At 45.9% G+C, this 72,089-nt stretch overlaps 1 protein-coding gene and 1 pseudogene across 1 annotated transcript; both read right to left on the bottom strand.

Annotated features, from left to right (window-relative positions):
* The window catches only part of LOC138074620 (uncharacterized), a 5,393-nt pseudogene extending 551 nt beyond the window's left edge, over window positions 1-4,842 (bottom strand).
* A 14,221-nt stretch (window positions 4,843-19,063) lies between these two features.
* Window positions 19,064-51,884, bottom strand: LOC138074606 (death effector domain-containing protein-like). Its single transcript, XM_068966786.1, is given in 5 exon segments — window positions 19,064-19,177; window positions 40,397-40,447; window positions 40,732-40,825; window positions 50,936-51,461; window positions 51,464-51,884. Coding segments are annotated over 5 exon segments (1,206 nt in total).
* Window positions 51,885-72,089: the final 20,205 nt, after the last annotated feature.

Below are 72,089 nucleotides of genomic sequence, written 5' to 3'. Positions count from 1 at the left end.
TGGTGAGCCGGCAGGTCGCTGGATGGCGTAGGACGGCCTCATCCGCTCATCAGGTGGTTAGCAGGCTGTCAGCTGTGGTGAAAGGGTGACAGGGTGATGGGCCAAGTACCTCTCACCCAGCAGGGGAGCCTGCCCCAGACTTCTTGCTGTAGCGGCGAGGTTCCACGGATAGGGAGAGCAGAAGCCACAAGGCTTCTGGAGGCCTGGGCTGGGAACCAGCCCGTCTCCTGTGGCCACATTCTCTTGGTCAAAGTGAGTCAGGAGGCCAGCCCTAACTTGAGAAGTGGGAAACGGACTTCAGCTCTTGGTGGAGGGAGTACAAAGTATTGTCGTCATTTTTGCACACACTGGCCCTCTTCTTCCCTGGGCACACTACCCGTAAGTAAACACGTCAAGATACTAAATCCCTTCTCCGCCCCCAGGACATTCAACAGAGCACAGCTGAAGCACACAAGCCAGCCGTCAACGTGCCTGGGTTCAGGTCTTGGCTCCACATTTATCAGAGGCTGACCCGAGAAAGTTGCCTTACCTCGGTTTCCTAATCCGTAAAAGTGGGAGTTGTTGTAAATATTAAATAAGTTAATCCACGTTAAGTACTTACACGGTGTCTGGCACACGGTAAGTGTCCAATAAATATCAGTTATCGTGCCATGAGGGGACGGCTGGCTGCCCACCAGGACTGCTGAGGCCACCAGCGCCGTCTTCCACAGCTGCCCCAAAGCCCCTCCCAACACGACTGACCCCAGGGGGGCCCCAGCTGCCAGCTCTGCTGACGACACCTGGTGTTTTCAGGGCTCCACTGAGGTGCCAGGGAAACGGCCCTGTCCGTTTTTACCAGCTCCTTCAGTGAAGCCTGTCTCTCTAGAGCTGTTACAAAAAGGGCTCTGAAGTCAGACAGAGCTGCGGTTTGCTTCCAGCGCCCCTTCCTGAGGCATTTAGCAAGCTGATTCATCTCTCTGAGTTTCAGTTTCTTCGTCTGTAAAATGGAGACAACAGCACTGCCTCCTACAGAGCACGCGGGGCATAATACAAGAACGGAAGAGCCTACGCTCACAAAGATGCTGGCACTCCAGGACACAGAAGCGTGCTGTCCTTGAAATTGCCCCTCCTGTAGGTGCTGAGAAGTTGCCACGGGTGAATCCTTTTTCCCAGAAATATCCTTAGTCACTCCTTGCACCCTCCCCCACTCAGTGCATGGAGATGGGCCAGGATCCTGGGGAGCAGGCCGAGCTCTCCCCAAAGCTGTTGGTTTAGCATCGTCTCTCCTCTCCACTCCCTGAGGCCTGACCCATGTTCCACTTTCAGCTTAGTATCTCTAACACCTAGCAGACAACTTGGAGTGGTCTGATGAAAGAAAGGGGCTTCCCTGACAGCTCAGATGGTAAAGAATCTGCCTGCAAAGCACAAGACCTGGGTTCGATCCCTGGGTCGGAAAGATCCCCTGGAGCAGGGAATGACTACCCACCCCAGTATTCTTGCCTAGAGAATTCCATGGACAGAGGAGCCTGGCGGGCTATAGTCCATGCGGTCTCAAAGAAAAGAAAGAAAGACGACATGGAGGAGGGTGTAGGAGAGGAAAGACTTTTTCCTCTGCTCTCCTAGGTTCAACAGCTGGGTCTATGAGATCAATTTACAACAAGCAGATTAACAAGAGGAAGTGAAAGTTGCTCAGTCCTGTCTGACTTTTTGTGACCCCAAGGACTATAGCCTGCCAGGCTCCTCTGTCCATGGAATTCTCCAGGCCAGAAGACTGGAGTGGGTAGGCATTCCCTTCTCCAGGGGGATCATCCCAAGCTGGGGATCAAACCCAGGTCTCCCGCATTGCAGATAAATTCTTGCAATGAATTGCAGGGGAGCCCAACAAGAGGAACGGTATACACATTTCTTGACTTTTAACATGACATCAACAGGGATATCACAGGAAAAAAGAAAACCTAGACAAGAGATGAGATTTGAGAGTTTATCTACCTTCTTAATAGGGAAGGGGCAATTGAGGAGAAAGGTGGATGGGCCTTTGAAGAACAGATGGGAGATGTGATAGTTTCTGACGTTTGTCTCAGTGTGGGGTGGACTTCCAGTGTCCTCTGCTGTGACCATCTTCCCTGTTGGTGAAACTCCCCGGGAAGGGATTTATGACAGTTCAGTTCCTTCTGGAGGGTCTGTCTTAGGCAGATAAAGGGGAGTTTGGAGAAAGCTTCTCCCTGCCTTTGCTGTTTTTTAAGTGCCTTTCAGCTCAAGATAATCAAAATAACAAAGTGGCATCTTTGAATTTCACTTTGAGGGCTTTTGACAGTTTTTCTTTTCCTTGGATGAAACCAAGGTGTTCAACATGCTGATTTGATACTTACGTATTACAAAACCATTACCATCACAGCATTAGTTAATATTTCCATCATATCTCATAATTAACATTTCTTTTTTTGTGTGGTGATGGGACTAAAATATCCTCTACAGAGCTGGAGAAGGTGGGAGTGGGGCCCCTGGTATGAAGAAAGCTGAGTTCATAAATCTGTCCCCCTATTTTCCCTGCCTGTTGCACCTTTAGCCTGGTTCTTTGGAAAGATGGATGTGTATACATATAGACATAGGCGCGGAGTAGAAGGATGGTTGTCCAGTGTGGTGAAGGGAACCAGTGGTGCTTGAGAAGGGAGCGGTTGGAGTTTGAGAAGACTAGGATCTTCTTGGAATTCACCTTTCTGGGATTGGGGGGCGGGGAGACTGTCACCTTCAAATCAAATGGTTTATAAACTCTGGATTATAAATTTCCATTCCCAAGAAGGGATCTGATTGTTCAAAGGATAAGGGAAGTAAGGCAAAGGTTGTGCTGATTCTGAGTTGGGCCCTAAAATCTCTTTCTGACACTCAGACTAAGCCCTCGAGACAAAGGCTGGTCCGGGGCCACTTACAGCAGTGTGAACTGAGTTGCTTGTTCAGAACTTGTTCCGGGGCCCATCCCAGGTCTACCCCATCTCCAGTTACTGGACTCTCTAGGGATTGAGCTGGGGAACTCCCTTGTGGTCCAGTGGCTAAGACTCTGCCCCACTCCCAATGCAGGGCGCCCAGGTTCAATCCCTGGTCAGGGAACTGGATCCCACATGCTGCAACTAAGACCCAGCAGAGCTAAAAGTGAAGTTGCTCAGTTGTGTTCGATTCTTTGCAATCCCACGGACTGTAGGATATGAGGTTCCTAAATAAATGAATAAATGCCCCAAGTGATCCCGAGCTGCCTAAGGATGGAGGGCCTCTGTAGGATAGGTAGATGGCGATAGAGGAGGCAGCAGCTCTTAAACCTGGCAGCTCAAGAGTGCACCTGGAGCTTTAAGAGCTAGCCTCCACCCCGGATGATGTGAGGTGGGCCCAGGAATCAGTATTCCTTTGCCATTCCTCCAGTGATTATGGTTGTCACCCTGGTTAGACGTCCCTGGAGGGAATTAACTGAAAGGAGCTTTCCTCATCTGTTACTTGATTCTGAAAGTCTCCCCGCATAGCTTCTTCACTGAGACTGGGGCATTCCTCACCGACCCCAGGGCAGGCCTAGGGCACGGAGATGTTGGGGCTGCTCTGGTGGTGTTCCCCTCTCCCCCAGCTTTATCGAGATAGAATGACATATAACATTGTGGAAGTTAAAGGTATTCAACATGCTGATTTGATATTTACATATTAAAAAACCATTACCATCAGAGCATTAGTTAATATTTCCATCATATCTCATAATTAGCATTTCTTTTTTTGTGGTGAGAACGTTTAGGATCTACTCTCTTAGCAACTTTCAAGTATACAATATGGTATTATTAACTGTAGTCTATACATAAGATTATTGCTATACATTAGATTCCCCAGAACTTATTCATCTTATAACTGGAAGTTTGTCCCCTTGGATCAACATCACCCCATCTCCCCCCACCTTCCAACCCCAGCCCCTGGAAATAACCATTTTACCCTCTGTTTCTAGACATTTGGCTTTTTTAGATTCCACATATTTAAGTGATAACATCTGGCATTTGTCTCTCTGCCTGATGCCCTCAAGGCCCATCCCTGTTGTTGCAAATGGCTGCATAGTAGTCCACTGTCTATATGCGCCACATTATTCGCTGTCTGTTGACAAACACATGGGCTGTTTCCGTATCATGGCTATTGTGAGCAAGGCTAATGAACGCGGGAATGCAGGCGTTTCTTCAAGATCCTCTTTTCATATTCTTTGGATATATACTCAGAAGTAGGATTGTTGGATCATATGGTAGTTTTATTTTTAATTTTTTGAGGAGCGTCCATACTGTCTTCCATAGTGGCTACACCAATCTGCATTCCCACTCACAATGCACAAGGGTTTCCTTTTTTATTTAAATACTTACACAAAATATTCTAGATACTGAGTTTTCATTCTCATCTTCCTCCTCATCTTCATCTAGAGTAATCTGGAAGTAACACAAATCGTAACTTTCTTTGCTGTTAGCAACTCTGTGTAACCAATCACTTAGATTATTCTTCAAATATTTTTTGCTAAAGAATTCCATGGACAAAAGAGCCTGGGGATTCAAAGAATCGGACAGGACTGACAGACCAACACTTTCACTTTAAAGATATTTCAAATACCTTTTGGAAAAAGGCACCGCATAAGTCACAGTGATCTTGCTTTTGGTTCTTTTGACTGATATGATTGCTGCCCACACTGCCAGCTTTTCCATTCACTTTGATTCTCTCCTGAAGAAACTGCTCAAAATTGGTGGCATCTATGATTCCATCTTCTGCAGGAAGGGTACAGTTCAGACTAAACTGCAGGACCTGCTTTTTTTTTTTTGCACCCCCACCCCCACCCCCAACAAACTTTTTTACAGGCACCATGATGGCAGCGGAGGCAGAAGGGGAGGTGGGTGAACTAGGCAGGCGCAGAAAGCCGCAGCCATCTCTTATCTTTTTGACTATAGAGATTCTAACAAGTGTGAGGTGAGTGGGACCAAAAATATTTGAAATATTTTTGGATTGATAAGAACCCCCAAATGGGTTCAGAGTTAGCAGAGTATCTGAATCAGGAAAACGATCAATTTTCTCATATGCTTTTGACCTCACAGAGGGGGTCTGGCCACCATTCTGCCCCCTGCAATTGAGAACAGCAGACAGTGAATAGCCAGCTGCAACAGAGTTCTGACTCTCACATGACACACTAGCGTCTACACTGACTAAGACTCTGCTTTCTGGTACCACAGGCCACATCTTTCCAGTGGGTGAACTTTAAGGCAACCTGGCCGTCAGCCGTCAGCCTGCACCTAAGACAACGTTTCTTTTACAAAAAGCCTCCCAATTCTTATTCAAAAATTACACTGTAGTTAATTTATACTTAATATCAAAATGGGAGGTCTGCAAAATGAAAACTTTTCACAGTAAGATGTTATTTGCCCTTTTCACTCTCATTTTCTCATGAACGTATGAAGCTATGTGCTTTGGGAAAACTCAGTCTGCTAGTGAGTCCAGAAGCAGATAAGAGACACCATCTGTCTTTTATTAAGCTAAACATTTTAAAAAATTGCAGGAATGTAAAATGGTGCCATACTTCTCACTTTTTTGTGTGTGAAAATACAGGTGTTTCTTAAAAATATATGGTAAGGTAGTGGATTTATTATTGCAATTTAAAGTAAATACTTTAAAATTTTCAGTTTAATTTCTAATATGGTATACAGAACACTCTTTGAGGTTCTCAGTAATGTTAAGAGCATAAAGGGGTCCTGAGATTAAGAAGTTTGAGACCCAGTCTTATTTCTTGCCCAAATCGTAGATTGTCTACCCCAGAGTTTTCAAGTGTACAAGCTCCGCCTGCGCTTGGGTTCCACCGCGGTGAAGATCTGACATCTCATCCAGGGGGCTCAAATCTCCCCACAGCCTGAGCACCCCCAAGCCTCATGCCCCCTTCCAGGGTGGGACGAGGGAACTCACGTGCAGTTGGGGGAGTAAGGGCGAAAACACAGTCACCGCCTTCACGGGACTTCTGATTTTGTGGGAGATACAGACGGATAAGCAGCTGCCCGGGAGATACCTGCCACTGCTGTTCACCAGTAACTTCCTAGGGGGAAAGCAGGTAGGTACTGCGGCAACCCTCCCTCCGGCCGCTTTGCGTCTCCCAGCCCGATTCGATTCCAAGATCCCAGGACCGGCGCGCCCCCTGGTGGCCGTGCCTCGTCTGCTCAGCCTTTTCCCTCTGGAGCTGCAGGAGCCCACTTTGGGTAAGACCTCAAGTTTGGGGATAGCCTCGTGGGGGCCCCATCATCGAGGTTCTGCCTGGGTCCTCCGCAGCCTCTTGTCTGTCACTCTGCGCACTTTCACCTCCTCGGTGACTAATTCCAGGCCGCTTCTGCCTCTGTGCTAGCCGTTTATGGGTGCTAGGCATCTTATGGATCCCCCCACAACAGTGCCATTGGTGGACAACAGAATATCTCATGGCAGAAATAATGTGTGGTGCAGATTGGATCCAAGTCCAAAGAGTCCGATGCCAAAGTTCCGCTTATTGATATGCCTAAGGGCAAATTACCTGATGTCTAAAGCAGCTCTGGATATTGACAATTGAAGAATATTCTACACTGGGGTCAAATTCTTTCAGGAGGGAGAAAATGAGTCTGGATCCTCTGAATCTCATCGGCTTAGGCTGGATTCCTTGCCCTTCTGGAGCTCATGGTTGTACTTTCTGCATTCTACAGTGAACATCAAAACTCCCAAGACCTCCACCTTCTAGGACTTTTTTCTAGGAACACAGGGGCTCTGCTATTGAAAACAGGACTCGAGTGGTCTGCTGTAAAATCCTGGAACACCTCAAAGTGGGTACGCAAGTGAGCACTTTGACCCTGGTTTGCTCAGTACAAAATAAAGCTCTAAAATCAAGGAAGGAAGCACCAAAGTTAGTTACTCAGTTGTGTCCAACTCTTTTTGACCCCTTGGACTGTAGCCCCCTACGCTCCTCTGTCCATGGGATTCTCCAGGCAAGAATACTGGAGTGGGTGACTGTACCCTCCTCCAGGGGATCTCCTCAACCCAAGGATCGAACCGGGGTTTCCTGCATTGCAGGTGGATTCTTAACTATCTGAGTCACCAGGGAAGACCACTTTTCTTTTCATCGAACCCTAGAAATTCAGAATGAGAATATCCTCAAATTGAACAGTGCTGGGGGTTGGGAGAGAGTTTTAGAGACAGCAGTGTATCCTTGGGGACCAGCCTAAGGGCTCTCCTACAGTTCTGACCCGGAGCCCATTAGCAAGAACCTACTGCCCCATTAGCAAACTCAACTGTGGTAACCTAGTGGTTTCCATGGTAACCATCAAAGAATGATCCCCTTTTCTTTTCTACAGATATTTCTCCCACCCCTCCGGGCAATATTCACTTTCAGCTATGACCTAAAACTGGATTCCATACAGATACTGTTTGCAAAGGTGTGATTTCCCCCTTTCAATCCATGTTTTAAGAAAGCAAAAGCTGTTTAATTTACACAGAAATGCCCTTCAGGTACACGGGAGTATTTTTTTTAATTATTATTATTTGTGTACTCATTCATTTTAAATTAAAATTCTAAAAACTATTTTCCTGAAAATTTTTCAAACAAAAAAGAAACCTTCAAAATATTCTTCTTTCAATAGGTTTGAAGAAAATCTGGTCTTTGTGAAGAATGACAAGAGGTTATGAAATAAATAAAATTCTCTACAAAAGGAACTCAGGTTGTAAGCCTCAATCCTTGTTAAGGGTGTGGCAAAGATGGCATAGCCTCAGATTTTAGCCTTAAAGCATAAGAAGAATATAAACAAACCTTTAAAGTATGATAAGAAAATATAGACAGATGGAGGAAATTTTTAAAAATCAATTAATCACAATGTCCTTCCACAGTGTCTACCCATCAGCCTCCTGATCCTTCACAACCTTTCAAACATCCACAAACAGAAACCCAGCCAATGAGAACACCTGCTGTTCTTGTCCTAGACAAAGGTTGGATAGACTATGGTCCTTGGGCCAGTTCTAGCCCAGGGCCTGTTTTTTTATGGCCAGTCAGCTAAGAACAGTTTTTACAGTCTTAAAGGGCTGTAAAACAAGCAAACACACCAAGAAGAGTATGCAACAGAAACTGGATGTCCACCCTCTGGCCATGTCTGATCTGTGAACCATCTCTTCTCCTGTTGGCTGCCGGAACCCTGGTGAAAGGTGGCTTTTCTTCCATCCAGGCAGCAGTAACAAGAGGTATAGCCGAAGTTGCCATGCCGACAGGGAATTCAGTTCTTAAAATAGTCAACTGTGCTCAGGCATTTTCGGGGTGGGTAGATTTGGAGGGAGGGGGTTAGGGAGAGATGATAAATGAATGAGTCAGACCCAACTGGTGACAGCTGTTCCGTCATCCCTCCCTGTAATACGGTGGGAGGGGACTCTAAAAGGTCTAAAAGACACATTTTCCATTCAAAGAGTAGGGTAGCTATGTTTCCTCATGCTGTTTTCCTGCCTGACAGGAGGAGATTGCCCTCACCACCTCTGCTCCCTCCCGCCACCTTGCGCCCTCTTCCCTGCAGAAAACAGAAGTGGGAAACATGCCCGCTCACAAAGAGCCTGCACTGGTCCAGAGGGACTGGGGGTGCTGGGAATTAGTTGTGCAGGCGTGGCAGGAGACCACAGTCATGGGGCTGCCTCAGGGCTTCCTCCGCGGGAGGCCCCAGTCCCATCGTCATCTTTGTCATCATAGTCATCATCATGGGACCAAAATGAAAGTGTATCACTAAACGTGTTTTATCCAGATAGAACAATCCGCCAACAATTGTTCTTTGAGAATCTCCTGTCACCCCTTTGTTATGTTTCCAGTGCCTGGAAAGGTGAACTAAGTCTGTGTGTGTGTGTGTGTGTGTGTGGTTAAATAAATACAACATAAAATTGACCATTTTAACCAATTTGTAACTTACACCTCAGTAGCATTAAATATATTCACTTTGTACAACTACCACCATCTTTTCATCTTCCTATATTCTGAAACTCCACACATAATACTTCCTTCTGTACGCATCCCCACCTGCCCCCGGCCCCTGGCAACCACTTTTCTACTTCCTGTCTCTGTGAATTTGGCTATTCTAGGAGTCTTATATAAATGGAATCGCATAGTATTCGTTCTTTTGTATTTGGCTTGTTTAGCATATCTTTAAAGTGCATCCATGTATCAGAATTGCATTTCTTTTAAAGGCTGAATAATATTCTATTGTGTGTATATATACATTTTGTGTATCCATTCATCCATCAATGGACTTGGTTTGTTTCCATCTCTTGGCTACTGTGAATAAAGTTGCTATGAATTTCACTGTATGTACAGATAGCTGGTTTGAGTCCCTAATCTCAATTCTTTTGTTGACTAAGTTTATTTTCAGAAAGAAAAAAATAAGCTGGTTGGGATCCCACCCAGGATGCAAAAGATGCTTCAGCAGTGTTTTAGTATCTTTTCCATCCCTTCCATTTAGAATCCATCTCTTATGAGGCCAGCAGTCCCTGGTCCCCTGTTGTCCTCCGTCTTCCAGGTTCCAGCCCTTTGCCCTACTGCTCACTATCCCAAGGATGGTGGAGAACTTTAAGGTTGATTGTTCTTTCATGCCAGGGTCCAGCCCCGGTGGATCCAGGGTGATTCGAAGGTGGGGACGGGGTCGGCGTCCTTGGAAAAATATATATTTAATCACAGATATATAGACAGATTAGAAATGGATAGTGTAGTAGGAGATAGTGTAGAAAAAGAGGCTGAATAACTTGGTCTACGTGGAATAGCATCCATGCTCCAGATGGGAATTCAGCCAGAAAAACGGGAGCAAGAAAGAAGCGACATGGGGGAATCAGTCTTTCCGGAAACTGACCCGATTTCTTTATTTTTGGGTTTGCTTATATACCTTTTGTTACACATAGGGATGAGTACAGAGTCATGCAGGGGTCAGCAGTCCTGACCTTTATCAAAATCAGGTGCTTCACATAAATGTATAAAAAAAAGGTCTTAGGGATATTACATCATCTTCTGGCCATGAGTGAGACCTGCTGACATTTTATGATCCTTTCTTTCTGATAACCAAAAAACTTATTTTTTCCAATGGTGTTTTTTCTTAAACCAGACACCACCCTCCAAATAAAGTTACATGCCTATAGCGCAAGGGTGTAGTGAGTTACAATCAAGAAAGGAATCTATTTAACCCAAGGTTAACATGATTAATCTTAAAGGTTAATGCTTATTTCTCCTATATGCTAGTTATATTCGTTATAAAGGCAGAGAACATGGAGATTTAGCAGCAAACATCAGCCCAACAAATGAAAATCCTTTCACCAATGTTCCCCTTAAGATCTAGTCTTAAGATAGTGATAAAGTTACATTTTTACATAGCAAGGACACAGTGATTTATAACAAAGTACAGTGATCTATTACAAAAGAGAAAATTCATTAACTCAAAAAGTTTAGTATTGCTAACCTTAAAAACTACTATATTTCCTTTTCTATAGTCCAAATACATTGATTAATATATTCCCAGGTGCCTAAGGATATGGAGGTCTGGCGGCAATCATTGACTCAACAAGAAGAAAAAGCCCTATGCTAATTAAGACTCTCAAAATACTCCAAAACTCTCTGTGCTGTTTATGGTTAAGAGGTAGTAAGCAATCATGTGGCAGGAGTATGGATAATCCTGTCACACAAGCTAGTCTGTCAGCAGAGAGGTTTGACCTGAGACATCCTTGTCCCACCCAGAGCAGGGAATTAGCAGCAATTATTGACACAACAAATGAAAAACCCTTCACCAATATAATTCCTAACCAACCCACTATACTAATAATTTCCAACTCCCCAAAAGAATTTGCCTTTAGTAAGTCTAAAACATCTCATGTCTCTCAGATTGGGAGGCTGTAAACAATCACATGTGGCCAGACGAACCTATACAGGTGGGCTAGATAACCGTCAGAGCAGTCCGTAAGCTGAAACACTCTTGTCACACCCAGGAATTTTTATTGCCTTGGAGCTGCATGTTTACTCCTTCTCTGAGAAAGACAGTTATGGGGGAGAGCATAAAACAGACTCTGGTTTTGGGGTAGATGCTCGGGAACAGGGGGTTTCCTGAGGCTTGATCACGCCTTTGCGTATGCCAAGCCTCCTTCCTCATGATCTTTGCCATGGGCGGAGTTCCTCACGCTGGCCCCCGGCACTTTCATATTTTTATAGGTGAGCATCAGTGAAGTAAAACTTCTTAGCTTTAATATCCATTTTGTCTTTTAGCTTTGCTTCAATGTGTTTTTGTACTGCTGCTGCTGTTGCTGCTAAGTCGCTTCAGTCGTGTCCGACTCTGTGTGACCCCATAGACGGGAGCCCACCAGGCTCCTCCGTCCCTGGGATTCTCCAGGCAAGAATACTGGAGTGGGGTGCCATTTCCTTCTCCAATGCATGAAAGTGAAAGTGAAGTCGCTCAGTCGTGTCTGACTCCTAGGGACCCCATGGACTGCAGCCTACCAAGGACCCATTTCCCACAAGGAGCAGGATAGGCATACCACTAGAAATTTTTTTAGCTGGGAATGGGCACATGGCCTCAGTTGGCTCATTTGGCTGAAGAGAAGGAATTTTATTTCATGGCTGGGCAAGATGTTCTTTTTTTGTTGTTTTTTCTGAGGATGCTTATTGAAAGGAAGCTGGATATGGATAAAGCTGACACCTAAGGAGAAGGCAGAGCTAAGAGACTAGCAGAGTATGGTACTGGAGTCTTGATCATGCAATGCCTGAAGCTTATTCTACTCCAGCTACCTGTTAGGAAGCTAATAAATTGCCTTGTATTTCAAGCTTATTTTGGTAGGGTTTTCTGACCGTCAGGACCAAAAACATCCTGTTTCTTTACCTCAAGAACAGCGGAAAGTCATTACAAGGTATGAGCAGAGAGAGTCCAGCGAGAGGGTGATAAGGCCATGCCTGATCACAAGATCACCTTGAACTCTGGCTGGGGGGTGGAAATGGGTTTGTGGGGAGCTGGGGTGGTTACAGTTATAGAGGTGCTCCTGCTCTAGTTCTGGTGAGAGGTTTGAGGAGACCTGGGAACAGATCTGGGAGATTTTAAAGAAGTTAGGTAAGTTTGGAGGAAGTAAGTTTTCTATGTGAACTCACGTTGACTCCCTCCTGCCTCCACACACACACACAGACACCAAACACATCACACACACACAGACACATGGATTCCAACGCCACTGACTATCCAACCCCTGCTCCATTTCTACTGATTGAGGGAAGCAAGGAAGAGGTTTTCATTTCTCATGAACACTTCTGCCTCGTGGGCTTCCACTTCCAGGAGCAGTTTTGCTGTTTTGTCAAGTCTTGGCTGGTGTGAACCTCAGTCCTTCGCTGGTTTCTACAGCCCCTCATGTAGATGGTCCTGCTGAAGCAGGCTTCTGTTACTTTGTCTCATTGCTTTCCTTTTCCTCCTCCCAAATCTACTTGATCCCTTCCCTCATGGGTTCCTTGGGGAGCTCCAATTTCTCTTCCTTTCAGTTCAGTTCAGTTCAGTCGCTCAGTCGTTTCTGGCTCTTTGCGACCCCATGAATCGCAGCACGCCAGGCCTCCCTGTTCATCACCAGCTCCCGGAGTTCACTCAGACTCACGTCCATCGAGTCAGTGATGCCATCCAGCCATCTCATCCTCAGTCAACCCTTCTTCTCCTGCCCCCAATCCCTCCCAGCATCAGAGTCTTCTGATGAGTCAACTCTTTGCATGAGGTGGCCAAAGTACTGGAGTTTCAGCTTTAGCATCATTCCTTCCAAAGAAATCCCAGGGCTGATCTCCTTCAGAATGGACTGGTTGGATCTCCTTGCAGTCCAAGGGACCCTCAAGAGTCTTCTCCAACACCACAGTTCAAAAGCATCAATTCTTTGGCACTCAGCTTTCTTCACAGTCCAACTCTCACATCCATACATGACCACTGGAAAAACCATAGCCTTAACTATATGGACCTTAGTTGGCAAAGTAATGTCTCTGCTTTTGAATATACTATCTAGGTTGGTCATAACTTTTCTTCCAAGGAGTAAACGTCTTTTAATTTCATGGCTGCAATCACCATCTGCAGTGATTTTGGAGCCCCCCAAAATAAAGTCTGACACTGTTTCCACTGTTTCCCCATCTATTTCCCATGAAGTGATGGGACCAGATGCCATGATCTTCGTTTTCTGAATGTTGAGCTTTAAACCAACTTTTTCACTCTCCTCTTTCAGTTCCATCAAGAGGCTTTTTAGCTCCTCTTCACTTTCTGCCATAAGGGTGGTATCATCTGCATAGCTGAGGTTATTGATATTTCTCCTGGCAATCTTGATTCCAGCTTGTGTTTCTTCTAGTCCAGCATTTCTCATGATGTACTCTGCATAGAAGTTAAATAAGCAGGGTGACAATATACAGCCTTGACATCCTCCTTTTCCTATTTGGAACCAGTCTGTTGTTCCATGTCCAGTTCTTCCTGATCTGCATACAGATTTCTCAAGAGGCAGGTTAGGTGGTCTGGTATTCCTGTTTCTTTCAGAATTTTCCACAGTTTCTTGTGATCCATACAGTCAAAGGCTTTGGCATAGTCAATAAAGCAGAAATAGAGGTTTTTCTGGAACTCGCTTGCTTTTTCCATGATCCAGCGGATGTTGGCAATTTGATCTCTGGTTCCTCTGCCTTTTCTAAAACCAGCTTGAACATTTGGAAGTTCACGGTTCACATATTGCTGAAGCCTGGCTTGGAGAATTTTGAGCATTACTTGACTAGCATGTGAGATGAGTGCAATTGTGTGGTAGTTTGAGCATTCTTTGGCATTGCCTTTCTTTGGGATTGGAATGAAAACTGACTTTTTCCAGTCCTGTGGCCACGGCTGAGTTTTCCAAACTTGCTGGCATATTGAGTGCAGCACTTTCACAGCATCATCTTTCAGGATTTGAACTAGCTCCACTGGAATTCCATCACCTCCACTAGCTTTGTTCGTAGTGATGCTCTCTAAGGCCCATTTGACTTCACTTTCCAAGATGTCTGGCTCTAGATTAGTGATCACATCATCATGATTATCTTGGTCATGCAGATCTTTTTTGTACAATTCTTCTGTGTATTCTTGCCACCTCTTCTTAATATCTTCTGCTTCTGTTAGGTCCGTACCATTTCTGTCCTTTATTGAGCCCATCTTTGCATGAAATGTTCCGTTGGTATCTCTAATTTTCTTGAAGAGATCTCTAGTCTTTCCCATTCTGTTGTTTTCCTCTATTTCTTTGCATTGATCACTGAAGAAGGCTTTCTTATCTCTTCTTGCTATTCTTTGGAACTCTGCATTCAGATGCTTATATCTTTCCTTTTCTCCTTGGCTTTTCGCCTCTCTTCTTTTCACAGCTATGTGTAAGGCCTCCCCAGACAGCCATTTTGCTTGTTTGCATTTCTTTTCCATGGGGATGGTCTTGATCCCTGTCTCCTGTACAATGTCACAAACCTCATTCCATAGTTCATCAGGCACTCTATCTATCAGACCTAGTCCCTTAAATCTATTTCTCACTTCCACTGTATAATCATAAGGGTCATACCTGAATGGTCTAGCGGTTTTCCCTACTTTCTTCAATTCAAGTCTGAATTTGGTAATAAGGAGTTCATGATCTGAGCCACAGTCATCTCCTGGTCTTGTTTTTGTTGACTGTATAGAGCTTCTCCATCTTTGGCTGCATAGAATATAATCAATCTGATTTCAGTGTTGACCGTCTGGTGATGTCCATGTGTAGAGTCTTCTCTTGTGTTGTTGGAAGAGGGTGTTTGCTATGACCAGTGCATTGTTTTGGCAAAACTCTATTAGTCTTTCCCCTGCTTCATTCCATATTCCAAGGCCAAATTTTCCTGTTACTCCAGGTGTTTCTTGACTTCCTACTTTTGCATTCCAGTCCCCTATAATGAAAAGGACATCTTTTTTGGGTGTTAGTTCTAAAAGGTATTGTAGGTCTTCATAAAACAGTTCAACTTCAGCTTCTTCAGCATTACTGGTTGGGGCATAGACTTGGATAACTGTGATATTGAATGGTTTGCCTTGGAGACAAGCAGAGGTCATTCTGTCGTTTTTGAGACTGCATCCAAGTACTGCATTTTGGACTCTTTTGTTGCAAAGTGTCAGACACGACTGAGCGACTGCACTGAACCGAAGTGCATTACATTTATTCTGTGCTTTATTTCTGTTATTGGTACCTCATGTCCACCTCACACTGTCAGGCATTAGATGCTGGAGTTTGTGGCCCCTGGACTCTAGGATCTAGAAGGAATGGATTCTGTCTGGGGTGGGAAGGCAGGCTGAGTGATCAGGATGGGAAGGTGAGGCTCTGACACAGTGATGGGCATCTGAAGCGTAATGGAGAGGTGAGGAAGCGGTGCGTGTCGGCACAGGAAGTGTGCCTGGAGCTGGGCCGGAGGAGAGGAACCAGGCCAGGCATGTTTTGTCCCCTCTCCCAGGAGATGTGCTGCTCTCCCAGAGGTGATGGTAGGCACCCAGCAACTGTTTTAGCTTAATCCCTGTGTCCATTCCTCCCTCCCTCTGTGCCGGGGTAGAGCAGGGGACAAAATGGGTGAAAATCTTTAAGATGTTGGCTTCACCTAATAAGTCCGTAGGCCACTGACTGTTGGGACGTCACCTGAGCCATGACAGGCTCAACAGGACACACTAGGCCTAAGCCTCAGGTTCTTGTAAGCATGAGTCATAATTCTAGGAAGCCCCACCAAGGTCCCCGATAATACCAAGGTCCCCCCTGATGACACCAAGGTTAAGTCAATCACCACGATGACCCAAGGTTGAGTCAATCACCACACGCCAATTACACTATTGCTGAGACAAAAGACCGCCTGTATATAAGCAGCTGTGATTCAGAGCTCAGGGCTCTTGTCAAGATTCCACTGTGCTGGATGAGACTTGGGCCCTAGCTCGAGCTAGCAATAAACCCCTTTATGCTTTTGCATTGCTGTGGACGTCTTATTCTCTCAGTTTTGGGGACTCGGACACTGGGCATAACATTTGGGGGCTCATCCGGGATTCTTTTTAACTGAGGGGAATAACACCCTCCTGGCAGAAGGGGTTCCCTAACCTGAAAGAGGTCGACCTAGACGGCATAAGGCCGAGGCCTGGCATCATGCTGGAAAGGCGGCTGGCTCTGTGGACACCTTGTTGGTAAGATAACCTCAAGGGAAAGGAAGTTTCAGGGGGGCCCAAGAAGACCTAGTGCTGTGTTCTCGGCCGATGTGTATTTGTTATCTGTTTGTCGTGTCTGTGTGAGTGCCGGCATTGTCTCTGCTCTTTGTGTGTTCATTTTGTCTCCTGTGTTCTTCTCTGTAATCATGGGGCAAGCAACTTCCACTCCTTTGTCCCTTATGACTGACCACTTTTCTGATTTTAAGTCTAGAGCACGAAATCTATCGGTGTTGGTGAAGAAGAACAAACTAATGATTTTTTGTTCCCCCGAGTGGCCTGCTTTTAATGTCGGCTGGCCGCGAGAGGAAACCTTCAGCCTGTCTCGTTGACCTTTTCAAATCCATTCTTTTCACCCATAACCCCACTTGAGATGATTGTCAGCAGCTGTTACAAGTGCTTTTCACCACAGAGGAATGCGAATGGATATTGTCAAAAGCACAGAAAAATGTTCCGGGGTGGATGGGAGACCTACAACACAACCTAATCTGATTGATGAGGGATTCCCCCTGACGCAGCCCCGATGGGACTTCGAGCACGCTAAAGGTAGGGAGCATCTCCAAGTGTACCACCAGACTCTTGGCTGGTCTCCGAGCAGCCGCCAGAAAACCAACAAATTTGGCTAAGGTAAATCTGGTTAGATAGGAGCCAAATGAGAGCCCGGCAGCCTTCTTTGAGAGATTAATGGAAGCTATTAGGCAATATACCCCCATGGACCCACAGGCCCATGAGTCACGCGTGCCAATTATGGTAGCATTTGTAAATCAGGCAGCCCCAGATATCAAGAGGAAACTGCAGAAAATAGAGAGGATAGGGGAACAATCCATACAAGACCTGGTGAGGGCAGCAGAGAGGCTTTTTAACCATCGGGAAACTCCAGAAGAAAGAAAAGAAAGTGTTAGAGGGAAAGAGACAGAGTTCAGGGCCGAGGAAAACCGCAAGAATCAAAAAGAATTAGCCCAGATATTCTTTGCAGGGGTGAGACAAGGAGCTAATTCTCAGGGAACTAGTGAAGTCAGGCCGAGAGACAAAAGAAAGAGACTAAGAAAGGACCAATGCGCATATTGTCAGGAGCGAGGACACTGGAGAAGAGAGTGCCCTAAAAGAAAACCGGGGGGAAAGCCCACCAGGGAAGAAGCACCTTCCCCGGGGGCCCACGTCTTATATGCAGGAGATGATAGCAATTGGGGGGGGTCAGGGCTCAGTCCCCCTCCCTGAGTCCTGGGTAACTATACATGTGGAGGAGAAACCGGTCGGCTTCTTGGTGGGCACGGGGGCCCAATACTCAGTCCTTACTCCTCTTCAAGTGAGAGAATTTCTTGAGACTGCTGGGTATTGCAGGCTATGGATCTTGGGTTTGCTGAAAAGGCCCGGCCACTGTATGAAGGGAGCAGAGAGAGTAAAAACTGGACTTGGACTGAGCCAATGAGACAGGCATTTCAAGAACTTTGGCAGGCTCTGCTGAAAGCCCCAGCTCTTGCTCTCCCTAACCCGTCCAAGCCCTTCCAACTGTTTGTGGATAAAAAACTGGGAGTAGGAAAGGGAGTCTTGATGCAGCAATGGGGGCCTTGGAAGCGACCTGTAGCCTACCTCTGTAAAAGACCGGACCCAATAGCCACAGGGTGGCCACCCTGCCTCCGAATCATCGCAGCCACTGCTCTCCTGGTCCATGATGCCGACAAGTTAACATATGGACAACAGCTCCTGGTCTACACTCCCCATGCCATTGAAGGGATTCTCAAGCAGCCCTCAGAGACTGTAAAACCCCCATATTGACTGTGGGGTTGCCACCCCCGGGAATGGGAACCCTGCCTCCGACCCCCGAGTATTCCTCTTCCGATCTAAGCTGGATTCAAGAGAATGCCAACTGTCCGGAGGGCGAAGACGGATGGTATCGAGACCAAAATGACAACTTGTTGCTTCCGGCTAACTTGGGTTGACACCTTTGCAGGCACCTACATCAGACCACCCATCTGGGAGAGAAAAAGACTCTAGCACTCTTACAGACAGCGCGTCTGCGGTTTCCTGGACAAAAGGCAACTATACAAGACATAGTCCGTGCCTGTAAGGCGTGCCAGATGATGAGACCAGGAAAAGGACAGCACACGGGTATAAGGTACCGGGGAGAAAGGCCGGGACAACACTGGGAGATAGATTTTACAGAGGTGAGGCCAGGCAAGTATGGGAACCGTTATCTGTTAGTTCTGGTCGATACTTTCTCTGGGTGGATGGAAGCATATCCCACTAAGAGGGAAACAGCAACAATGGTAGCTAAAAACCTCCTAAAAGAGATAGTGCCTAGGTTTGGGCTGCCGGTTACCATTGGCTCTGATAATGGACCTGCTTTTGTGAGTCAAATTGTTCAGGGACTGGCCTTAGCTCTGGGGACCAAATGGAAACTACATTGCGAATACAATCCCCAGAGCTCAGGACAAGTAGAAAGAATGAATCGGACTCTAAAAAAACTTTGGCAAAACTGGCAATAGAGACTGGTGGGGACTGGGTAACTCTCCTTCCCTTTGCTCGCTTCCGAGCGCATACTACCCCCTCAAACGGCATCAAATCAAGACATTAGAGCCTAGATGGAAGGGCCCTTATGTTGTTCTTCTTACTACCCCTACTGCCCTGAAGGTCGACGGCATTGGACCTTGGGTGCACTGTAACCATGTGTGTTATGCCACTCCGGAGGAACAAAAAAGGCCCAGAAAAAATGGAAGGTGACACCACATCCCTCCAAACCTTTAAAGATGAAGCTCACCCATCGACAGGACCCAGACGAATCACCCTGGACCCTCAGATAGAGGAAGATTCCTCTATATGATCAAAAGACAGGGTGGACTGTTGGGACCTGACCTGAGCCATGACAGGCTCAACAGGCCACACTAGGCCTAGGCCTCAGGTTCTTTTAAGCATGAGTCATAGTTCTGGAAAGCCCCACGAAGGTCCCCGATAACACCAAGGTCCCCGATGACACCAAGGTCCCCGATGACACCAAGGTCCCCCTGATGACACCAAGGTTAAGTCAATCACTACGATGACCCAAGGTTGAGTCAATCACCACACGCCAATTACCCTATTGCTGAGACAAAAGACCGCCTGTATATAAGCAGCTGTGATTCAGAGCTCAGGGCTCTCGTCAAGACTCCACTGTGCTGGATAAGACTTGGGCCCTAGCTCGAGCTAGCAATAAACCCCTTTATGCTTTTGCATTGCTGTGGACGTCTTATTCTCTCAGTTTTGGGGACTCGGACACTGGGCATAACACTGACACGCTGGCTTCTGAGTCTAAGAGGGAAGAAAAGAGTGGATTGAAAAGTTGATAAAATACTCTGTGTGAAGGAGTAAAAAGCAGCTGCAAGCACAACACTCCTTTGGAGATGGAATGAATAAATGAGATAAAATCCTAAATAAATATCTTGCATGGCACTAATTGCGTTTTAAAAGTTGCCACTGGAGAACAGATAAAACGATGCTGTATTTCATTAGTGGCTCCCTTAATTCCATGGTATTTGCCAGCAAGCCCTATTAAAGCACTCTGTAATTAAAGACCAGTTCTGGGTCCTGTAATTTAGAGCATTATCAAAATACGACAAGTGACTGGAGGTAAGAAAATGGAAACAAACACCACTCGCATAAGGTCCTGGGAGATCACACAGAGTGTGAATTTTAAAAGCTCAGCCTTCGTACCTCCCCTGCCAGAGGGGTCTTGTCCACATCTGTGTTTTCCGTTTCATGGGCAACCAGTTATATTTTTACTATCTCACAGGAGCGTAGGTGGAGAAGTAAATCAGTTCTCTTATTAAAACGATTTTCATTGTGATATAATTCTCATAACATAAAATTACAACTTTACAGTGTACAATCGAGTGGCTTTTAGTATATTCAGAATGTTGTACAGGGTTTCCCCGGTGGCATTAGTAGTAAAGGAGCCACCTGCCAGTGCAGGAGACATGAGAGTTACAGGTTCAATCCCTGGGTCAGGAAGATCCCCTGGAGAAGAGCACGGCAACCCACTCCAGTATTCTTGCCTGGAGAATCCCCATGGACAGAGGAGCCTGGTCCTCTGTCACAAAGAGTCAAACATGACAGAAGCAACTTAGCACGCATGCACATGGTAAATCTGAGTTTAGCCTTTTGTAGAGCTGCCAGGCTGTCTTCTACAACAATGGCAACCATTTTACAGTCCTAAAAGCAATGTATGAGGTCTCTAATTTTTCCATATCCTCACCAACACTTTTTACTATCCCTTAGTTTTTTTTTTTTTGATTAGTTTATTTTTTACTATATTGCTGCACACAGGCTTCCTCTAGTTGCAGCGAGTGTGGGCTTCTCATTGCAATGGCTTCTCCTGTTGTGGAGCATGGGCTCGAGAGTTTGGGCTCAGTAGCTGTGGCCCATGGGTTTAGTTGCTCTGAGGCGTGTGGGGTCCTCATGGACCAGAGATCGAACCTGTGTGATTCTTAATCACTGAACCATCGAGGAACTCCCTATCAGCTTTTTTTTTCCCACTGCTCTCCTTAAGATGAGAAGAGGTATTTCGTTCTGGGTCATCTATCCTTTAACCGTGAAAGTAGCCATCCTGTGCCTTTGCTCTTTGTGGTGAACCACATAGATTCTCCCTGCGTTAGGCTGACAGGAGATGGTCTGTGGTCCTGTTTTCCTGTTCCCTCCATTGAGAGCTGGCCTGGAGACACTCACAACCCAGGACACTGTGGTGGCGAGTAGGAGCCAGCTGGATGGAGTTCCAATCCCGGTTCTGCCATGTCTTACCTAGAGTGACTGTGGGCTAGTTAGTAAACTTTCCTGCACCTTACCTCTAAGGTGGGACTCATTTAAATGGAATTGGTCCTTTTTGAGGACTCCAAGAAACACGTCTTTCATATCTTACCATCTCTGAAATCAGGACGTGTCTTAACCTGTATATCAGGCAGGCTGCAGCCGGGACATAATTGTCACTGCCTGGACATCAAAACTTGCTGACCGGGGGACATTTCTGGTAGTCTAGTGGCTAAGACTCCACGGTCCCAATGCAGTGGACCCAGGTTCAATCCCTGGTCTGGGAACTAGATCCCACGTGCTGCAATTAAGACACGGTGCAGTCAAATAAATAAATATTAAAAACAAAATCTTGCTGACTAGATGTCAGCTGCCAGGGCAAAAACCCCAGAGACAGCAGTGGAGTCTCGTTTTAGTGGTGCTACATCCCCAGGCTCTTGGTACCCAGGACAACAGTGTGGGGGGCGGGCTACGATGATTCTGAGTCAAAGGATAATGAGAAGAGTGGACCCCAAACGTGAGGAAGTTTGACCATACCATAACCAATTCATTTCACTTGTATTTTGCTTTTTATCTATGTGCTGGAATGATGTAGGGCAAACATCTTTAAGTAAACCTAAAAGAGCTCTTTCAGCAAGTCCAAAATGGACTATAAGGAAGGCTGAGTGCCAAAGAATTGGTGCTTTTGAACTGTGGTGTTGGAGAAGACTCTTGAGAGTCCTTTAGCCTGCAAGGAGATCGTAAAGGAGATCAGTCCTGGGTGTTCATTGGAAGGGCTGATGCTGAAGCTGAAACTCCAGTACTTTGGCCACCTGATGCTAAGAACTGACTCATTTAAAAAGACCCTGATGCCGGAAAAGATTGAAGGCAGGAGGAGAAGGGCACGACAGAGGATGAGATGGTTAGATGGCATCACCGACTCAATGGACATCAGTTTGAGTAAACTCTGGAGTTGGTAATGGACAGGGAAGCCTGGCATGCTGCTGTCCATGGGGTCGAAAGAGTCAGACATGACTGAGCGACTGAACTGAACTGAAGAAACCTTTGTGTCAACTAATTGGCGCTTTTTTTTCTTTTCTGTTTTAGGCAAGCATAAAATTATGTCACAGGTTACAATTGCTGATGAAATACAGATACCTACTTCCCATGGTAAGAAGCTGTTGAGAAAACCTGATGGGATACCATGAGTGCAACATTTACCACAAAGCTTGGCAGTGAGCAGTCCTGTGATCAATATTTATGGTTAAGAGTGTTCTTAATAACAAGGTACCTATTTAACTTGTGTTAAGACACATGTAATGTTTGCCTGGCTTTCAACGACTGACCCCTCTTCTGATCCTTCACTGAATGACTAATTCTGGAGGAGGGAAAAAACATAATTAATGCTAATTTCTTTTATAGATCTCAGGAAAAAAATCAATAACATTAGGTGGCCCAATGAATACAACATTTAAAAAATGTTAGTCGAAGACTCTTAAGGAAGAGTCTTGCTGTGTGCTGTTTGCCACACTGGAAGGTGACGCAGAGCTGTTGGCTTCCTCCTAGGGGACACTCACCGGGCACCTTTCAGGTCATTTCTGCCCTGATTTATGGACCCTAAGGGTGCACGTGGTTCAGCCACTCCTCTGTGAAGCCCACTAACCCTGCCCACTCTGTTGTGTGGATCTCTGCCCAGTGCTGGGTTCTGTAATTTCACATTGACAGCTTGAAATTGACTGACGTATGTTGGCTCAGATGGTAAATAGTCTGCCTGCAATCCAGGAGACCCGAGTTCGATCCTGGGTCCAGAAGATGGCCTGGAGAAGGGAGTAGAAATCCACTCCAATATTCTTTCCTGGAGAATTCCGTGGACAGAGGAGCCTGGCAGTCTATAGTCCATGGGGTCACAAAGAGTTGGACGCAACTGAATGAATAATACTTTCACGCTTTGGGTGTTTACACAATGGGAATTGGCAAACACCATAAATCAGGACTTTTTTAAAAAGTTAACTTACTATAGCTTATCACTGCATCAAAGATTCTGAGTTCCTGGGGTAGAGGTGGTGCCTGTAAACTCAGCCCCAGGACGCAAGCCAAGGGCCACTCCCTGGAAGGTTTGCGAACTGTGTCGTTTGCCCTACTTCCCTGGATGCATATTCTTGCAACATTGTTCATTTCCATGTCTGTCCTTGAGGTGTGGGAAACCTACTAGAAGGTTCTTCTTGCTCCTATTTGTGAAATGAAAGTCAACATGGAGTCAGCATTGCTAACAGTGTTTTTTAAAATGGAGCTGGGAGGCAGAGGAGGAAGTGTGACCTACACATGCCTTGGCCTGGAGGAAATCTGGGCTCTGACCTCTTACTGTCTTAGCTCAGGCATCCAGAAACTCAAGATACTTATCCGACCCTTAGCCTAAAATAACCCATGACAGCCGATCCCTGAAGGACAAATATTTCCTTTCTTGTCTCACAGTCAATCCTAGTTCTTGACAGATAACTTGACAACCTTGTGGCTTTCACCTTTATAAGCCCCTGACTCTTTCTCTTCCCTGGAACACTCTTGGTTTTCCTGAACCAATGTCGCCTTAGTTACCATTCCTAAGATCCCCAAGAAACCCTCTTCTACTTCGCAGCCTTCTGCATTTCTTGGTCAACATGTTTCAGCTGCAAGGCATCTTCCAGACACTAGACAACCCTCTCCATGGTCTCTCTGTGGTTTCTGCGTGGCTGGAGTTACCCCAAGAGTTCACCCTTCTGAGGACTGAGTCAGGATAAGAGTGGAACAGAGACAACAGCACAAAAATCAGAACCAGTGCCTATTTGACTACTGGAAGGAGGATGAGACAGGCCTTCTCCTAATTCCTTTAGTAGAAGAGGACCCAACTGAGATGATTAGCGTGGTTGGATGCCCTGACTTCCTGCCCTTCCAACTCCTCAGTGAGAGTTCAATAAATGTTAGCTCAGTTTCTCTACTCCTTCCCTCAGCTCTCCTTAGGAGGCTTAGAAGATATAGTAATAAAGACCAAAGACAAGTGAATGGGAAGAGGAGAATGGAAAGCCATCCTGCCTGGGGGAAGAAGGCAGTGTGAAGAGGGAGGCGCTGGGGCAGCTGTGGGGGAGGGGGGACACAGATGGGGTGGGGAGGCAGAAAGTGAAGTGAAAGTGGCTCAGTCGTGTCTACTATGTGACCCCATGGACTATACAGTCTGTGGAATTCTCCAGGCCAGAATACTGGAGTGGTAGCCTTTCCCCTCTCCAGGGGATCTTCCCAACCCAGGGATCAAGCCCAGGTCTCCCACACTGCAGGCGGACCCTTCACCAGCTGAGCCACAAGAAAAGCCCAAGAATACTGGAGTGGGTAGCCTATCCCTTCTCCAACGGATCTTCCTGACCCAGGAAACAAACCAGGGTCTCCTGCATTGCAGGTGGATGCCTTACCAACTGTGCTATCAGGGAAGCCCAGAAAAACAGGGGGTCTGGTGACTATTTGATTATGTAACTGAAAGGTCCTTGTTGAATCACGAAGCTGGGATTCTTGGCCCCTGGAGGAGAAGAATTCAATCTGGGGCCAGAGACGAGGCTTGATCGCTCAGAGCTTTTGTGTAATAAAGTTTTATTAAAGTATAAAGGAGATACAGAAAGCTTCTGACATAGGCATCAGAAGGGGGCAGAAAGAGAACCCTCTTGTTAGTGTTAGCAATGGAGTTATATACTTTCCAGTAAATCCAAAGAACGTCTGGAGGTTGTAAAGACCTCACCAGACTTACTCCCATAATTTACATTTTAAGATAACAGAATTAGCCAGAAGGTTTAATCCAGAGACTGTCCTCAGGCAGAATATATTATTGTTATATAATCCTAAGGAATGTAGAGAAGAAAAAAAGTTTGTCCTTTCTTTCTCCTTGAGAATTCCAGACCCCTCTCTCCTTGGGGACCCCTAGACTTCTTATCAACCTGCCTAGGAAATGACTCTCTCATAACTAGGTAATAGACACACAGCCAGCCAGTGATGTTCAGTCATGTCCCACTCTCTTTGACCCCATGGACTGTAGCCCCCGCCAGGCTCCTCTGTCCATGGGATTTTCCAGGCAAAAATACTGGAGTGGATTGCCATTTCCTGTTGCAGGGGATCTACCTGGCCCAGGGATCACACCCTCATCTCTTGCATCTCCTGCACTGGCAGGCAGGTTCTTTACCAACTGCACCACCCGGGAACCCCACAGAAGCACAAGGGACACAGTTAAAAATCTCCCTCATCCCCTCCTCTGGTCTCTAGCACCCATTGTTTCTCATAAGACATAATCCCTCTTATTAGTTCTTGGCATATCCCTCCAGAAATTTTCCACGGCAAAAGTTCTCAGATTTCCCTGTGGAGGAGAATCACCTGGGAAGTGTGTTAAAACAAAGAATGCTAACTGACCCCTGAGTTTCCTTTCTGACTCACGTGCTCTGAGGAGGGTCTGAGATTTGGCGTTTCTAACAAATTCTCTATTTCTGCTTTATTGACTATGCCAAAGCCTTTGACTGTGCAGATCACAAGAAACTGTGGAAAATTCTGAGAGAGATGGGAGTACCAGACCACCTGACCTGCCTCTTGAGAAATCGCTATGCAGGTCAGGAAGCAACAGTTAGAACTGGACATGGAACAACAGACTGGCTCCAAATAGGAAAAGGAGGACGTCAAGGCTGTATATTGTCACCCTGCTTATTTAACTTCTATGCAGAGTACATCATGAGAAACACTGGACTGGAAGAAACACAAGCTGGAATCAAGATTGCCGGGAGAAATATCAATAACCTCAGATATGCAGATGACACCACCCTTATGGCAGAAAGTGAAAAGGAACTAAAAAGCCTCTTGATGAAAGTAAAAGAGGAGAGTGAAAATGTTGACTTAAAGCTCAACATTCAGAAAACGAAGATCATGGCATCTGGTCCCATCACTTCATGGGAAATAGATGGGGAAACAGGGGAAACAGTGTTAGACTGGCATGCTGTGATTCATGGGGTCGCGAAGAGTCAGACACAACTGAGCAACTGTACTGAACTGAACTGACTTGCTATAAACATGAAGAGGGAAAAGTGAGATAAAATAGTGTTATTTCTTTCCTTTTACGTCCAGAGAGATTAAACTTTGATGGCTGCTTGAGAGCTTGATGTGAGGTCTCTGCAGTTGGGCTCTTTGTGGTCCAGGGCCAGATTCATGTGTGCCTGAGAGAACTGAAGCAGCCTGGGGCCAGGCAGAGGTGGAGGGAACTGCCCTTCTCCCAGGGCACAGAAAGGGGAGTGTAGCTTTCCTTATGGACCAAGGAAAGTCTCCAAGGAAGCCACTGTGGGAACATCTTAAATCCCATCCAATATGGTTAGGATGGTATAGGGTAGCCAGAAGAAAGTGGAAACCTCCAGAGTCCAGGTTCTGCAGTGACAGAGTTCTGGAAACTCTGGGGAAGCCCCTGGTTTGGGGGATCTTGAGGAATTCCCAGAGTATACACGAGCTCAAGAGTTAACCTGCCTCACCTGCCATTCAGAGGAGCCTGGTGTCTGGAGCCAAGGGCACCATCTTGGATTCTGCCCTTTCTGCCAGTGGGCAGGGACCCTGTCGGCCCGCTGGTAGGAAAGGAGATGGGGGAAGGAGAAAAGCCACCCCACTTCCCAGGTCATCGGGGAGATGGAAGGACATGTAAGGCCAAATCAAGTTCAGAGTATGATTGCATAGGATGAACATTCTACCCACGAGTGACTGTGGTTTTCCCTTAAAGGGGCTGAGGCTGTAACACCGCTAGAGCCTTGCTGGAGTTTTCATTGGGGCTTGCAAAATTGTCCTTTTGATGCTGCCGTCTGATGCTGGTCGCACAGAATCAGACACGACTGAAGTGACTTAGCAGCAGCAGCAGCAGCACTGTGTTTGTTTAAAATACTGGACACACACACATCCTACACAATCCTTCCATTGCTTTATGCTGTAAACCCCTTTATGGTTTATAATACCTTTGTGGCCCTTTGGTACCTAGCTCCATAACTGGCACACCCCAGGCACACAAGGAATACCTGCCCATTTACTCCTTTATTATTTTATTCAACATTTATTGGGAACCCATACTTGGCACTGGGGCTCTCCAGGTGACACAGTGGTAAGACTCTGCCTGCCAATGCAGGAGACACAAGAGATGCAGGTTCGATCCCTGGGTGAGGAAGATCCCCTGGAGTAGGAAATGGCAACCCACTCCGGTATTCTTGCCTGAAAAATTCCATGGACAGAGGAACCCAGTGGGCTACAGTCCATGGGGTTGCAAAGAATCGGACATGACTGAGCAAGTGAGCACATACACGCTCATTGCTATGGATAGAGTAGAGAGTGAGATGCGCGTGGCTCTTGTCTTCCAGGCTTAAGAGAAGCTTGTGTACAGCTGATACCACTCGGGGGAGAGCAAATGCAAACCACCATGGCAGCCAGGCAGGTCCGTGTGCCTGGGCAAGGGTAAAACAATAGGGGTGTCGGCAGGTTTGGCAGAACGGGACCCCCACTGCACCCCCCGGAAGGATAGCTGCTCTTTATTGCTTTCTGAGAATTCAAGCCCGCTTGATCAAAAAGAGTAGGGAATCTGAATTTTCGTGTGAAATGAAAGTGAAAATCACTCAGTCGTGTCTGACTATTTATAACCCCATGGAATGTAGTCCATGGAATTCTCCAGGCCAGAATACTGGAGTGGGTAGCCTTTCCCTTCTGCAGGGGATCTTCCCAACCCAGGGATCGAACCCAGGTCTCCTGCATCGCAGGAGGATTCTTTACCAACTGAGCTATCACTATATGTCCTTAACAAAACACATCTGTGGACCAGTTCAGTGCAAGAGTCACCATATGGGGCCCCTGTGGTGTTGTTGGCACTCTCCCTGGTATTCTCCTGTAGAAAGAGGGGCTGTCAGTAATCAGGGGCCACAAGCTGCTTTTTAGGAATTAATGAGTCAGGGCTTGGAGAAGCTTTATGCAAAGAACTTAGGTTTATTAAAATGCTCCTTTGTCTCAGGGAATAAATATTTTTAAAAATCCCAACCCGAAGTGCTTAATCTGCCTAAAATGTACAACAAATAAAATGAACACTCTAAAAAGAACTTGCTTCCTGTTTCAGAAGAGGCCCCATGGCTCTACAATCTGATTACAGAGACATGGCCTTTCCTGCCAGGGGTATAAGAAGAAGCCACAAACAGGCTGAGCCATACAGTATTAGAGGAACTAGCCAGCAAGTTGCATTAACTGCAATTTCATTACCCTGAGAAGGATTCCATCAGTTGGAGACTTAGTGTCAGCTTCTGGAGCCATCCTCTGCTCCCTGCCCAGTCACTGCTGGGATCAGAAGGTCCAGGAACAGGCTTCCCTGGTGGTCCAGTGGCTAAGACTTCCCTGGTGGTCCAGTGGCCCTATGCAGGGAGCCCAGGTTCGATCCCTGGTAGGGGAACTAGATCTCACATGCTGCACCTAGAAGATCTCACTTGCTGTAACTGAGACCCAGCCAAGCCAAAATAGACAAATAACAATAAATAATAATAAAAGGGAGGTCCAGGAGCCAGGCTGTAATTGGAGCTGGAGAAGTTCTGGGAGACAGCACACAGCAAAAGCAGGCAGCCCAGGAGAGAAGCCGGCTGAAACCCTTCTCTCCAAGTTCTGTGTCCTGTCCTGGGGACGATTCAAGGTGACATTCTACACAAGGATGATTTATGTCTCGTTGGGGGTACATATACAGTCACATTTCTTATGTTTACTGTTAACAACTCCCATCTACCTTTATTAGCAGAAAAATCTAATCATCCTTCCATTGACCCATCCCTTTAAACTTTCCAAGAATCCTATAATTTTAGTACAAAGAGGTCAGTTGTTGTTGTTTTTGTTCAGTCACTCCATCGTGTCTGACTCTTTGTGACCCCATGGACTGCAGCATGCCAGGCCTACCTGTCCCTCATCATTTCCCAGAGTTTGCCCAAGTTCATGTTCATCGGTGATGCTGTCCAGGCATCTCATCCTCTGACACCCTCTTCTCCTTCTGCTCTCAATCTTTCCCAGCATCAGAGACTTTTCCAGTGAGTTTTCTTTCGCATCATATGACCAAAATGCTGGAACTTCAGCCTCAGCATCAGTCCTTCCAATGAATATTCAGGGTTGATATCCCTTATGATTGCCTAATTTGATCTCCTTGCAGTCCAAGCGACTCTCAGGAGTCTTCTCCAGCACCGCAGGTCAAAGGCATCAATTTTTTGGCGTTCTGCCTTCTTTACAGTCCGCCTTTCACAACCATACGTGACCACTGGAAAGACCATAGTCTTGACTATACGGACCTTTGTCGGAAGAGTGATGTCTCTGCTTTTCAACACACTGTCTAAGTCTGTCATCTCCAACTAGATCACCTGTCCTGTTGTTCCAGTCGCAGCCACATGGTGTCGCTGTTGAAGACTGATTTTATGCAGGCCAGCAAGCAGTACTCACAGGCTCCTCACTTAGGCGATGACCTTGCCAGCCCAGATCCGTGCCAGCCCAAGGTAGTGCCACATGATAGATTTTAAGGTGGCAATACTTTTATTAATACACATGGTGGTTTAGTCGCTAGTCGCTAAGTTGTGTCCAACTCTTGCGATCCCATGGACTGTAGCCTACCAGGCTCCTCTATCCATGGGATTCTCCAGGCAAGAATACCGGAGTGGGTTGCCATTTCCTTCTCCAGAGGATCTTCCTGACCCAGGAATTGAACTCAGGTCTCCTGCATTGCAGGCAGATTCTTTACCAACTGAGCTACAAATCTGCTCTTATTAATGCAAACAGGTATTCCCAAAGCCTGACACTGAACCAGGACAGCTGCCTCTGGGTCACCTTCATGTACTTGTTTGGAGGTCACCACCCCGGAATTCCATGTATGTGCTGGGTGCGCTTCAGTCATGTCTGACTCTTGGCGACCCCATGAACTGCAACCCACCAGACTCCTCTGTCCGTGGGATTCTCCAGTCAAGAATACCAGAGTGGTTTGCCATTTTATTCTTCAGGGGATCTTCCCAACCCAGGCATTGAACCTGTGTCTTCCACATTGCAGGCAGATTCTTTACCACTGAGCCACCGGGCAACCCAAAAGAATCCCCATAACCTCCAGCAGACATCCCCTTTGTGGCCCTGGGTGTCCTTTCCTGCAGTTAGATTTTAGTCAATGATGTCCCAATGGGCTTTTGTAAGTTTAAATTTCACAGCACTTGGGTTAAAGGTCTCTTAGTTCCTTTCCTCCCTCAAGACTTTGAGATGATTCTGCAAATGTGTCCCCCCCTTTTCAGAACTCTGCCTAACAGGGGGTCTTACTGAAGGGCTGCCTTGCTAAATCAAGCAAAAAGTCCTGTTATTCTTTATTTATTTATTTAGTTTTGGTTGCCCCGAGTCTTTGGTGCTGAGCATTGGTTTTCTCTAGTTGCAGCAAGTGGCAGCTACTCCTTGTGGTTCAAGGGCTTCTTACTGCGGTGGATTCTTTGTTGCATACAGGCTCAGTAGTTATGGCACACAGGCTTAGTTTGTCCCAAGCATGTGGGATTTTCCTGGACCCGGGATCAAACCTGTGCCCCCTGCGTTGGCAAGCAGATTCCTATCCACTGCACCAGCAGGGAAATCCATGTTCCTGCTTTTAAAAAAATCTTATACCCAGGGCAGTATGGCATTATTTACAAAAAATAATAATAATGATTTTTTTTAACTAAAAGATGCAAAGAGCAGCTCCTTTCACAACAAAAAAGGCTTGATCCAACATGATTCTCTCCTTCTAACTATACAGAGAAGGAATCAGTAACTTCTTAAAAATTAATTCAGACCTCCCCTCACTATGCTCCCTATTCCAGGTTGTTGAAATTAAAAAGAGACCATTGAGACTCATGGAAGACTGAAAAAAAAAAAAACCTGCCCAAGATCACACAGAGGGTGGGAGAAGAGCCACGACGAGACTCTAAAGTCTGGGCATTTCCAGCTTCTCTGCTTCCTTCCTCAGTAGGTTCTGTAGAAGGAGAAAGGAAGGTCATCAGAAGCCAGGGTGGTCAGGAAAGAAACAGGGGCAGAAATAGGGACCGGGATTCTCCCAGGGAACTAGAGTGGGGAGTCCTTGCATGACTCCTATTTAGGAGATAGGAGCAAACCAGACAGCTGAAGAGGGTTCCCAAGGAAACGCCTTGTGATGGGGCAGCTCTGGAAGCTCCCGAGGTTGTTGCCGCCAATCCCTATATTCGTCCTACCCAGTTCCTTAGTTAAAGGCTTCCCAGAATAACACTTACTTGTCCCAGTCTCCCTTTCAGCTATGTGCTTCCCTGTAGCCAATGAAATATAAGCAGAAACGTTTTGCATAAACTTCTGGGCAAAACTTCTTAAAATAGAAAAAGTTCCCTTTTAATTCTTCTTCCTCCCTTCCTCCATCTTAATGTCTGAAAGATGCATGTGAAGGCTGATCCACCATCTGAGACAATGAATACAAGAGCCGCGCATGAGAAACGATGTAGTGATGAAGCTGTGGCCCTGTAGCTGGGGTGTGGAGGGTGTGAGGGTGTGGGACTGCCACACCCTCCCCGGACTGCCTGTCGGGTGACTTTCACTTCGGTACTAGGGAGAAACTTCTGTCTTGTTTACATCGTGGTTATTTGGGGTTTCCTATCACACACAGCTGAATTTGTTCCTAACTGCAGTAGCCTGCCTAGGTTATTGGAGAAGGCAGGGGATAACTGAGTGCCAGGCCAAGGAGTCTGGACTTTATCCTGAGGGTCAATGGGGAGCCAGAGAGTGGCATGACAGAAGATGTGACTTGTTAATGTTCATTTGGTCACAGGTATGACATCCACTAGCATAAAGAAAGTGCAGGGGGTACTTCCCTGGTGGTCTAATGGTAAAGAAGCCACTTTGCAATGAAAGGGATGTGGGTTTGCTCCCCAGTTGGGGAACTAAGACCCCACATGCCATGGAGCAACTTAGCCCATGAGCCGTAACAACTGAACCTAGGCCCTACAGCTAGAGAGTCTGTGGGCCACAACGAAAAGATCCCATATAATGCCACGAAGATGGAGCATGCTTCAACTAAGACCCAGTGGAACCAAATGAATAAATAAATATTAAAAAATAAAAAAAGAAAGGGCAGGGCTACAGACCGTCTAGATGACCTTTGCTACAGCACAACTGTTGGGCTGGGGAGGGAGTGGAGGGTGTGTCTAATCTGATTTTTTAGCTGGCCACTCTGACCAGGCTGACCTCGAGGAGTTCCGTTTCCATAACTTTCTAGAAGGACAGCAAAACCCTGGGACTGACAGGTCATGGCACACTCCACCCGGGCCAAGAGAAGGCAGTGGGCAGCGGTTAAGAGCAGAATTTTGGAGTTGGCTCTCCCTTGGTTCAAATTCTGGCCTCCTCTTTTGGTAGCTATGTGATTTAGGGCAGTTATTCAATCATTCCTGGCTTCAGTTTTCTCATCTATAAAACGAGGACAAAAATACTTATTTCACAGGATCGAGAGCTAAGCCATGTGAGAAGCTTAGCGTGGTGTCTGGCCATGTCTGACTCACAGCTGAAGTGGCCACACTTATGTGTTTTATTTGGGTCTCAGCTATCCTGATATTTTTATCAGAAGGATCTATTTTCATTTGATGACTGCAGATAATGAATACACTTTGGCTTGAAACTTTTGGATAAACTGGATCCTTTGGATTGGCTGCCAACCTGTTCTATAGTCTTGTTTTTAATGCTCGAACCATAGGAAAAAACATTTTATTCTCCAGTCCTATTCAGGGATGGCCTTGAACAGTACTTGATAGTGAGTTAAATTGTCTATGTCTGGGTTTTAGTTCTTATGTTTTTAGACAATACAACACGACCCACTCTCCCAATCTGAACACTTACATAATCTGTCCTGGTTTGATTTTCTCACTTCTCTCTCCAGAGAGGACCTCCCCTCATGCTTCCCTGAGAAAACAGAAACCCTTAGGAAGAGACTGCCTCAACTTCCTGCTCCCAGATCTCAAGTCTCCTGTGCCCAGATCTCCCATCGGCCATCCCCTTGTCTGAGTGGAGTGGTGTCCCTCCCACCGTCAGGCCAGCCCCTCCAGCTGGGCCCTGAGCCCTCTTTACACCTGCCTTCTCAGGACCCTTGCACTTAACCGTCATCCTGGATCACTCTTTGCTTTCAATCTCTCCTTCTCCTGGTTTCTTCCGATTGACCTTGGAACATGTTCAAAATTCTTTAAACACAAAAAGTGAAGACCCCTCTTCCCCCATTATTATTAGAAAATAGGCTTGACTGCTAGGAAGTTACCAAATTATGGAAGCTTATAAGATGAGCATTTACTCAACTGTCCTGTCAATGTCCAGGCCTTAGCAGCCCAGGGCTGGTGGGGCAACCTCACCCAGAGAGGTGTCAGGACCTCAGCCTCTCCAGTCTCCTTGCTCCATTGTCCCCAGGGTGTGGTCCCTGTCTGCAAAGTCCTGCTGGCAGACTGGGGAAAGAAGGTCAGAGAACACAGAAAGCTTTTCCTTTAAAAGTATAAACCTCTACTCACATCCCAACAGCCTAGAGCTAGCAACATGGCAACACTTAGCTGCAAGGAAGGCTGGGAGATGGAGCCATTGTTCTGGTACCCAGTTCACCACAGAGGCTCTATGACTATAGAAACAGAGGTTCAGTTCAGTTCAGTTCAGTTGCTCAGTCATGTCCGACTCTTTGCGACCCCATGAACTGCAGCACGCCAGGCCTCCCTGTCCATCACCAACTCCCAGAGTCCACCCAAACCCATGTCCATTGAATCGGTGATGCCATCCAACCATCTCATCCTCTGTCGTCCTCTTCTCCTCCTGCCCTCCATCTTTCCCAGCATCAGGGTCTTTTCAAATGAGTCAGCTCTTCGCATCAGGTGGCCAAAGTATCAGAGTTTCAGCTTCAGCATCAGTCCTACCAATGTTACTGAGTTGGTATGAAGATGACCGCTTTAATATTATATATTAAAACATTTTGTCCAACTTGAAAACTCGCTGTTTTCCTCCTAATTTAAAAAATAAATGAAATTTCTCCTCTGGTTCAAATTGCTTCAGGAATCTTGGGCTTCTGGTGCAGACATGGCTGAGGCCAGGACCCACATCATGTACCAACCAGATGGCACAGATGGCATCAGGTAACCCTGGTCACAAAGATGTGAATCTCTTAAGGGGGTGGACACAATTTCCTGAGAATACATGCTTTGCTAAGAAGCACAACGAGAAAGCTCAGAAGAAAATGTAGGTCAGCAACACCAAGGCCTTGGGTGTGGTGCCCAGGTTATCAAGGCCCTTGTAAAGTCCGAGGGCAGAATGGGAAAACAGAATTCTACCAGGACCACACATTTCACAGGCAACAACGAGGCCTGGCAGAGTTGTTCTCAAAATAATTAGCTGGACTCACCCAAAGGTGGAAAAGAGAGTATTCTGTACAATGTCCCTGTCACTGAGTGAGAAGCGGGTAAGAGCCCTGAAATGAACTGGCTTGTCTGCATCGTCGCCCCTCCTGCTTTAATATTAAGCCTCTGTAACCTTGAGTAGGTTCATCCTTTAAAAAAAATTAACCAGTTAGGGTATGCTGTGGTAAGAAATAATGTCCAGATCTCAGTGCTCAGAACATCAAAGATGTGCGGGTTTTCATTTCTGTTTTGTTTTTTTTTTAATTGGAGGATAACTGCTTTACTGTGGTCTCTGCCGTACATCAACATGAATCAGTCATTTATGCATATGGATATCCTCTCTCTCGAGCCGCTCCCACCACCCCCCACCACCATTCCACCCCTCCAGGTGGTCCCAGGGCGCCACCCTGTGCTCTCTGTGTTATACAGCAGCTTCCCGCCAGTTAATCTGTTTTACACGTGAGAATATACATATATGTGTGTGTGTCAACACTGCTTTCTCAATTTCTCCTGGCCTCTCCTTCCCCCACTGTGTCCGCAAGTCCATCCTGTTTGTCTGTATCTCCATTTCTTCTCTGTAAATAGGTTCATCAGTGCTATTTTCCTAGATTCCATGCTACTGCTGCTGCTAAGTCGCTTCAGTTGTGTCCGACTCTGTGCGACCCCACAGACGGCAGCCCACCAAGCTTCCCCGTCCCTGGGGTTCTCTAGGCAAGAATACTGGAGTGAGTTGCCATTTCCTTCTCCAAAGCATGCATGCATGCTAAGTCGCTTCAGTCGTGTCCTACTCTGTGCGACCCCACAGACAGCAGCCCACCAGGCTCCCCCATCCTTGGGGTTCTTCAGGCAAGAATACTGGAGTGGGGTGCCATTTCCTTCTCCAACCCTAGATTCCATAAATATGCTTTAATGTACGATATTTGTTTTTCTCTTTCTGACTTACTTATAACCGCCTCTAGGTTCATCCACCTCATTACAGCTGACAAAGTTTTTTTTTTTTTTAAATTCATTCCAATCGCCCATCTTGGGGTGGCTGCCTGCCTCCTCCGTGGGCCTTATGCAGGGACCGGAGCTGATGGACTAGCCACCGTGTGGAGCGGTGACGGCAGTGGTAGCAAGAAGAAGGGAAATGTGATAAGTTATGGATTGGCTCATAGGGTCTCCACCTGATAGTGACCCATGTCACTTTCACCCACCTTCTTTTGACTCCCAAATCTCACTGAGAGACCTCACTGAGAGGGTGGGGAAGTGCAGTTCCACCACGTTTCCAGCAGGGGTAGAATGAGAACCTGGGTATCAGCCTTTTTTTTTTTTTTTTCTTTCATTGAATTCACATTAAACCTGTAATGGTAACTAATTGCTCCATTTCAGGGTTGAGGAAACATCCTGGATCGCTGCCATTCCTGAGGCCAGGAAATGCATCCACCTGCCAAGCTGATGGTGACATCTTGCGGTAGCCAAGAAGCAGCTACCTCTTTCCGGGGCAGGAACAGGTGTCCCTGCCTCCAGGGACTGGTCCCGCCTGCTGGGCAAGAGGCACAGAGTTGAGGGGTTGAAAGTATAATAGATTAAAATAGGGCCAAGGGCTCCTGGGGAGAGGAGAGGGCTTCCCCGATAGATTCCCTGGGGCATGGGGTCTTAAGACGAGTGAAAGGAATGTGACCTTGTGCCTTGCAAGTGAAGCAGAACGCGCAGAGATGTGTGGCCCTCTCCACAGGAACTTTGTGGACGTTTTGGGAGTGTCAATGATGTTATTGAATCATGTTCATAATATAAGCCAAGTGAAAAGCAGGATACAGAGGTATGACTAGTCTACTTTTTAAAATTTTACTTATTAAATTTTTATTTGGCGGCACTGGGTCTCAGATGCGGCACAAGGGATCTTAAATCTTTGTTGCGGCATGCAGGATCTTTACTTGCAGCATGTGGCATCTAGTCCCCCTGACCAGGGATCAAACCCGGCCACCCTGTGAGGGGAGCTCCAAGTTTTAGCCAGTGGACCGCCAGGGAAGTGCCCTAGACTACAGTTTAAAAAGTGTGTGTAGCAGGTGTGAATCTCAGCCTGCAAGCTATATGAACAAGAAATATTTAAGTCCTTTTTTTTTTTTCAACTCAACTTGATTCTACCTCCAAACCCACGCTCCTCCTGGTGGGAATTTACCCTCAGAGATTCTCAGGTCTCCCCTTCACCACAGTTGTGCTGGGGTCCCCTGGACCGTAGCAGCAAAACACCAGCTCCCGTGATCTGTGACCATATGGGGCACCCAGGTGGCGCAGTGGTAAAGAACTTGCCTGCCAATGTAGGAGATGCAAGAGATGCGGGTTCGATTACTGGGTTGGGAAGACCGCATGGAGGAGAAGATGACAACCCACCCCAGTATTCTTGCCTGGAAAATCCCATGGACAGAGGAGCCTTGTTGGCTACCGACTGGGGTGACAAAGAGTCGGACAGGACTGAGCACATATTCATCTCTCCTCATTAGCACACCCACCAGGGCAGCCTTCCTCTCCCCTGTGCACCCTTTTTTTTAAAGTGTTTAAAAATATTTATTTATTTGGCTGCTTCGGGCCTTTGTTGTGGCACGCAGGATCGTTCACTGGGACACGAGGACTCTTTAGTTCTGGTGTACCAGCTTAGCTGCCCCTCGGCACCTGGGATCTTCAAGGGGATTCTAACCTACATCCCCTGCATTGGCAGGTGGGTTCTTAACCACTGGACCACCAGGAAAGTCTCCCTGTGAGCCTTAGGGCCCAGCCTGGATGCAAGAATCTTGGAGAGCCTGGAGACTTGCTTCCTCAGACCCACCCTCTGAAGCATCACTGCTGAGATCTTGCCACTTCTTTCCCCACATCCTTCCCTTTCCTTTCTCCCTTCATCTCTAACTCCTTGCCACCTCAAGACCTCTCTCCCATCTTCCTTTTTCGGGAGACATAACCTATCAATGGGTTTAAATGTTTCAAAAGGAAGAAGTATATTAGCCCTGCTACAAAACTTGAGTATAGGGATTACCAGCAACATAGGAATTACATGATTTGAAAATCCTCTTACTACAAACTCCTAGAAATGCTGAGCTTTCAAGAACAAAAAGAAAAAATCCGTCAGGTACCAAGTCTAGAGCAAAGGTTTTATCTTGCTCTGGGATACAAGAAGCATCCATGAGTAAAGAAACAGGTAAACCAGGGGATAAATCTAAAAATAATACTTTATAAAGCTAACTTAGGATATGCAAAAATGAGACAGGACTAAAACACTAGAAAATAGTCAGATATAAAATGGAAGTGTAATGATCTGGTTTAATGTTTCAGTGTCATTGAATTGTTTAGGAGGAGAATAAAGAAACTGATTCACTTTATATTTTGTGGCATCAAAGAAGCATGTTCAAAATTTAGGGTATTCAGTAAAATGATAAAAATTGACTGTATATCTTCCATGCAGGAAGGAGGTTAAACAAAGCCTGGATTTACAGCTGAAAGGAAGCTGGAGGGAAAATACAGAAACTAACATATATGTTGAGTCATAAAAAAATTCTGCCATATATATATGTACAGGAATTACCTCCCGGTGCAAGAGTGACCGTTTATGGAGAGTGAGGGTTCAGGTGAATTTTATCTTCTTTTTTCCTCTTTGGATGGGCAGTCTCCAAAATGACCCCCAATGGCCTTCACCTGGTACTCACACCTGGGGAATTCTCACGCTACAACAGGGTTACTCTGTGACCAAAAGACCGCAGCAGAATGGATGGTCCAGCACATTGTGCTGAGGTTACAAACGTTTGCAGTTTCCATCTTGGGCTCTCTCTTTTCTGTTCTTTCATCATTTGCTTTTGAGGGTAGCCTTGCCATGAGCAGCACTATGGAGAGGCCCACCGTGGCCTCTTGCCAACAGTCATGTGTGTGACTTTGGAAGCAAATCCTCCAGCCTCAGTCAGGCCCTCAGCCACCTCCCTAGAGTCCCTGCATCAGGACCACCCAGCTAGGCTGCTTCTGGCAGCTGTGAGATGACAAGTGCTTGTTGGTTTAAGCTGTTTAAGTTTTGGAAATAATTATATATAGATAGATATAGATAACTTATCTGTATGCAGCAATAGGTAAGTTGTACAATACTTTTGGTACAAGTTTTAAACTGGACATATATTCCTTTTCAATCAGAAAAGAAGATTTTTTTTGAATGAACAATCAATTAAATCGTACAAGTTTTAAACTGGACATATATTCCTCTTCAATCAGAAAAGAAGATTTTTTTTGAATGAACAATCAATTAAATCATTCATTCCAGTATGATAAAAGACAACCTGTTTAGTCATCTTGTCACCCAGTTGGTGCCTGGCACACCTGTACCAACTGAAACAGCCACATCACCTGTGCAAAGATACCAGCTACACCAGGGCATCTGAACAGGGGCTATCCTTAATTTTGACTTGGCCAAGGACCCTGGCCTTGCAAAATATCCCATAAAAGGGGATGATTCTTTTGGTGTGATCCAGGTCTTATAAATATAACCAAAAGTCAGTTAATTTACTTGCAAAGTCGGATAACATTTAAACTTGGTTAACTGATTCATAGTGAAGTCACTCAGTCGTGTACGACTCTTTGTGACCCCACGGACTGTGGCCTACCAGGCTCCCCTCTTCATGGGATTTTCCAGGCAAGAATACTGGAGTGGGTTGCCATTTCCTTCTCCAGGAGATCTTCGTGACCCAGGGATTGAACCCAAGTCTCCCACATTGTAGGCAGACGCTTACCGTCTGAGCCACCAAGGAAGATGTTGTGTAAAATAATAAATAACATTTGATTTCAGTATATTATTTATGTTGTTGTACCCATGGAGAAGTGTCTCAAGTTGGGACTATAGTAGTAGAAAGAATGCTGGACCAGCTCTGTGACTCTGGGACAAGTCACTGAGTCTCTGGGCCTCCATTTCCTCACGTGTAAGATGGTAATGTCGGAGTAGATATATATAAACATATATTTTTTTCCCTCTTTTTTTTTTTTTTTAAAGAAGTATAGTTGGTTTACAATGTTTAGTTTCAGGTATACAACCAAGTGATTCAGTTATACGTACGTATGTCTCTCTTGTTCAGAATCCTTTCCCTTTTAGATTATTATAAGACATTGAGCATAGTTTGCCGTGCTATATATAGCAGGTCTTTGTTGGTGGTCTATTCTATATGTAGTAGTGGTATACTTTAATCCAAAAATCCTAATTGCTCCCCCTTCCCCTTCGGTAGCCTGAAGTTGTTTTTTTCCTGTGAATCTATTTCTGTTTTGTCCTTAAGTTCATTTGTGCCACTTTTTAGGGCCCACATATAAGTGACAGCGTGTGACATTTGTCTTCACCTGGCTTACTTCACTTGGTATGATAATCTCTAAATCCATCCATGTTGCTGCAAATGACATTTCATTTTTTTGATCTAGTAATATTCCATTGTGTGTATGTGTGTGTATATATTACATCTTCAAGGATTGGAGTATGTTAATCTCCCCTACTTCCCTGTGGCTAAGTGGTAAAGAGATGTGGGTTCAATCCCTGGGTCAGGAATATCCCTTAGAGTAGGAAATGGCAACTCACTCCAGTATTCTTGTCTGGGAAATCCCATGGATAGGGGAGCCTGGCGGGCTACAGTCTGTGGGGTCACAAAAGAGTCGTACATGACTTAGCGACTAAACAACAACAGATATTAATCTCCCATGGCTCTAAACGTCTGTTAATCAATAATACCAGGTTAACTGTGGAATTTTGGCTCTTCAATTACAAGCTATTTGAAGCCCCCTTCATGAGGGACCCTGCTCTGGCCAGTATGGAAGATGCTAGCCACAGAGGGACTATTTGAATTAGTTGAAATTAACAAAAACTTCAGTTTCTCACTTGCAGTGGCCATATTTCAAGAGCTTGATGATCACAGGTGGCTGCGGCCAGTGTGTTGGACAGTACAGAGCCAGACCTTTCTACGTTCTACGGGTCTTGCTCTGGGTCTTGCCTTTAGTGAGGTCCATGGCCCAGCATCAGCATTATCCGAGAGCCCTTAGAAATGCAGGATCTTGGGTGCTTACCCAGATCTGCTGAATCAGGGTGTGCATTGTAACAGGATCCCCAGGTGCTGCCTGCACAGGAGGTTGAGGAGCCAGACTATAAAGAGCGTTCCTCACCAGAATCTGAAAGAGCCTGAAAGGGCAGAGTGGTACTTAGCTGTGTGGCCTCGGTATGGACTCCAGGGACTCATCGCCAGACTCTCTTTTAGCAGCTGTGTGACCTTATCTACTGCGAAGGTAAATCTGAAGCTATAGCAAGATAAAGCAGTGATCAGTAAATGCTCTTTAAATGGGCATTTCGTTGTGTTTGGACTTGATAAAGTTTAAGGTCCCTGCCAACCCCAAGCTCAACGCACAGACCGCGGGGCAGAGCGGTTTTCCTTTGCCGCCACAGGGTGGCGCTGTGCCACCAACGTCCTTTCGTCTCCAACCGGCTTCCTGCTGGCTCCACTGCAAGAAGCCCGAACAAGGCCCTGAGACTTCCAGGTCTCTGCTTCGGATTACCAGGCACGCTCGGGCCGCCGGACACCGATCCAAGCATTCATCTGAAAGATAATGGGAAAACAGACCTCAGCTTTGTGCAGAGTTGGAATGCGAAAGCAAGGTCGGCACAAAGAGTTGAATAAGGACTGTGCGAAAGTCGTGGCGGAAGCAAGGGGGCTCCTGTTGGAAGGGTAGAGGGAGGGACGCCTTCTGATTGTGCAAGTCAGCTTCCGACTGACCCGGCTTCTCGGTCCACAGATGAACGCTCTGGCTCTTTGCCAGTCGAGTGTGTATGTGTGTGTGTGTGTGTGTGAGAGAGAGAGAGAGAGAGAGAGAGAGAGAGAGCGAGAGAGGGAGGGATGAGGTGATCAGGAGTGGGCTGGTGGGCGATTTTTTTAAGGAGTCGTTTTCTAAACTTTCTCAAACTTTAGCCTACATCACCATCACCCAGAAGGCTTTTTAAAAGGCAGATGCTGGCCTCTACCTTAGAGGTCTGGGGTGGCCTGACAGTCTGCATTTCGAACAAGTTCCCAGGTGGCTGGGAGACTGCTGACCCAGAGACTGCCCTTTGAGAACCAGTCAGCCCTCAATCCCTGGGTCAGAAAGATCCCGTGGAGAAGGAAATAGCAACCCACTCCTCTGTTCTTGCCTGAAGAATCCCATGGACAGAGGAGCCTGGGAGCTACAGTCCATAGGGTCACAAAGAATCTGACCCAGCTGAAGTGACTTAGCACTCAACTCAGGGACCCTAAAATCCTGAAAAGCTCACGTGCAACAAAGCATCTGAGCCCAGTTCTAGAGAAGGACTGTGACTTCAAAGGATATTAGTCCAAATCCCCACTACCTTCCGCCACACTCCCTCCTCCATGGCCCCCACCTCATCCCATGATGAGGCCTCAGCTGTCGCAGTAACTTTTCAAAGTACCCTCAGGCTGTGGCAGGTACTGGCTAGTCAGAACCTGGTGTGGTCCAGGAGGCAGGCTGGGACCTGGGAGCCAGAATTCTTCACAGTTAATCGCCCCCCTCCCTCTTCTGCTACAGGCTTATAACTCATAATCCATGCTCTGTCCCAGAAGGATGATTCAGACTTTCAAAGCAAGCTTAGACCCACTTCAAGCACAAAACCTATGGAGACCACACTCCTTGCCTGGTGCCATCAAGGCAGGGTCACTTCCCCCTAGAAATAGGTGGAAATGTCAGGCACCTGGATTTTGATGGAGGTGTCGGATATCTCAGAGGAAGTGCAAAGAAATCCTTTGGGCCCCTGCAGTGGTTGATATAGACTAACTGCAATTCTTGTCCCTAGAGGAGGAATCATAGGCAAAAAGCCTGGGTCCCTCCTCTGAGTTCCTCAGCACCAGGGCCTCTGCAGAGGTTCATTCTCTTCCAGGAAGCCAGCCACTCTGAGTTCATTCTCTTTCTTCTTTCTTCCACCTCCCACCCCCCCATTCTCTTTCAAGAGCTGGGCCAGCATTTCCCTGGAAGTCCAGTGGTTAAGAATCCTCCTGCCAGTTCAGGGAACGTGAGTTTGATCCCTGATCCAAGAGGATTCCACATGCTGTGGGGCAACTGGGCCTGTACAACCACAAGTACTGACGCCCGTGTGCCTTAGAGCCTGCACTCCACAGGAGAAGCCAGTGCAGTGAGAAGCCTGCACACCACAGCTTGAGAGTGGGCCTTGCTTGGTACAACTAGAGAGGGCCTGAATGCAGCAACACTCAGTGCTGCCAAAAATGTAGCCTTTCCCTTCTCCAGGTGATCTTCCCAACCTAGGGATCAAACCCAGGTCTCCTGCATTGCAGGCTGAGCCACAAGGGAAGCCCAAGAATACTGTACTGGGTAGCTACCCCTTCTCCAGAGGATCTTCCCAACCCAGGATCAAACTGAGGTCTCCTCCATTGCAGATGGATTCCCAACTAAGCCATCAGGGAAGCCCCAATTAAATAAATAATTTTTTAAAAAGACCTAGGCCAATCTGTTTGGAGGCCTCCATGTGGGAGAGGAAGTGGAATTTTTAGACTACACCTCTTCTGATTTTCTGTCTGTGGAACCATATCTTATTTGTTGTTTGTGTTTTTGTATGTATCATTTTGGGATGAACCACTCTGTCTCTTGTGGGATGGGAAAATTCTACTTGCTTCATCTGGACTCACTTCCCTTTCAGGCTTTGCTTATTGCAAACCACTCTGGGTCCTTTCTCTTTCAAGAGCCAGACCACTATGGAAGCCTGTTTGTCCATAATAACTAAATAAGAGTGACCAGAGCAAAACGGTAAGGTTGCTTTGTCTATGTAGATACATGTGCATACGTGCATGCTTAGTTGCTTCAGTCATGTCTGACTCTTTGGAACTCTATGGACTATAGCCTGCCAGGCTCCTCTGTCCATGAGATTCTCCAGGCAAGAATACTAGAATGAGTTGCCATGCCCTCCTCCAGGGGATCTTCCTGACCCAGGGACTGAACCTGCATCTCCTGGATCTCCTGCATTGCAGGCAGATTCTTTACCACTGAGCCACCACGGTAACCCCATAGATGTATGTATGCCCCTTATAAATATGAGATGTCTCTGCCTTCTAATGGCATTGTCAGAATTGGTTTGTGGATGAGCTCTGTTTAATTGGCTTAAGAGAAATTAAGTGCTTATATGAATTCTCAGGAATATAAAAGAAACTGATCAGAATGAATTTCAGGTTCAAGTGATCTGGGAAATATTCAGTACTGAGTCGATATCTGGTATTGAAGCTAGCTGAAGCTTGTTGGTTTGACTAATATTGACATGTCTTTAGCATCATCAGTGTTAAGTAGTACTTCTGTTGTACCTAGGTTTGCTGAAGATCCAATAAGACCTTGTTATATTTGTTGAAACTATCAGTGAGGAAAATAATTTGATAACTTGAAACTAAATTTTTATTATCTGATTTTAACTTTTTAAAAAAGGAATGACCTGTTGATGCATACATGGATGGATGGCAGAACAATTATGCTAAGTGAAAGAAGCCAGATTTTAAAAGTACCTACTGTATGATTCTATTTATATAAAATTCTGTAAAATGCAAACTAACTCATATTGAGCAGATTACTGGTTGCCTGGGGAGTGGGTGTTGGCAGGAAGAGGAATGGAAAAAGGATTATTAAGTGGTGTGAGGAAATTTTGGGGGCAATGGATATGTCCATTACCTTGATTGTGGCAATGGTTTCATGGATGTAAGCTTATGCCAAATTTATCAAGCTATCCATTTTAAACAATACAATATATTGTATGTCAGTTAGTATCAATAAAGCTCTTAAAAATAGTAATGCAACTCAACTATGACAAAATAAACAATCCAAAAAAATGTGCAAAAGATTGAATAGACACTTAACCAAGAAAAAGAGCAAAAACATTAAGTACATGAAATAATCCTTAATACCATTACTCAGTAGGGAAATGTAAATCAAAACCACAATGAGGTTTCACCATACGCCTACTGGAATGGTTACTATCAACAACACTTACCATATCAAGTTCAAGTTCTGGAGAAGATGCAGAGCTGCTAGAACTCTCGTACATTTCTTTATCTCATCATGCAAGATAGTCAGTCAGTTCAGTTCAGCTGCTCAATCGTGTTTTGACTCTTGGTGACTCCATGAACTGCAGCATGCCAGGCTTCCCTGTCCATCACCAACTCCCAGAGCTTGCTCAAACTCATGTCCATCGAGTCAGTGATGCCATCCAACCATCTCATCCTCTGTCATCCCCTTCTCCTTTTGCTTAAAATCTTTCCAAGCATCAGGGTCTTTTCCAGTGAGTCATTTCTTCACATCAGGTGGCCAAAATATTGGAGCTTCAGCTTCAGCAAGGACTGATTTCCTTTAGGATTGACTGGTTTGATCTCCTTGCAGTCCAAAGTACTCTCAAGAGTCTTCTCAAACACCACAGTTCAAAAGTATCAATTCTTCAGGGTTTAGCTTTCTTTATGGTCCAGCTCTCATATCCATTCATAACTATGGAAAAACCATGGCTTTGACTCAGTTCAGTTCAGTTTAGTCACTCAGTCGTGTCCAGCTCTTTGCGACCCCATGAACTGCAGCACGCCAGGCCTCCCGGTCCGTAACCAACTCCTGGAGTCCACCCAAACCCATGTCCATCGAGTCGGTGATGCCATCCAACCATCTCATCCTCTGTCGTCCCCTTCTCCTCCTGCCCCCAATCTCTCCCAGCATCAGAGTCTTTTCCAATGAGTCAGCTCTTCACATGAGGTGGCCAAAGTACTGGAGCTTCAGCTTTAGCATCATTCCTTCCAAAGAAATCCCAGGGTTGATCTCCTTCAGAATGGATTGGTTGGATCTCCTTGCAGTCCAAGGGACTCTCAAGAGTCTTCTCCAACGCCAGAGTTCAAACGCATCAATTCTTCGGTGCTCAGCCTTCTTCACAGTCCAACTCTCACATCCATACATGACCACAAGAAAAACCATAGCCTTGACTAGACGGACCTTAGTCGGCAAAGTAATGTCTCTGCTTTTGAATATACCATCTAGGTTTGTCATAACTTTTCTTCCAAGGAGTAAGCGTCTTTTAATTTCATGGCTGCAGTCACCATCTGCAGTGATCTTGGAGCCCCGAAAAATAAAGTCTGACACTGTTTCCACTATTTCCCCATCTATTCCCCATGAAGTGATGGGACCAGATGCCATGATCTTCGTTTTCTGAATGTTGAGCTTTAAGCCAATTTTTTCACTCTCCTCTTTCACTTTCATCAAGTGGCTTTTTAGCTCCTCTTCACTTTCTGCCATAAGCGTGGTGTCATCTGCATATCTGAGGTTATTGATATTTCTCCCGGCAATCTTGATTCCAGCTTGTGTTTCTTCCAGCCCAGCGTTTCTCATGATGTACTCTGCATAGAAGTTAAATAAGCAGGGTGACAATATATAGCCTTGACGGACTCCTTTTCCTATTTGGAAACAGTCTGTTGTTCCATGTCCAGTTCTAACTGTTGCTTCCTGACCTGCATACAGATTTCTCAAGAGGCAGGTTCAGTGGTCTGGTATTCCCATCTCTTGAAGAATTTTCCAGAGTTTGTTGCGATCCACACAGGCAAAAGCTTTGGCATAGTCAATAAAGCAGAAATAGATGTTTTTCTGGAACTCTCTTGCTTTTTCCATGATCCAGCAGATGTTGGCAATTTGATCTCTGGTTCCTCTGCCCTTTCTAAAACCAGCTTGAACATCAGGGAGTTCACGGTTCACGTATTGCTGAAGTCTGGCTTGGAGAATTTTGAGCATTACTTTCCTAGAGTGTGAGATGAGTGCAATTGTGCGGTAGTTTGAGCATTCTTTGGCATTGCCTTTCTTTGGGATTGGAATGAAAACTGACCTTTTCCAGTCCTGTGGCCACTGCTGAGTTTTCCAAACTTGCTGGCATATTGAGTGCAGCACTTTCACAGCATCATCTTTCAGGATTTGAAATAGCTCCACTGGAATTCCATCACCTCCATTAGCTTTGTTCGTAGTGATGCTTTCTAAGGCCCACTTGACTTCACATTCCAAGATGTCTGGCTCTAGATTAGTGATCACATCATCATGATTATCTGGGTTGTGAAGATCCTTTTTGTACAGTTCTTCTGTGTATTCTTGCCACCTCTTCTTAATATCTTCTGCTTCTGTTAGGTCCGTACCATTTCTGTCCTTTATCGAGCCCATCTTTGCATGAAATGTTCCCTTGGTATCTCTAATTTTCTTGAAGAGATCTCTAGTCTTTCCCATTCTGTTGTTTTCCTCTATTTCTTTGCATTGATTGCTGAAGAAGGCTTTCTTATCTCTCCTTGCTATTCTTTGGAACTCTGCATTCAGATGCTTATATCTTTCCTTTTCTTCTTTGCTTTTCACCTCTCTTCTTTTCACAGCTATGTGTAAGGCCTCCCCAGACAGCCATTTTGCTTTTTTTGCATTTCTTTTCCATGGGGATGGTCTTGATCTCTGTCTCCTGTACAATGTCATAAACCTCATTCCATAGTTCATCAGGCACTCTATCTATCAGATCTAGACCCTTAAATCTATTTCTCACTTTCACTGTATAATCATAAGGGATTTGATTTAGGTCATATCTGAACGGTCTAACAGTTTTCCCTACTTTCTTCAATATAAGTCTGAATTTGGCAATAAGGAGTTCATGATCTGAGCCACAGTCAGCTCCCAGTCTTGTTTTTGTTGACTGTATAGAGCTTCTCCATCTTTGACTGCAAAGAATATAATCAATCTGATTTTGGTGTTGACCATCTGGTGATGTCCATGTGTAGAGTCTTCTCTTGTGTTGTTGGAAGAAGGTGTTTGCTATGACCAGTGGATTTTCTTGGCAAAACTCTATTAGTCTTTGCCCTGCTTCATTCCGCATTCCAAGGCCAAATTTGCCTGTTACTCCAGGTGTTTCTTGACTTCCTACTTTTGCATTCCAGTCCCCTATAATGAAAAGGACAATTTTTGGGGTGTTAGTTCTAAAAGATCTGGGGAAACAGTGTCAGACTTTATTTTTTTGGGCTTCAAAATCACTGCAGATGGTGACTGCAGCCATGAAATTGAAAGACGCTTACTCCTTGGAAGAAAAGTCATGACCAACCTAGATAGCATATTGAAAAGCAGAGACATACTTTGCCAACAAAGGTCCGTCTAGTCAAGGCTATGGTTTTTTCAGTAGTCATGTATGGATGTGAGAGTTGGACTGTGAAGAAAGCTGAGCACCGAAGAACTCATGCTTTTGAACTGTGGTGTTGGAGAAGACTCTTGAGAGTCCCTTGGACTGCAAGGAGATCCAACCAGTCCATTCTGAAGGAGATCAGCCCTGGGATTTCTTTGGAAGGAATGATGCTAAAGCTGAAACTCCAGTACTTTGGCCACCTCATGCAAAGAGTTGACTCATTGGAAAAGACTCTGATGCTGGGAGGGATTGGGGGCAGGAGGAGAAGGGGACGACAGAGGATGAGATGGCTGGATGGCATCACTGACTTGATGGACGTGAGTCTGAGTGAACTCTGGGAGTTGGTGATGGACAGGGAGGCCTGGAGTGCTGCGATTCATGGGGTCACAAAGAGTCGACACGACTGAGTGACTGAACTGAACTGAACTGAACTCTGCATATAAGTTAAATAAGCAGGGTGACAATATACAGCCTTGACATACTCCTTTCGCAGTTTGGAACCAGTCCATTGTTCCATGTCCAGTTCTAATTGTTGCTTCCTGACCTGCATACAGATTTCTGAGGAGACAGGTCAGGTAGTCTGTTATTGCCATCTCTTTAAAAATTTTCCACAGTTTGTTGTGATCCACACAGTCAAAGGCTTTGGCGTAGTCAATAAAGCAGAAGTAGATATTTTTCTGGAACTCTCTTGCTTTTTTGATGATCCAGCAGATGTTGGCAATTCGATCTCTGGTTCCTCTGCCTTTTCTAAATCCAGCTTGAACATTTGGAAGTTCTCAGTTCACATACTGTTGAAGCCTCACCTGGAGAATTTTGAGCTTTAGTTTGCTAACATGTGAGATGAGGGCTATTGTGCAGGACTTCCCTGGTGGCTCAGACGATAAAGCGTCTGTCTGCAATGTGGGAGGCCTGGGTTTTATCCCTGGGTCGGGAAGTTCCCTGGAGAAGGAAATGGCAACCCACTCCCGTACTCTTGCCTAGAAAATCCCATGGATGGAGGAGCCTGGTGTCCATGGGGTCGCAAAGAGTAGGACACGACTGAATGACTTCACTTTCACTTGAACATTCTTTGGCATGCCTTTCTTTGGGACTGGAATGAAAACTGACCTTTTTCAGTCCTGTGGCCACTGCTGAGTTTTCCAAACTTGCTGGCATAATGAGTACAATGCTTTCACAGCATCATCTTTTAGGATTTGAAATAGCTCAACTGGAATTCCATCACCTCCACTAGCTTTGTTCGTAGTGATGCTAAGGCCCACTTGACTTTGGATTCCAGAATGTCTGGTCCTAGGTGAGTGATCACACCATTGTAGTTATCTGGGTCATGAAGATCTTTTTTGTATAGTTCTTCTGTGTATTCTAGGCATGTTTTCTTAATATCTTCTGCTTCTGTTAGATCCATACCATTTCTGTCCTTTATCGTGTCCATCTTTGCATGAAATATTCCCTTGGTATCTCTAATGTTCTTGAAGGGATCTCTAGTCTTACCCATTCTTTTGTTTTCCTCTATTTCTTTGTATTGATCACTGAGGAAGGCTTTCTATCTCTCCTGGAACTCTGCATTCAGATGGGTATTCAGATGGGAACCTGTACCATACAAGATGGTATAGCCATTTAATATCTCATCAACTAAACATACACTTAATATATGATCCAGCAATCCTACTCCTAGGTATTTACTGAAAATAAATACGTGTGTGTGTGTACACACACATATATCCCACCTCTGCTTTATCCATTCACACTTAGGTTTCTTCTATAGCTTGGCTGCTGTAAATAATGCTGCAATGAACATAAGGATGTATGTAACTTTTTGAATTCGTGCTTTTGTTTTCTTCAGGCAAATACCCAGAAGTGAAAATGCTGGATCATATGACAGGGATGGAACTATGTTCTAATTGGTGGTAGTGATTACACTAATCTATACATTTGTTAAAACTCATAGAACTGTACACCTAAAAGACTGAATTTTACTGTATATACATTTTAAAATAATTTATATTTTTATAAAAATATGGAACAATATAGAAGTGTGAGAAGGAAGAAGTGTAAGGGCCTTCATACACACACAACAGAGCCGTGAACCTGCTCCCTGAAGCTAACCATGGTTGCAGTCTACTAAGCATCCTCTCAGACAGTTTTCTATGAAAGTGCATGAAATTATATAGAGATTTTTAAAAATAGAAACAGTATTGTACCACACATTGGTTCAACAACTGCTTTCTTTGTGCAATGTTGTGAGAGTCTTGAAGAAATAGAACGTAACTCCAAAGCACAACTGGATGTAACTTAGAATTTTTGCATCATTTTCAAGGTTACACAAACAATTATGCTATATGAGTGGTACCAGTTTTGGAAGAAGTTAGTCTAAGTCAAATCAGGAAACACTCAGGAAAACGCAGAATTAACAACCTGGCCTCCTACTTTGTTAGAAATTTCCTTGGTTGATCTTCCATTGGGAGGGAGGCATAACCTCCCCCCAGAATTGGGAGTGCGAGACTGTTCTTTGGGGGAATCTGATGAGCCATGGCAGGGGCTGACTCTGTCAGGGTGGAGAGAACCAATGCCAGTCTTCCAAGTTCAGGAAGAGAATTGTCATGACACAACAGAATGTTTTAAATCTGTTCTAATGCATTTATCTTTTAAAGCTCTCTTTGTCTGATAACAGAGTCTAATTCATGTTCTCATCATTGGACATTGGCATTGTGGGAAGAACCAAGCTCTGTAGTGGGGCAGGTGGGCTGGAATCACAGCTACCAACTTGACCATCTGGTTGAACCCGGGCAAGTCACAACCTTCCCCTACTGGATTCACAGGCTTGTTGTGGAGGTTAATACTGTAGAAGCCAATGCCTGAGACTCTGTAGCCACTCAGTACCATCAGTAATTTTACTATTTATTTATTTTTCTTTTTTTTTAAATTCTATAATTTGGGAGAGGGTGGTGATTAATTTCCAAAATACAGTTCAGAGTCCCACCTTCCACACAGCTCCGTACTGACAGCCCTTTGGTTTTTCAGACAAAGTTTAAGAGCCCTCATAAAGCCCGAAGTACTGATAACCCCTCAATGCACCCAAAAGCAGTGATCACTTCAATCCGTTAGAAAGACCATGACCTATAGACTTTGCTTTCCCTACTCATTTGTCTTACGGCTCAGTGGCAAGGTGACTGTAGAGACACACATGAGGGGGTAAGTGGGAAAGGGGAACAAAGGGAAGCCAGGCACATGGGTGCAGGGAGGGGTGGGGGACGCCACTTCCATTTTTCTTTTGTCTTTTCCTTAAAAAAAAAAAAAGGCAGGGGTGTGATCGGTTGGAAGCGTAGAGAACAAACCCCAGAACAGTATGTAAGCTCCAGAGGTGGGTGGTGAGAAGTCCCCAGAGAAGTGAGAAGGGGAAAGGCCAGGGCAATGCTTGCAGCATCAAGTTCCTCAGGAGTTTCTGTCGGCCCAGCTCATAGTCCTTCTCGTCCACGTTCACCAGCAGCTTGATGGCTTCATGGCCCACAGCCTGCTTGAGGGAGTCTGTGATAAAGACACCTTTAAGTGCCTCTAGTAGCAAGCCGTTGATGTAGTCGCGCCAGAATGCATTGAGGTAGGTGAGCTCAGAGAACTTGATGTCACAGATGATGAAGCCCAGGTCCCGGGACTTGAGGACGGTGCTGGCCTGGTTAAAGCACTCAAACTGGCGCTCCAGTGGGTCCTGCTTATTGGAGAAGACGTTGCCCTGCAGGGCGCTCTCGTGCTGGCAGTACTCAGCCCGGACCCGCAGCCTGATGTCACATGTCTGCTTTTCCTTGGGATCTGGTGTCGCTGACTTCCGGCGTTTCCGCTGCCTCCCAAGTGTGGCTGTCCCTCGAGCTGGCCGCATGCTACACATCTGAGGGCCCGAAGTAGGGCAGCACACCACAGGACAGTGGAGAGGCACTGTTTTAGCGGGTGGGGAGGCCTCGGCTCTGGGTCGCTGAGGGCTCTGGGTGTCACATAGCGAACTGATGTCTCCTCCAGGTGTTTGTCTACAAGATCAGGGCACACAGCCCGTCTCCGCTTGAGAGTGACGTAGGGCAGCCGGTCATGGCGAGTGATGATGCGCAGCGGCTGCAGCACCTGGCGGAAGTTACTCTCATCACAGCGGCCCCGGCGCTCCAGCGCCAGTAGGAAGTCACATCCATTTCGGATGAGGCCACGCTCGTGGTCATCAATGACGTCAACAAAGAGAAAGGAAAGAACGCGCACGTCTCTGTGTGTCAGGTGGGTGCCCACGCTGTCAAACATGCGGTGCAGGCTGTACAGCCTGTGCTCCTGCTCACCGTGCTCTTCGGGCCACACCTGGCTTGCCCTCCGCTTTAGGCCCGCCATGCTGGGGGCTCAGGTACACACTGCTTTCCAGAATCCCTGCTCAGCAGCTGCAGGAAACTTAATTTCCCAGGTCTCTTCCTCTCGCCTCTCCAACACAGCCCTTACGTGAGTCCAGTTCTTCTCCCCACCACTTGCCACAAGCCCCCTTCTCCTTCACACTCTCACCGCCCCCCCCCACCCCCGCCCTCCCGCTCCTACCCTCGTGGCCCGGTGGGCCGCAGCTCCACTCCCCACCTCGTCCTCTCTCAATTTTACTGTTTAAATCCTGTCCCTTACTTACTGTAGAGGCCATTGACCTCAGACCTAAGGAAAATTAAATCCTTCTCTTGGGGGGCTTCCCTGAATGGTTACTACATGTATTTTGTCAACAACCTCCCCCAACCCCATCCTGCCCAAGGCAGCTGGGGCCCTCTCCACGCTTTCCAGTTCAGCACCAACAAACAGCTGAACCTTGCTGGGAAATGTTGGCTAACAGGGGCCCGTTTTTGGTTTTGTTCTCCAAGCCTTTCAAATGGTTGCAGCCTCTGTGACTTCTTTGTAATGCCCAGTTACAAAACGTGGCAGCTTTCCTGAACCACTGCCAGAGACTCATGACCTTCTGGAAAGAAACCCAGACCCCTGGGCCTGCAGGCTCAGCCTTGTCTTTGTCTCAGAGCCCCCAGGTCTCAGGCTCAGCCCTTTCACTGGGTTATTTATTTAACAGCTATAGAGATAATGGTGAAGGGACATGGCCAAGACACCTGTGACTTATCTTAACTTTCCTTCAATCAGCTAACAAATACGATGATCCCTGCTCTGGGCAAGTGGGGAGCAGAACCCTAGCTGGTGTTCTCAGGACGTTCACAGCCCAGCACCGTTCGTTTGCTAGGTCAGTGGTTAACAAAGGGTAGACAACCTTAGCTGAACCCCCGCCACCCTTCCTGCCAATATTTAAACCAGGTCAATTCTTCCAACCTAGCGCACAATTTAACTCTTGTTGTAGCTAAACCATCTGATAGTTCTGGTAGCTCAGCTCTCTGGTACGGCCGAGAGAGCAGGAGGTTCTGAAAAGAAACCCAGATCCCTGGGCCACTGGGATCAGCCTTGTGTTTATCTCCACACTCCAGTTCTGAAAACTAAATATACTGAGGCGAGGCAGGATAATAATATAATATATTATAATAATTTTGAGTTATTTTGAAATGTGACTTTAGCAGTTTAATAAAATTCTGCAGGCAATAGTGAAGGGAGGAGTCAGCAACCTAAAAGGGCTAACTACTTTTTCTCAGTTTTTAACCCAGCATTTTGTAAATGCTCATTTATATAAAAGGGGCCCCCAAGGCTCTAAACAGACACCCCCAGCCCTCATACCCACTTCCAGAAATCATGTTGAGATTCACACAGGACGGAAGTCTTGTGTGTGCGTGTGTGTTTAGTTACTTCAGTCGTGTCTGCCTCTTTGGGACCCTGTGGACTGTAGCCTGCCAGGCTCCTCTGCCTGTGGGATTCTCCAGGAAAGAATACTGGAGTGGGCTCCCATTTCCTCCTCCAGGGAATCTTCTCAACCCAGGGACCAAACCTAGGTCTCCCACATTGCTGGCCGATTATTTACCACTGAACCACCAGGAAAGCGCTGGGAAGTCTTGTACTTATAAGTAAACAAACTTTTATTTGACGTTTTAAAGACAAGTGTCAATAGATATTTTGAAATTAGGTGGAGTAATTCTAAATGAAACTAGGAGAATCTCAGTAAACAAGGTAAAGTGAAAGTATTAGTCGCTCAGTTATGTCTGACTCTTCGTGACCCCATGGACCGTAGCCCTCCAAGCTCCTCTGTCCATGGAATTCTCCAGGCAAGAATACTGGTATGAGTAGCCATTCCCTTCTCCAGGGGATCTTCCTAACCCAGGGATTGAACCTGGGTCTCCCACATTGCAAGCAGATTCTTTACCATCTGAGCCACCAGGGAGCCCCAAAGAAGGTAAAGCAAACATCTAAAGAGTTAAGAGACACAAGGTTAAATTTAACTTAAAAAAAAATGTGACCATACCCCACGGCATATGGAACCTTAGTTTCCCTGCCAGGGATCAAACTCATGCCCCCTGCATCGGAAGGTAAAATCTTAACCCCTGGACTGCTGGGGAAGTCCTTATAAATTTAATTTTTAGGAGGGGTCATAATTAAATAAGCAAATTAAGCCAAGATACTACTACACATCTCTTAGAGTCCAAAGCATTGACAACACTAAATGTTGGGGAGGATGTAGAGCAACAAGAATTCTCATTCATGCTGATGGGAATGCAAAGCAATACAGCCACTCTGAAAGACAGCTCGGAGGTTTCTTGCAAAACTAAACATACTCTTACCACATGATCCAGCAATTGTGTTCCTTGATATTTACCCAAATTAGCTGATAATAAGATTTACACAAAAAGTGCACCTTTATTCATAATTGCCCAGTTGGAAGCAACCAAGGTGTCCTTCAGTAGGTGAAAGGTTAAAAAAAAATTGTGGTACATCCAGTCAGTGGAATATTACTCAGCTCTAAAAAGAATTGTACTAGCAAGCCATGAGAAGACATGAAGGAATCTTAAATGCATATTATTAATTAAAAGAAGCCAATTGGAAAGTGCTACAGAGTGTAAGACTACAACTATATGACATTCTTAAAAAAGTAAAAGTGGTTGCGAGGCGTCAGGGGGAAGTGAGGTGAATAGGAGGAGCAGAGAGAATTTTTAGGGCAGCAAAACTACTCTGCTGTGTGTGATCCTATAATGGTGGATACATGTTGTCACACATTTGTCAAAAGCCTTTGGATGTACAGCACCAAGACTGAATTGTAATGTCAACTATGGATTCTGGGTGATAGTGATGTCAGTGTGTAACAAATGCATCGCTCTGTTGGAATGTTGATAGGGAAGGAGGCACGCTCGTGCGAGTGGGGGCAGGGAGCATATGGGAACTCTGTGTTTTCTGCTCAATTTTGCTATAAACCTAAAACTGCTCTAAAGTAAAGTCTGTTAAGAAAAGGAAGGAGTGGAGATCATGATATTCATTCAAAGTATTTAACTTTTCTAACATCTGACATAAAGTTCTTTTCATTATGGCGGGGAGGCTTATTTTCATCATCACCATGTCTTGAAATACTCTTTTAAAATACTATTTCAGTGCCTGCATAAAATGCTATAAATGTTCTAGAATTTATTTGTTTTCCAAACGTGGAATATTTAATTTACTTCCTTTATTTATTGTGTATGTTGTTATCATAGATAACACTGCCTGCCTGCCTGCTAAGTCACTTCAGTCAGTCTGACTCTTTGCAATCCTGTGGACTGTAACCCACCAGGCTCCTCTGTCCATGGGATTCTCCAGACAAGAATCCCAGAGTGGGTTGCATAACACTGCATTTATAGCAATACGCAGCGCTCACTACGTGCCAGGCACTGTTGTAAGTGCTTTGCAAGTATTAACAAATATTTAATCTAGATAACAGCCCTGAAACATCTTACAATCCCCGTGTAAACAGCTGGGGAAATTGAGGCCCAGAAACGTCAAACAGCAGAGCCAGAATTTGAACCAGATAGTCTGGTTCTGGGGCTTTCCCAGTGGCTCAGCGGTAAAGAATCTGCCTGCAATGCAGGAGGTGCAACAGACGTGGGTTCGATCCCTGGTTAGGGAAGATTCCCCTGGAGGAGGGTGTGGAAACCCACTCCAGTATTCTTGCCTGGAGAATCTCGTGGACAGAGAAGCCTGGCGGACCACAGTCTGTAGGGTCGTAAAGAGTCAGACACAACTGAAGGGACTGAGCCCACCCACACACAGTCTGGTTCTAGCTTCTGTGCTCCAATCAAGTGTGCAAGCTTAAATGCCTTGTTAGTTATTCCTTCTTTTCTAGGAGAGGAATTTCCTGGATCCACAGGTCCTCGAAACCACACTAGACTAACCTGCATGCCTCCTCCAGAAGTTTCCATGGCAGCCTATGCTCTGGAGGCTCCCTTACAAGCCATGTTTGTAAGCTGGGAGCTGCCGATGTTCTAGAAGTGTTTTAATAGGGACTGTTAAAACAAAAGGCATTCCCATCCTCCAAGGACCTGGACAGGCTTGAGCCTCAACCACCGTCCTCACTGTGAGAGAAGCTGGAGGAGGCCATGACCTCAGTGGTGGTCTTTGCATTCCTCCCAGTGGTCTTTGCCTCTGCCTCATGTTGGGTGGGATTTCCCAAACCCAGGAAGGGAGTTCAGAGGCTGGGTGGCCAGAAATTCAACAATGTCTCTTAGACTGGAAACCCAGCCAATCAGTCTCTGGGGCTGTGCTCACTGAATGGAAGTGGAAGGTGTTCATGGGGCAGCAGAGGGCTGCAACCCAGAGTCACAGGGGCTCCAGGAGGAGGTCAGGGGAGCTTTACCCTGCGATTCCTAATCGGAGACAATTCGAGCAATGTCTGAAGGTTGTCACAACCCGGGGGAGGGGAGCATCTAGTGGGTAGAGGCCAGGGATGCTACTAAACATCCTGCAATGCTAACGGCTCCACCCTGCCCCCCACACACAAAGATTTATCTGAACTCAAATATCAACAGTGCTGAGATTGAGAAACCTGCTTTATCCAGAGGTCCTCAACCTTCACATCAGTTCACCAGGCACGTCTGCTCACAGAGGACAACAGCCTGGGCACTGGGTCAGACTCACTCCACCCTGGTGCCTAGGACAGAGAAATGAACAGTGTCTGGAAATCAAAGTGTTGCAAAGTGCCCATCCTAAGAGCCTGGAGCTCCTGGATGATTTATGATGACTGAGACTCAGAAACGAGACTGGGTAGGAATTTGCTTGCTAACTTAAAATACAGGATGCTGGTATGTATAGACAGATGCTAGAGATGGGATGGCTTAGTAGGTTAAGCATCCACCTGCAATGCAGGAGACCCATGTTCAGTCCCTGGGTCAGGAAGATCCCCTGGAGAAGGAAATGGCAACCAATCCTGTATTCTTGCCTGGAAAATCCCATGGACAGAGGAACCAGGCAGGTTATAGTCCATGGGGTCACAAGAGTCAGGCATGACTAAGAGATGGGGCAGGATGGCCTAAAGGCTGCAACTGGCTGAGACTAGAGGTGGGGGCTGACACATGGGCTCTGGGGAGGAAATGAGACAAGGGGTAAGCACTCAAGTGGGGCTGCCAGTTTCTAGACAAACCTTAGCACCAACCACAATTCAGTCCTTGAGTCCAGGCTCAGTTAGATTAGAATCTACTCAAACACATCAGAGGGCTAGAGCCAGGGAAATGGATTGAGATCTCGAGAGGGGCAGCAGTATGTATGATTGGTGAAACAAAACAAATATCTGTTTCTTTACATAATGCTACAGGCAGAAAATGAAGGCTCAGCCTTCTTGGTTGGTGGGATATTGTTTAAAAAGTATACAGAACTTGATATCGACTTAATTTCTCCAAGTTCCCTCTGGTTTCTGATAGGTACACAAATGGTGCTAATTTGTAAAATGTTTTTAAAAAAACACTTCCAAGGACTTCCCTAGTGGTCCACTGGCTAAGACTCTGCACTCCTAATATGGGGGCCCAGGTTCAATGCCTGTTCAGGGACCTAGATCCCACATGCCACAGCTAAAGATCTCACATGCCACAGCTAAGACCCTGCGCAGCCAGACACATACATATTTCTTTAAAAGCACTTTCAGAGTTCTCGGCAATTTTGAGCATCTCGTCAACCCTGTGAGGTAGATGCCAGCATCCCCATTTGATGGGCAAGGAAACCAAGGCCGGGAAGGGCCGTGCAGCTCACCCACACCACAGGGCGGGCCGGTGACTGTGCTCTCGGCCCCTCACTGTCCTTCTATGGGAAACATTTGTATCAGTTCCCCGGGGCTTCTGAGGACATTCAGGCCTGGGCACATTTCCCTTATGGTTGTCTTGCTCTGTGGTGATCGCTCGCTCCTCTCCTGACCGCCCTTTCCTAACCAGATTTGGCACACTTTCCCCATTGGGGAAAAACAACCTCTTAGCAGCCATCTACTTACAATTTGTCTCACGAGGCCAAGAGCTCCTTAGCAGCTGCTGCTTTTTGTGAAAGGCTGAATTAAATCAGAGGAGGAGTTTGCCTTACAGGCAAAGATTCAAGTGCGGGAGGAAACCACAGGAAAATGGCTTCCATTCAAGGAGTCACAGACTATCCTTATCTTCATTTTACTAAACTGATACTCATTGCTACTGTGAACATTTGTTTCGTTTTTTTTTTTCTTTCTGAAATGTATTTCTCTTGAAGTGAAATAAAAGTGTTAGTTGCTCAGTCATGTCCAACTCTGAGACCCCCAAGGACTGTAGCCCACCAGGCTTCCCTGTCCATGGAATTCTCCAGGCAAGAATATTGGAGTAGGTTGCCATTCCCTTCTCCAGGGGATCTTTCCAAACCAGGGACTGAACCCCAGGTCTCCTGCATTGCAGGCTGATTCTTTACCGTCTGAGGCACCAGAGAATTTTATATTTCTCTTAATCTCAGGTTTATTGTCAAACTGTGGCTTCCCAGATGGCTCAGTGGTAAAGAATCTGCCTGCCAATGCAGGAGATACAAGAGATGCAGGTTTGATCCCTGGGTCAGGAAGATCCCCTGGAGGAGGAAATGGCAATCCAGTATTCTTGCCTGGAAAATTCCATGGACAGAGGAACCTGGCAGGCTACAGTCCACGGGATCACAAAGAGTTGGACACAACTGAGCACGCACTCACATTGTTAGACTAATGTATAATTATCGTTTAGAAATAAAATAATCCATTCAAGCCTGATCAAAGGGCAAATATTTTAGCATTGCAAAATATGTATCTTAGGGGTTTATTCTGGATGCAATTATAAGATCAGAACTATAAGAAATATTTTCCAAACAGTAATTCTACATTCTTATTGATTTTTGTCCGATCTCTTTATTTCACTTGTTTGGAGTGTTTAAGCAACAAGGTGGCACTCATTTTACATCCAAAGCAGCCAGGTTTCCTTTGTGCAACTGGTATTCCTAAAAGCTGAGACTCTTCATCTGCAAAAGTGAGTTTTTAATGCTTTGTTAAGGTATAATTCTCACACAAAGTACATATCTTTAAAGTGTGCAATTTGACAAGTTTTGACAGATATATAGATGCATGAAACCACCACCACAATCAGGATAATGCATTCATCACCCTCAAAAGTTTTCTCAAGTCCAGTTGTAATTACTTACTCCTGTCCCTCTTCACCTCCCTCCATACCATTGACTTGTTTTCTGTCATTATAGGTTAGTTTGCATTTTCTATAATTTTGGACAAATGGAATTGTGCAGTATGTACTCTTCTAGCTTCTTTCACTCAGCATAATAATTTTGTGAATTATCCATATTGTTGTATCAGTAGTCTATTCTTTTTTATCGCTGAAGATTAGATTCTTAGCATGGATATACTCAAGTTTTTTGTGCATCCATGTCCCTTTTGAGGATCATTTGGGTTGTTTCCAGCTTTGGGTTATTACAGTTAAAGCTGCTCTAGTCATGTGTGTACACATCTTTGGATGGGCACATGCTTCCTTTTTTCTTGTCTAAATACCTAGGAGGGAGTGGCTAGGTCTTATGGTAGATGTATGTTTAACATTTTAAGAAAATAGAAAATGTTTTTCTAAACATTTTACATTCCCACCAGTAGTGTATAAGAGATCTAATTCCTCCACATTCTTGCCCATTCTGGTAAGATCGGTTTTTAAACTTATAGACATTCTAATATGTGTGTAGTGGAGACCATCGCAGTTTTAATTTGCATTTCTCTAATGACTACTGATGTTGAGCAGCCTCTCACGAGCTTATTTCTACCTTACTTGACAAAAGGTCTGTTTAAGTCTTTGCAAAAGTAAATTTTGCACAGTGATTTCATGTCCTGTGACTGATTTGTTGAACACCACAGTGCTGTGACCTAGACTACTTGAGACAATGAGTCAATCCTCCTAAGGGTGAAGTCAAACGCCTTGTGTGAGTAAAAGCTAACACTCATGGGGGTCCCTACCACATGCCAAGCACTGTGCTAAGCATTTTCTGCATGTTAATACAGAATCCTCACAACTGGCCCAGGGTCATGCAGCTATATCTATAGTAGAGCAGCCCTTGAAGAGTCACATGAGGAAGTGGGAGAGAAGAACAGAAAGACGCACTGATGGGTGGCATTGAGCATTTATCCAAGGTCTGTCTACAGCCTTTACGTAGAAGGGGGATAGATGCTGGAACTGATTCAGAGTCCAAAGTTTTGCCAAGGGCCGAGAACCAGAAGTATGACATGGACTGAGTTGGTTGGAGTGGTTGCTAGATAAAGAAGGAGGTGAAGACAGAAGGGAGAAAGAGCAGCGATGAAGAGATTGGAGCACTCTGAAAGAGCAAGAGAGTGCTGAAGATATGAATGGTTTTGAGTAAAGTAGGATGCGGAAATTCAGGAATTCATCACCTGGTGATGAAGATATCCAGGGCACAGGGAAGCTGGATGGTAGCAGTCAAGAAGTCTCATTTAATTTTTTTTCCATAGAGAAACATTGAAAATTTGATGTATCTAGACTATTTCCTAGCTTTTAGGTCATATGTTATTTTTACTCAGTGAAATCTATCAGTCTTTTCCTTTACAGTTTCAGGTGATCAACCATCCCAGTTTCCCTGACTCTGTCCCATTGTTAGCACTGCAAGTCCAACATCCTGGGAAATCCTTTGGTTCTGGGCAAATCAGGACCACGGGCCCCCTAGAAGCCATGGACCGTCTTGCTTAGACGGTTACAAAAAGCCTCCCAAGCAGTTCTCTCTTTTCATTCTCATCTCTCTCCTTCACTGAATTCATTCTGAAACCCAGCTTTGATTTTTCTACTCCTTGTTAACTGCACACAAAAGAGCAAACTTCACAGACTGGTTGGAGACTACATCTTCAATCTAATTCCCATTACTCCCTCAGGTACCCACTGTTCCAGCCTGTTTCCCTCAACACTCCTACCACAGGCTTGCCTGTCTCGGGCATCTGTTCAAGATCTTTTTCTTGCCTGAATTGTCTCTCCCTTCCCATCATGTCTACAACCCATCTTCCTTTCAGATCTTTCTCTGATGTAACCTGGTCCAGGAAGGCTTTTATGATCTGAAATCTTCCTCCCTGGATCTTCATAGCACTTTGAGCCCCTCTGTTCATTATAATAAGGCAGCAAGTGACGGAAGGGCTTCCCTGGTGGCCCAGTGGTAAAAAATCTGCCTGCCAATGCAGGAGACGCCAGTTCGATCCCTGGGTCAGGAAGATCCCGTGGAGAAGGTGACGGCTACCCACTCTAGTATTCTTGCCTGGGAAATCTCATGGACAGCGGAACCTGGGGGCTATCGTCCAAGGGGTCATAAAGAGTCAGACATGACTTAGTGACTAAACAGCAGCAGCAGAAGGAGCAAGTAACAGAACAACTAACGCTAACTGGCTCCAACAATTGAGCAGAAAGCAGGCTATGGGTGTAGGTCTATGTCCACGGAGGGCTACGGTATGGGGCCTGAACAAAGCCATCTATCTTCTGTATCTCTTCTTCCACCTCTGGCCTGCAGATGACCTCTCTGCTCAGGCAGACTCTCCCTCTGTGTCTATACCACAGCTTCTTGGGCTTCCTTATTCCAGGGAGTGGGGAAAGTGTGGGAGTCAATGTGCCAGCATCCCCAGAAGTGCTGAGATACCCTCTGAATGGGCCACCTCACTCCATCACTGTGCGCAGGAGGATATGAGGGCCATGTGGCTGCACCAGTGATGGCTGTGCACTGCACAACTCTAGGAGGCGCTGTTCGCACAGGCTGTACTGCCAGCTCTGGGACCTTCACCTCTCTGGGTCTCAGTGTCTTCGTGAGTCAGGTGAGAGTGACTGATTCTCTGCGGTCCCTTCCATTCCTGCCAATCTACCGTTCCAGTGTTCTGAGACTCGGTGGAAATAGCGTTTCATGGGCTTGGCTCTGTTTCTGCGAAGAATTCATGTGAAACCTCTTAATCTCTTTTTTTGGTCTATGGTCATCCTCTTCTAGAAAAACAAGTGAGTGTGAGGCCCTTTTTAAAAGAGGAAGCAGAGAAACCCAAAGAAATTAAGATGTGAAAATAATACTCTGTAAAAACTCTCAGTTCCACGGGGTCACTGGCTGGATTCTATGCTGGGCAATAAGTTTTGGTGTGGCTTCCACTGCCTACGCGCCCCTTACGCGTCTGGTACCAGTGTTCCGTGTGCATGATCTGATCTGGCTCCCCTGTGACCCCTGTGGAATAGGTAGTACTGTACTTGATGTTCCTACTTTAGAAATGGAAAAAAAAAAATCTGAGGCCACACACTTATTGAACGGCAGCACCTGGATTCAAACTTAATGTTTGTTGGGCTCCAGCTTTTCTCTCTGAATCAATATGCCAAATCACCTATTTGTCAAAGTCTCTGCTGGAGTGCCCAGATTCTCAGGGTTTTTGTCCTTAGCGGGGAATACTTCAAATGCATGCAAAAACATGGGCATTTTTAAAAGGAATATTCAAGTTTACAGCATAATTTTTTAATCTTTTTTTTTTTTTCACTGCTTTGCAAGGGCTTTCTCTTGGTGTGGTGAGCAGGGGTTACTTTCTAGTGGCAGTGCGCAGCCTTTTCTTTGCGGTGGCTTATCTTGTTGTAGAGCGCAGACTCTGGGCATACATGCTTCAGTAGTTGCAGCGTGAGCTCAGTAGTTGCAGTACATGGGCTCATTTACCCCATGGCATGTGGGATCTTCCTGGACCAGGGATCAAACCTGTGTCCCCTGCATTGGCAGGCAGATTGTTGACCGCTGCACTACCAGGGGAACACATAATATAATTTCATATTTGGAAAATTTATCTTCAAAAGAATAGAAAATGAAATTCAATAAAATATTCTTGCAAAGTGGAAACACAGATGACTGGTTCTCCTCAATGTATCAGAATCTTAGGTGGGGAGTGGCCTTGAGGTTTTTGTGTTGATCTAAAGAAGACATAGTTTTTTAAAATGTAGGCAACACAGATCTATACAATTATTGCCAGGTTTTATTTCTATCACTATATGTATTTCTCTTTAGTCTCCAAATGCTGCCCAGGGCTGTGTGTGCTCTATTAACCTTTCATAGAGAAGCCTGGTTAAGCAGGAGAGCCGGCTGGAGACAAGGGAGCCCGGCCTCCAGAGGGGGCCGTACATGGGCTGTGACACAGACAGCCTCTTCTCCCAGTCTGGCTTTCTGGGTGTTTATTCAACCCTGATGTGACAGGAAGCACACAAGACAAAGTAATCAAAGGGATGTGCCCCTGATCGCTGCAGGAAACAGGAGCTTTTTTATCTGAAAGTAACATGTTAACGAAGGAACATTGCCACTTAAAAGGATGACCGTTTCCGTGGCAAAGAGGAAGCAAGTGAGTCCATGTCCCCTAAGTGGGATATCATCACTTGGTGGTGATAAAATCATGAATAGGGTTCTTGTATTCCAACTCAAGGGGCTGGTTCACAGACCTGTTGATTTGTGGGCTGAGGTTTTTCTGTGTAAAATGGAGACTTTAATCTGGCCTTGGTTTCAGACCTGCTGCTGCTGCTGCTGCTAAGTCACTTCAGTCGTGTCCGACTCTGTGCGACCCCATAGACGGCAGCCCATCAGGCTCCACTGTCCCTGGGATTCTTCAGGCAAGAGTACTGGAGTGGGTTGCCATTGCCTTCTCCGCTCCTATATTGCTAAGCGAATATAAAATAGTGCCGTAATTTTGGCAAACAGCTGGGCAGTTTCTCAATAAGTTAAACATAGGGTTACCATGAGACTCAGCAATTCCAATCATAGGTATGTTCATAGCAGAATTAGTCATAATAGCCAAGAAGCAGAAGCAACTGAAATATCCATCACCTGATGAATGGATAAATTAAATGTCATATATATCCATACAATGGGTCATTATTTGGCCATAAAATGTTCCAATACATGCTACAACATGGATAAACTTTGGAACATTATGCTAAGTGAAAGAAGCCAGGCACAAAAGACTACATATCATATGATTTCATTGAAAAGATATGTCCAGAACAGGCAGGTCCATGGAGACAGAAAGTCAATTGCCAGAGGCTGGGGGATAAATGGGATTTCTTTATGGGGTGATGAAAATGTTCTGTGAATTAGTGGTGATGGTTACAGATCTCTCTATATATATTAAAAGCTATTAGACAGTATATTTTAAAAGGGTGAACTGTGATATATGAATTTTATCTCAATTTTTAAAATATCCTCATCCTCAAAAGCACAGATGGGCACGTCCGCGTGGGAGGCTTTTCTAGCTGCAGGACCTTTAGGTATTCATGTGTCATGTATCACTAGAAGCTGGCAATGAAAGGAAGCAATGAATTCTGTAGCTGTGAGTGATAGGGAACATAGCCCTTCTCCAGAAGAACTGCCCCCTCACCCATCCCCCCAACCCCCACCCCTCCACTCCACCCCCATCCAAAGGGCCCCTTGGAGCCTTTGGGAAGGTCTGCAGGGAGCAGCCCAGTCCTGGCCCTCCAGGCACCCGGGAGCTGGATTCAGAGGCTTTTCACCTGAAAGTCTTTGCAAACACATTCAGGCTTGGCCAGAAGGCTCTGAAGGCATTTTCTTGTGTGGGTTGAAGAGGAAGGCAGGGGGGCTTCTAGAAATGGGAGGGTGCAGGGAGCTCAAAGCCACACCAGCTGACAAGCTAGTCACAGTGAGGTTGTCCAGGAAAATGAACGGCTTTACCACTCCGAGGCTAAGCCTGTCAGTGTTCCCTGTGAACTCACTCCGCTCTGTGGATTTCACAGTGCTATGCCCCGAGGTGCCGGAAGTTCTCAAAGGACGTTCCCTGGTCATCAGCATCAACTGGGGAGCTGGTGGGGGAGGAGGGGAAGGACAAAAGTCTGGATTTTAACAAGCCCTCGAGGCGACCCTGAGACACACTCAAGTTTGAAAATCACCAGCTCACACACCATCTGTTCTGATCTTCCTCTTGACGGAACCCTGGTTTTGTCTGGAGTGACAGGTGCATGGACTCCCGTGCACCTGGGGTGACCACGTGACATAGTTCTGTCTAGTGAGATGCAAACTCAAGTCACTGAGTGGGGTTTCTGGGAAACCTCTGCTGGCCTGTGGCTTTGATCCATTACCCTTCTCCCCCTTCTTCCCTGGACCATGGACAAATGCTGGAGGGCATGCAGCCATCATGGAAGACAGGGCCACACACTCAGGGCAGGAGAACAGAAAGACAGAGGAGCCAGGGTCACTGAGAACATGAGGGCTGCGGTACCTGCCCCGACCTGCGTACCTCTCTCTAGCCTAGACTTGTGATAGTTGGAAACTTTAACCTTTAATTTGTGTAAGTCACTTTTGTCCATGTTAGCAACCGAATCCAAGCTCTAACTGGTGTACCTAGGGACTATGGTTTGTCCTGGTTGAAGGAGTGTTTCTTTTACTTAAACCAAGCATAAGGGTCATCATAGAGGTTAGGTGCCAAGGTGAAGAGCTACATTCTCAGTTTCAGTTTCTCTATGGGGGCTGGGGCAGGCTGGTCACGCCAGGTCATGGTGAAGTGGGCAAGCTTTGCCCTGGTGCTCAGTGCCCTGTCCCTTCTGCCTCAGTCTTGGCTACTTTCTCCTGCATCCTGGCAGTTGGCAACTCTCTTGTGTGATGAGAAGTATGGGCATGCGTGGCTTCAGGATCAGTGCAGTGGCTCAATAATAACCACCAAGGACCTTAGCTTTTTCTTTTAATTCATTCAATAAAGATTGAATGAACAACTACCAGGAGTCAGGCGCTGTTGTAAGTGCTGGGGAATTGAACAGGGGCCTGGTCTCAGAAAGCTCACATTCGTGTGTGTGTGCATGAGTGAATAAAATTGAACAAACAAGTCCATAAAGTGTGGGGTACCAACATGCGCTCCAAAGAACAATAAAGCAGAAAAAGAGAATAGAGTGATGAAGGTGGGTAGATTTAGAAAGAAGGTGCCCAGAGACTATCTCTCTGATGAGGAAACATCTAAAGAGAGCTAAAGGAAGTGAAGGAACAAGCTAGGCATCTGAGCTAAGAGCTTCCCAGGAAAAGCAGATCAGCCAGGGCAAAGGCTCAGACTGGAATGTGCTGGAAAGATAAAAAAAATCAGCAAGGATGCCAAAGGATGGCATGGAGGGAGGGAGGGAGCTAGTGGAAGGATGAAGTCAGAGAGGCAGCAGGAAGCCAGATCATGTGGGGCTTTATGGACTAAGGTAAAACCTTGGAACTTTTCTTGGAGAAGCAGAAAATGATTCAAGGACTTTAAGTAGAGGGGCAATGAGATCTGACTTATGAACAGAATCATCCCAATTACTATGTGCCGAATACGCTGGAGGATACAGTCAACCTTTGCTCCCCAGTCCTCAGTGTGTGGACTTAACACTTAGATTAGTGTCCTCCTGCTCACAGTCTGGCTGCCATAGATGCAGGTGTTACACTCAAGCACCACTCATGTCCAGGTTGCTGAGATGTGCAGATAAAACTCGATAACACTGTAGATCAATGTCACTATGAATTCACTGACCCCAACCTCACCTGGTCCCTCAAGACTGCCTGGAAAACCCCCTCTTTTTCCCTAGGAAGATTTTCCCCCTTTCTCCATAGCAGCTCTTTTCAATCATCTTTATTCTCTTTAACCCTTACAGTTTCTCCTCTGCCTCTCAGTAGCTGGCCAACATCTGACCTCACAGAGAAGATAGAAACCATCAGATGGGAATCCCCTTCACAGCCACCAAACCTACAATTATGATCGTGTGTGCATCTTTCCCACACCCTTCCCCTTCCCTCCATGAGAGAGTTGTCCCCCCACCAGTGTAGAAGGCAGTTCACCCTGGGCTCCTTGCATCCCACCCCTCCAGCACCTTCTCAGGGTCACTTTCTATTGGTTGGGTCCTCTTTCTCTCCTGTATTATCAACATCTCCGATCTTAGCTGGCCCCTTTGCATCATCTCCTCAGTCTTAAAAAGAAACAAACAGACATTAAGCAAAAGAAACCAAACACAAAAGGTCACATAAGTATGATTCCTTATATATGAAATATTCAAGATAGGTGAATCCACAGAAACAGAAAGTTGGTTAATGGATGCCAGGACCTGATGGGAGGGGGGAATAGGAGGTGACTACTTCTGTGGGTGATGAAAATGTTTGGAACTAGGTAGTGGTGATGGTTGCACAACATTGGCTTTTTTATGTTATCTTTTTAAACTGAAGTATAGTTAATTTACAGTGTCATGTTAGTTTCCGGAGTACAGCAGTAATTCAGTTTTACATATGTATATGTGTGTGGGGGTTTATATTCTTTTTCATTATTTGTTATTGCAAGATATTGAATATAGTTCCTGTGCTATATAGTATGTTCTTATTGTTTATTTTATATATAATAGTGTATATCTGTTAATTTCAAGCTCCTAATTTATCCCTCCTTTCCCCTTTGGTAACCGTTTAAGTTCATTTTCTATATCTGTGAGTCTGTTTCTGTTGTGCAAATAAGTCCCTTTGTGGTATATTTTAGATTCCACATAAAAGTGATCTTGTATAGTGTTTGTCTTTGTCTGACTTCACTTAGTATGATAATCTATGGGTCCATCTGTTTTGCTACAAAGGGCATTATTTCATTTTTATGGCTGAGTAATATTCCATTATATATTGATACTATATCTTCTTTATCCATTCATCTATTGATAAATACTTACATTGCTTTCATGCCATGGTTATTGTGAACAGTGCTGCTACAAACATTGGGGTACATGTATCTCTTCAAATTAGAATTTTCTCCAGATATTTGCCCAGGAATGGGATTGCTGGATCATGTGGTAAGTCTATTTTTAGTTTTTTTAAGGACCTTCCATATTGTTTTCCACAGTGGCTGTTTCAATTTACATTCCCATCAGGAGTGTAGAAGGGTTCACTTTTCTCCACACCCTCTCCAGCATTTATGGTTTGTGGACTTTTTAATGATGGCCACTCTGACTGGAGTGAGGTGATACCCTATTGTCATTTTGATTTGCATTTAATTTGCATTAATGATGTTGAACATCTTTTCATGTGCTTTATGGCTGTCTGTATGTCTTCTTTGGAGAAATGTCTATTTAGATCTTCTGCCCATTTTTTGATTGAGTTTTTTGGTTGTTATTGGGTTCTATGAGTTGCTTATGTATTTTGGAAATTAAGTCCTTGTCAGTCACATCATTGTTAGAACAACATTGTGAATGTACTCAATGTCACTGAATTATACACTTTAGAAGGGTTAATTTTATGATATGTGAGTCTCAATCTCACTTTACCTTCAGACATTTCAAAAGCAACATGTTTAAAAATCATCACATCCGCTGGCCTCTCTGTCCCCTATTTCAGTCAATGGTGTCTAGATGACTGTGTGTGGCTGTGCAGGTTTTGGTGTGCCCCCAGCCAGGAGGGAGTGTGGGAGATGGACCCAGATGTTCTGCTCACAGGCCTTCACCTTGACAATGACTGCATCTGCCCAGAGGACTCTTTTTCCAGTTCTCAGAGATACTTGTTTGAGTCAATGTCTCCAGAGAAACAGAACCAATAGGATGTACATGTATACACAGAAAGAAATTTATCATAAGGAATTGGTTCACACAGTCATGGAGGGTGGGAAATCTCAAGAGGTGCAGTTAACAAGCTGGAGACCCAGGAGAGCTGATGGTGTAAGTTCTAGTCTCAAAGTCAGCAGCCTGGAGACCAAAGAAGAGCTGATGTTTCAGCTAGAGTCCAAGGGCAGGAGAAGATCCGTGTCTCAGCTCAATCAGTCAGGCAGGAGTTCCCTCTTACTCAGGGGCAGGTCAGGCTTTTTGTTTACTTAGGTCTTCAGCTGATTGGGCGAGGCCCACTCATATTAGGTCGGGCAATCTGCCCTACTCAGTCAACTGGTTCAAATGTCAGTCTCAGCCAAAAACACGCTCATAAACACACCCAGAATAATGTCTGATCAAACATCTGGGCACACCATAGCCCATCTGAGCACAGTCAAGTTGACACATGAAATTAATTATCACGATAAGTTATGGGCTGGTAGAGAACTGGAAGTGGAACTCAATGCCCCACCATTCTCCCACCCATTAAAAACCTGGGTCGCACCCTTGACCTCTCTGTGAACACCCAGAATCAGCATGCAGACACACCACCCAACAGTCCACCCAGCTACTAAGTCCTGACCCTTCTCTCTGTCCTCCTGTCTCCAACGCCAACACCACTACCCTGGGCCAGGCCACTACTTGTGACCATGGGGAAAACTGATTTCCCACCCTCATGCTTCTAAGGCTAAAATCCGTGGTCCTACCCCCTCCCTTGGGTGCCAGATATCTGTTTCTCCACTGGGTGAGGCTACATAGTGAAAAGACTACAGTGAGTGCTGGGAGTTCAGCTTCTCCCTTCCCTCCACACCATGGACCACAGTGAGGCAGTAGAGGAAACCCAAATGGATGCCTGAGTGGGCTGTCTTAAGGCTGACACTGGAGGACAACTGGGCAGCAAGTGCTAGGAAAACTGTTTGACCCATATCACCAAGGCACATTCACTAACAGCGTCACCAGGAATCAAGGTGTTGTCTGACCTCTGCTAGTTGGCCTCCACTGTCTGTTTCTCAAAGTACTTCAGAACAAGGATGGAGGGGGGAAACTCACTATGCTGTGATCCCCTAAAGCCCAACAGCTTGGACTACTGCTCTAGACAAGTAACAGGTTGTAGTTTTCATCTTCTCTGTGACCGAGGTGATCCTTCTGACATGCAAATCTAGTCATTCTATACTTCCTGCCTGTGAAAAACCACGCTATGGCCTCCTGCTGCCCTCGGGATGAAGCCCAACCTCCTGAGAGATTCTGGAGGACCCTCTAGGATCTGGCCCCTGCTTGATTCTCTAGACTCACCTCTCCCCCCATCCTCCCCTGCCCTCTCTGCTTGTTGGGCAGTCGTGTAACCGTGCCACAGAGATCTGTTGTGACTGTGTGCAGTGTGTGCGTGTTCAGTCATGTCTGATTCTCTGCAACCCCGTGGACGGTAGCCCACCAGGTCCCTCTGTCCATGGGCTTCTCCAGGCAAGAATACTGGAGTGAATTACCATTTCCTTCTCCATGGGACCTTCCTGACCCAGGGATCGAACCCATGTCTCCTGAATCTACTGCACTGGTGAGCGGGTTCTTAGCCCTGAGCCACCAGCTACAAATTTACTCAACTGAGCTGCAGTCTGAGACTCTCCCCTCCAACCCTCCTTCTTTTCCCAGATCCTTTTACAGGTGCAGGCCTGCATCGTGGTCTGAAAACTCACCCTGTCTCCTGTTCCTTCCCCTTTATCTTTCACGGGAATTTTCTCCCAATAAACCTCTTGCATGCCTAATCCCGTCTTGGCCTCTGCTTCTCAGAGGACCTGAAGTAACAGACCTGCCATTTTGAATTACTTGCCACAGTGTCCTGCTCTCCTCCCCAGCCTTTGCACGTGCTGTTCCCTCCAACTGAAAGATCTTCTCTTTCCTCCTTGACCCTTTCTTGGCCAACTCCTATTTGTCCTTCAGGATCAAGCTGAGAGATCCCCTCATTCATCAGAGACATTTACGAATGGTTCACTGTGGCCCAGGCATTGTTCCACACACTGGGGATACATCTGGGAAGGAAAGGGCAGGCCAAGTCTCTGCGCTCATCAATCTCACTTTATAATAAGTAAATGGTCAATAAACACATTTTTTGAAACAGATCCAGGGTATAGCAGTGGAGAGTATATTATAAAGAAAGCAGGATAAAGGTATAGGATAATGAAGGGGCAAGGTGCACTGGCTTATTTTAGACAGAAAGATCAAGGAAGGCTCCTTGGGCAGGGGGAGGTGACATTTGAGCAGAGTAATGACTAGCGGGGGCTTCCCAGGTGGCACTAGTGGTAAAGAACCCACCTGCCAACACAGGCAGATATAAGAGTCATGGGTTCAATCCCTGGTCAGGAAGATCCCCTGGAGGAGGGCATGTCAACCCACTCCAGTATTCTTGCCTGGAGAATCCCATGGACAGAGGAGACTGGTGGGCTATAGTCCATAGGGTTGCAGAGACAGACACAACTGAAGTGACTTGGCACGCATGCACTAACTAGCGGAGAGAGTGAGCCATGCGACATGGAGGGGGCGGGGGTGCGGATCTTTCAGCCAGGGGAGAGCATTCCAGACAGCAGGAGGGAGGCTGCTGGGGACTGGGAATCCAAACTCTGGGGCTGGTGCCATTCACATGAGCTCCTGAAGCACTCCCCTGCATTCCTAGCAGAATGCACCCTAATAGTTAAAGCATGCAGGTTAACCTGTCTGCCTCCCCTCCAGACAGCAGCTCTGAGGATGGGGCCCAGCTTGCCAGGCTCTGTTAGCGCTATGTCCCCTGGCAGTCCATGGGGTTGCAAAGACTCGGACACAACTGAGCAACTGAACTGAAATGAACTGATGTCCCCTGGGGCTTCCCTGGTGGCTCAGTTGGTAAAGAATCTGTCTGTAATGCAGGAGACCCGGCTTCAATCCAGGGGTCAGGAAGATCCCCTGGAGAAGGGAATGGCAACCCACTCCAGTCAGTATTCTTGCTTGGAGAATCCCCATGGACAGAGGAGCCTGGTGAGCTACAGTCCATGGGGTCACAAAGAGTCGGAAACTACTGAGCGACTAATGCTTTCACTTTCTTCATGTCCCCCAAGCCTGGTACGGTGTTGAGTGCTCAGTAGGTACTGACAGTCAAAGCGTACTTATGGTCATAGCTATTAGTAACGGCAAACTGAAGTGTGCCTGGCTCTGTGTTAAACGTTCACTAATATTAATATCCCTAAGAGCAAAGTAGGTAGCATTATCATCCCCAGTGGAGAAGACTACTGTGGGCCCCATCAAGTTTTCTCTGCAGGCACAAAGAAACTGAGGCACAGCGAGTTTAAGGCACTTTCCACGGCCACACAGCTGGAAATAGGTGAAATGTGTATGGCCAGGCAGAGTGTTTGTCCATCAGCCCAGACAGCCTCTCCCGTTTCTGACATGAGGCAGCATCTGGAAAAGCACAAGACTCTCAGCTCAGGGAATGGGAGCACCCTGCTCTCTACCCCCATCCTCAGCTCAGAGTGGTTTCCAAGTCAGGGCCCTAAGCAGAGGCTCCTAGAACTGCAGGGTCAAGAGGGACTTTGAGAAGATCCACTCCACCCTTGACTCACGCCAAGAGACTGCGCCAGAG

The sequence above is a fragment of the Capricornis sumatraensis genome, chromosome 1 (genome assembly GCF_032405125.1).
Source record: "Capricornis sumatraensis isolate serow.1 chromosome 1, serow.2, whole genome shotgun sequence".
In the NCBI taxonomy this organism is placed as follows: Eukaryota; Metazoa; Chordata; class Mammalia; order Artiodactyla; family Bovidae; genus Capricornis; species Capricornis sumatraensis.
Note: the sequence above shows the minus strand (reverse complement) of the source record. Positions and strands in the feature narration are given on the sequence as shown.